The sequence below is a fragment of the Rattus rattus genome, chromosome 6 (genome assembly GCF_011064425.1).
Source record: "Rattus rattus isolate New Zealand chromosome 6, Rrattus_CSIRO_v1, whole genome shotgun sequence".
Classification (NCBI taxonomy): Eukaryota; Metazoa; Chordata; class Mammalia; order Rodentia; family Muridae; genus Rattus; species Rattus rattus.
In genome coordinates this window covers 97725945-97798033 of record NC_046159.1, presented here as the reverse complement: position 1 = coordinate 97798033, position 72089 = coordinate 97725945, and the positions used below count along the sequence as shown (strand labels likewise).

General features: G+C 40.1%; 4 protein-coding genes across 4 annotated transcripts; 1 reads left to right on the top strand and 3 right to left on the bottom strand.

Annotated features, from left to right (window-relative positions):
• Positions 1-23142: 23142 nt before the first annotated feature.
• LOC116902985 (taste receptor type 2 member 41) lies at positions 23143-24069 on the top strand. The gene has a single exon (XM_032905304.1). The coding sequence runs from the start codon at positions 23143-23145 to the stop codon at positions 24067-24069; it is 927 nt and encodes a 308-aa protein (XP_032761195.1).
• Positions 24070-45189: 21120 nt separating this feature from the next.
• LOC116902865 (olfactory receptor 2F1-like) lies at positions 45190-46131 on the bottom strand. The gene has a single exon (XM_032905195.1). The coding sequence runs from the start codon at positions 46129-46131 to the stop codon at positions 45190-45192; it is 942 nt and encodes a 313-aa protein (XP_032761086.1).
• Positions 46132-56065: 9934 nt separating this feature from the next.
• Positions 56066-57007, bottom strand: LOC116902864 (olfactory receptor 2F1-like). The gene has a single exon (XM_032905194.1). The coding sequence runs from the start codon at positions 57005-57007 to the stop codon at positions 56066-56068; it is 942 nt and encodes a 313-aa protein (XP_032761085.1).
• A 10787-nt stretch (positions 57008-67794) lies between these two features.
• LOC116902863 (olfactory receptor 2F1-like) lies at positions 67795-68733 on the bottom strand. Its single transcript, XM_032905192.1, has one exon. It carries the CDS (start codon positions 68731-68733, stop codon positions 67795-67797), a length of 939 nt encoding a protein of 312 aa, XP_032761083.1.
• Positions 68734-72089: the final 3356 nt, after the last annotated feature.

Sequence of the window (72089 nt, the reverse complement as noted above, 5' to 3'; positions counted from 1 at the left end):
GCTCCATTCCTACTGCTATGAGAAGTACATAAAACTGAGTAATTTATAGACAACAGACATTTATTTTACTTCCACCCTGGAGGCCAAGAAGTCTTAGACTGAAGTTCTGAGTTCCTCTTCTGGGGAGAGCTTCTTTGTTTGTTTCTTTCTTTCTTATTAATAATTCCATTTGTTTACATCTCAAATGATATCCCACTTCCCTGTTACCCTTCCACAAGCTCCCCATTTCACAACCTCCCTCTCCTCCTTCCCCTTTCCATCCACCATGGTGTTCCCCCTCCCACACACCCTCATCTCCTGACACACTCCTCCAGTATCTCCTGCTGGTGCATCTAACTTCCACAGGACCAAGGGCCTCCCCTCCCATTGATGTCAGACTAGGCCATCCTCTGCTACATACATATCTGGAGCCATGGATTCCTCCCCGTACACTCCTTTGTTGGTGGTCTAGTCCCCGGCAGCACTGGGTGGTCTGGCCAGCTGATGTTCTTCCTATGGGGTTGTAATCCTTCCCAGCTCCTCCAGTTCTTCTGTCAGCTCCCCTTTGAAGGTCCCTGAGCACAGTCTGATGGTTGGCTCCAAGCATACACATAGGCATTGGTCAGTTACTGGCTGAACCTCCTAAGGAGCGGCTATACCACGTTCCTGTCAGCAAGCCTTTTGGCAATGGCAACAGTGTCTGGTTTGGTGTCTGCAGACAGGATGGATTCCAGGTGGGGCAGTCCCCAGATGGCCCTTCAGTCTCTGCTCCATTTTTTTGTCCCTGTTATTCCTTTGGACAGGAACATTTCTGGGTTAAAAAAACCAGAGATGGGTGAGTGGCCACATCCCACCATAAGGGCTGTGCCTATTTATTGAAGGTGATCTCTACAGGTTCTCTGCTAAAATCATCCCCGTTGGGTCATGGGAGTCTCTTCTTTCCCTGGTATCTGTGACCCTCCAGTATCCCCATTTTCTCATCCCCCCTGCTACATATTTTTATTTGATTTCTTGACACTCTGTACCTTTCTCCTGTCCCCTCCTGTACCTGATACTGACCCCTCTATTTCCTCCCCCTCCTCTCCTCCTCCACCTCCCACTATAATTCTGTTCCCCCCTCAATGCAGGGCTGAAGCATCCACACCCTGATCTTCCTTCCTTCTAAGCGCCATATGGTCTGTGGGTTGTATCATGGGAATTGTGAATGAGTGCATGTCATGTGTGTTCTTTTGTGTCTGGGTTACCTCACTCAGGGTGATATTTTCAAGTTCTCTCCACTTGCCAGGGAATTTCCTGAAGTTATTTATTTATTTATTTATTTATTTATTTATATATTTGATATTTTCTTTATTTCCATTTCAAATGTTATCCCCTTTCTTGGTTTCTCCTCTGGAAACACCCTATCCCAACCCCACCCCCCTCCGCCTGCTTCTCCCACCCACCTACCCACTCTCTCCCACCTTCCCACCCTTTACAGGGGCATCGAGCCTTCACCAGGACCAAGGGCCTTTCTTCCCAATGATGCCTGACAAGGCCATCCTCTGATAATAAGCAGCTGGAGCCATAAGTTCCTCAATGTGTACTTTTTGGTAGGTGGTTTAGTTCCCAGGAGCTCTGGAGTGTCTGGTTGGTTGATGTTGTTCTTCCTATGGGGTTGCAAACCCCTTCAGCTCCTTCAGTCCTTTCTCTAATTCCTCCATTGTGGGCCTGTTCTCAGTCCAATGGTTGGCTGAGAGCATCCACTTCTGCATTTGTCAGGCTCTGGCAGAGACTCTCAGGAGACTGCTATATCAGGCTCCTGTCAGCATGCACTTCTTGGCATCCCCAATAGTGACTGGGCTTGGAGACTGCATGTAGGATGGATCCCCATGGGAGTCAGTCTTTGGATGGCCTTTCCTTCAGTCTCTGCTCCACACTTTTTATTTCCTCCTGTTCACCTTCCTAAGAAGGACAGAAGCATCCACACTTTGGTCTTCCTTCTTCTGGAGTTTCATGTGGTCTGTAAATTGTTTCTTAGGTAATCTGACTTTTTGGGCTAATATCCACTTATCAGTGAGTGCATATCATGGGTGATTTTTAGTGATTGGGTTACTTCACTTAGGATGATATTTTCTAGTTCCATCCATTTGCCTATGAATTTCTTGAAGTCATTTTTTTTTAATTTTTAGTTTTTATTTATTTATTTTTTCCATTTTTTAAAAAATTGGGTATTGTTTGTTTGTATTTCAAATGTTATTCCCTTTCCCAGTTTCCTGCCCATCAGCCTCTTAACCCCCCCCCCATCTCCTTCTATAAGGGTGTTCCCCTCCCCATCCACACCCCCTTACCACTCCCCCTGACAATTCCCTACACTGGGGGTCCAACTTTAGGAGGACCAAGGGCTTCTCCTTCTATTGGTACCGAGCAAGGTCATCCTTTGCTACATATGCAGTTGGAGCCATGGGTCAGTCCAGTTTTTGGGTAGTGGTTTAGTCTCAGGAAGCTCTGGTTGGTTGGCATTGTTGTTCTTATGGGGTTGCAAACACCTTCAGCTCTTTCAGTCCTTTCTCTAATTCCTCCAACAGGGGTTTCTTTTAAAAGTCAGTGGTTTGCTGCTAGCATTCACCTCTTTTTTTTCCTCCATCTTTATTAAATTGGTTATTTCTTATTTACATTTCAGTTATTACCTTTCCTGGTTTCCAGGCAAACATCCCCCTAACCCCTCACCCTCCCCTTCTCTATGGGTGTTCCCCTCCCCATTCCTCCTCCCATTGCCGCCCTCCCCCCAACAATCCCGTTCACTGGGGGGGTTCAGTCTTGGCAGGACCAAGGGCTTCCCCCTCCACTGGTGCCCTTACTAGGCTATTCAACTATGCAGTTGGAGCCCAGGGTCAGTCCATGTATAGTCTTTGGGTAGTGGCTTAGTCCCTGGAAGCTCTGGTTGGTTGGCATTGTTGTTCATATGGGGTCTTAAGCCCCTTCAAGCTCTTCCAGTCCTTTCTCTGATTCCTTCAATGGAGGTAGCGTTCTCAGTTCAGTGGTTTGCTGCTGGCATTCGCCTAGGTATTTGCCATATTCTGGCTGTGTCTCTCAGGAGAGATCTACATCCATGAACCCCATTTTTAAATAGGGTTTTTTGTTTCCCTGCCATCTAACTTCTTGAGTTCTTTGTATATTTTAGATATAAGCCCTCTATCTGTTGTAGGATTGGTAAAGATCTTTTCCCAATCTGTTTGTTACCATTTTGTCCTAACAACAGTTTCCGCTGCCTTACAGAAGCTTTGTAGTATTATGAGATCCCATTTGTTGATTCTTGATCTTAGAGTATAAGCCATTGGTGTTTTGGTCAGGAAATTTTCCCCAGTGCCCATGTGTTTGAGACTCTTCCCCACTTTTTTTCTATTAGTTTGAGTGTGTCTGGTTTGATGTGGAGGTCCTTGATCCACTTGGACTTAAGCTTTGTACATGGTGATAAGAATGGATCGATTTACATTCTTCTACAGGCTGACCTCCAGTTGAACCAGCACCATTTGTTGAAAATGCTATCTTTTTTCCATTGGGTGGTTTTGGCTCCTTTGTCAAAGATCAAGTGACCATAGGTGTGTGGGTTCATTTCTGGGTCTTCAATTCTATTGCACTGATCTATCTGCCTGTCTCTGTACCAATACCATACAGTTTTGTTTGTTTGTTTGTTTATTTGTTTGTTTATTTATTTATTTTATCACTATTGCTCTGCAATTCTGCTTGAGGTCATGGATGGTGATTCCCCCAGAAGTTCTTTTATTGTTGAGAATAGTTTTAGCTATCTTGTTTTTTTGTTATTCCAAATGAAATTGCAAATTTTTCTTTCTACCTCTATGAAGAATTGAATTTGAGTTTTGATGGGGATTGCATTGAATCTGTAGATTGCTTTTGTTAAAATAACCATTTTTTCCTATATTAATCCTGCCAATCCATGAGCTTGGGATGTCTTTCCATCTTCAGAAATCTTCAGTTTATTTCTTCAGAGGCTTGAAGTTCTTCACATACAGATCTTCCTTTGCTTGGATGAGGACACACCGAGGTATTTTATATTATTTGGGACTATTATGAAGGGTGTCGTCTCCCTAATTTCTTTTTTTTTAAATTTTATTTTATTTTTTTATTAACTTGAGTATTTCTTATTTACATTTCGAATATTATTCCCTTTCCCAGTTTCCGGGCAAACATCCCCCTAATCCCTCCCCCTCCCCTTCTTTATGGGTGTTCCCCTCCCCACCCTCCCCCCATTGCCGCCCTCCCCCCAACAATCACGTTCACTGGGGGTTCAGTCTTAGCAGGACCAAGGGCTTCCTCTTCCACTGGTGATCTTACTAGGATATTCATTGCTACCTATGATCTCCCTAATTTCTTTCTTGGCTTGTTTCTCTTTTGTGTCGAGGAAGGCTAACTGATTTATTTGAGTTAATTTTATACCCAGCCACTTTGCTGAAGGTGTTTATCAGGCTTAGTAGTTCTCTGGTAGAACTACTTGGGATCACTTAAGTACACTATCATATCATCTGCAAATAGTGTTATTTTGACTTCTTTCTTTCCAATTTGTATCCCTTTGACCTCCTTTGTTGTCTGATTCCTCTGGCCAGGACTTCAAGAACTATATTGAATAAGTAGGGAGAGAGTGGGCAATCTTGTCTAGTCCCTGATTTTAGTGGGATTGCTTCAAGTTTCTCTCCATTTATTTTAATGTTAGCTATTGGTTTGCTGTATATGACTTTTACTGTGTTTAGGTATGGGCTTTGAATTCCTGTTCTTTCCAGAACTTTTATCATGAAGTGGTGTTGAATGTTGTTAAATGCGTTCTCAGCATCTAATGAAATGATCATATGGTTTTTGTCTTTTAGTTTGTTTATGTAGTGGATTATATCAATGGATTTCCATATATTAAACCATCCCTGCATCCCTGGGATGAAGCCTCCTTGATCATGATGGATGATTGTTTTGATGTATTCTTGGATTTGGTTTGTAAGAATTTTATTGAGTATTTTTGTGTAATATTGATTCATAAGGGAAATTGGTCTGAAGTTCTCTTTCTTTGTTGGGCCTTTGCGTGAGTTAGGTTTAAGAGTAATTGTGCCTTCATAGGAGAGATTTGGTAGTGCTCTGTATGTTTCTATTTTGTGGAATAGTTTGGACAGTACTGATATGAGGTCTGCTATGAAGGTCTGATAGAATTCTGCACTAAACCCATGTGGTCCTGGGCTCTTTTTGGTTGGGAGACTTTTTTTTTTTTTTTGGTTCTTTTTTTCCGGAGCTGGGGACCGAACCCAGGACCTTGCGCTTCCTAGGCAAGCGCTCTACCACTGAGCTAAATCCCCAACCCTGGTTGGGAGACTTTTAATGAGTGCTTCTATTTCTTTAAGAGTTATGGGGTTGTTTAGATGGTTTATCTGTTCCTGATTTCACTTTGGTACCTGGTATTTGTCTAGAAAATTGTTCATTTCCCCCAGGTTTTCAAGTTTTGTGGAATATAGGACTTGGAGTAGGATTTGATAATTTTTTGAATTTCCTTAGATTCTGTTGTTATGTCTTCCTTTTCATTTCTGATTTTGTTAATTTGGACACACTCTCTCTTTCCTCTGGTTAGTCTGGCTAAGGGTTTATCTATCTTGTTGATTTTCTCAAAGAACCAGCTCCTGGTTCTGTTGATTCTTTGTATAGTCCTTTTTTCCCCTATTTGTTTGATAGTAGCTGTGTTGATTATTTCCTGCCTTCTACTCCTCCTGGGTGTATTTGCTTCTTTTTGTTCTAGAGCTTTTAGGTGTGCTGTCAAGCTGCTGATATATGCTCTTTCCTGTTTCTTTCTGCAGGCACTCAGAGTTCTGAGTTTTCCTCTTAGCACAACTTTCATTGTGTCCCATAAGTTTGGGTATGTTATACCTTCATTTTCATTAAATTCTAAGAATCTTTAATTTCTTTCTTTATTTTTTCCTTGACCAAGTTATCATTGAGTAGAGCATTGTTCAGCTTCCATGTATATGTGGGTGTTCTTTCCTTATATTTGTTATTGAAGACCAGCTTTAGTTCGTGGTGATCTGATAGGATGCATGGGATTATTTCTATCTTCCTGTATCTGTTAGGCTTCTTTTGTGACTGTTTATATTGTCAGTTTTGGAGAAGGTACCATGAGGTGCTGAGAAGAAGGTATATCCTTTTGTTTTAGGATGGAATGTTCTATACATATCCCTTAAGTCCATTTGGTTCATAACTTCTGTTAGTTTCTCTATGTCTCTGTTAAATTTCTTTTTCCATGATCTGTCCATTGATAAGAGTGGGGTGTTGAAATCTCCTACTATTATTGTGTGAGGTGCAATGTGTGTTTTGAGGTTTAATAAGGTTTCTTTTACGTATGAATGTGCCCTTGTATTTGGGGCATAGATATTTAGGATTGAGAGTTCATCTTGGTGGATTTTTTCTTTGATAAATATGACATATCCTTCTTTATCTTTTTTTTTCTGATGACTTTTGGTCAAAAGTCCATTTTATTCATTATTTGAATGGCTACTCCAGGTTGCTTCTTCAGACCATTTGATTGGAAAGTCATTTTCCAGCCTTTTGTTCTGAGGTAGTGTTTGTCTTTGTCTCTGAGGTGTGTTTGCTGTGTGCACCAAAGTGCTGGGTCCTCTTTAAGTATCCAGTTCATTAATCTGTCTTTTTGTTGGGGAATGGAGTCCATTGATATTGAGAAATATTAACGAATAGTGATTGTTGCTCTCTGTTATTTTCGTATTTATAGGTGGGATTATGTTAGTGTGTTTCTCTTCTTTTGGTTTTGTTGCAAGAAGTTTACTTTCTTGCTTTTCCTATGTTGTTGCCTTCTTGTGTTGGGTTTTTCCATCTAATATCCTTTGTAGGGCTGGATTTGTAGAAAGACATTGTGTAAATTTAGTTTTGTCATGGAATATCTTGTTTTCTCTCTCAATGTTAATTGAGAGTTTTGCTGGATATAGTAGCCTGAGCTGTCATTTGTGTTCTCTTACGGTCTGTATGACATTTGTCCAGGATCTTCTGGCTTTCATAGTCTCTGGTGAGATGTCTGGTATAATTCTTATAGGCCTGTCTTTATATGTTACTTAACATTTTTCCCTTACTGCTTTTAATATTCTTTCTTTTTTTTGTGCATTTGTTGTTTTGAATATTATGTGACAGAACGAATTTCTTTTCTGGTCCAATCTATTTGGAGTTCTGTAGGCTTCTTGTATGCTTATGGGCATCTCTTTCTTTAGGTTAGGGAAGTTTTCTTCTATGATTTTGTTGAAGATATTTACTGGTCCTTTGAGCTGGGAGTCTTCACTCCCTTTTATACCTATTATCTTTAGGTTTGATCTTCTCATTGTGTCCTGGATTTCCTGTATGTTTTGGATCAGTAGCTTTTTCCATTTTTCATTATCTTTGACTGTTGTGTCGATGTTTTCTATGGTATTTTCTGCTCTTGAGACTCCTTCTTCTATCGCTGGTATTCTGTTGGTGATGCTTTCGTCTATGACTTCTGATCTCTTACCTAGGTTTTCTGTATCCAGCGTTGTCTCCCCTTGTGCCTTCTTTATTGTTTCTATTTCCATTTTTAGCTCCTGGATGGTTTTGTTCATTTCCTTCTCCTGTTTGGTTTTTTTCCCCAGTAGTTCTTTAAGGGATTTTTGTGTTTCCTCTTTAAGGGCTTCTAGTTGCTTACTTGCGTTGTCCTGTATTTCCCAAAGGGAGTTATTTATGACCTTCTTAAAGTCCTCCATCATCATGATAAAATGTGATTTTAAATCTAGATCTTGCTTTCTGGTGTGTTTGGATATCCAGTATTTGCTTTGGTGGGAGAACTGGGCTCTGATGATGCCAAGTAGTCTTGGTTTCTTTTGCTTGGGTTCCTGTGCTTGCCTCCTGCCATCAGGTTGTCTCTGGTGTTAGCTTGTCTTGCTCTTTCTGATGGTGGCTTTATCCTCCTGTGGGCCTATGCACTCCTGTAGTCCTGTTTTCCTGTTTTCTTTCAGCCAGGTATGGGAACAGAGTGTTCTACTCTCAGGTGTGTAGTTGCTCTTCAAGGCTGGCTTTCAGCTCTCCGTGAGGGCAGCAACTAGAAGGGTCCTGCCCCTACTTTTCCTAGGTCCCTGTGTACAGGGGCACAGATGGCACAAGGCGTTTTCCTCTTGGGTCAGGAATGTGGACAGAGAGTAGTCTCCTTTGGTTTTACAGGAGTGTCCACACTTCTGAGGGTCTAGCTCCGCACCCCCACTCCCACGGGATTTGGGTGCAGGGAGCTGTTTTACCAGTTCGGTTCAGATCCGAGTGCAGATCTAGACCGAAGGGCTCCTGCAGCTTGACTGCTCCTATATTCCTGTGTCCAGAGGCACTATCCAGTTTCCCCTTGGGCCAGGGATATGGGCAAAGGTGAGCAGAAGTGGCAGTCTGTCCTGCCCCGCAGTCTTAGGATTGCCTGCACTTCTGAGTGTCCAGCTCTCTCTCCCATGGGATTTGGGAGCAGGCAGCTGAGGACCATTCGGGCCACAGCCAGAAACTGGAAATGCTGAATAGTATTCCATTGTGTAAATGTACAACATTTTCTGTATCCATTTCTCTCTTGAGGGACATCTGGGTTCTTTCTGGCTTCTGGCTATTATAAATAAGACTGCTATGATCATAGTGGAGCATGTGTCCTCGTTATATGTTGGAGTATGTTTTGGGTATATGCCCAGGAGTGATATAGCTTGGTTCTCAGGTAGTACTGTGTCCAATTTTCTGAGGAACCTCCAGACTGATTTCCAAAGTGGTTGTACCAGTTTGTAATCCCACCAACAATGGAGGAATGTTCCTCTTTCTCCACATCCTTGCTAGCATTTGCTGTCACCTGAGTTTTTGATCTTAGCCATTCTCACTGGTGTGAGGTGAAATCTCAGAATTGTTTTGATTTGCATTTCCCTGATGACTAAGGATATTGAACATATCTTTAGGTGCTTTTCAGCCATTCCTCAGTGGAAAATTCTTTGTTTAGCTCTGTACCTCATTTTTTTAATAGGGTTATTTGATTCTCTGGAGTCTAACTTCTTGAGTTCTTTGTATATATTGGATATTGGCCCTGTATCTGATGTAGGATTGGTAAAGATCTTTTCCTAACTTGTTGGTTGCTGTTTTGTCCTAACAATAGTGTCCTTTGCCTTACAGAAGTTTTGCAATTTTATAAAGTCTGATTTGCTGATTCTTGATCTTAGAGCATAAGCCATTGATGTTCTGTTCAGGAAATTTTCCCCAGTGCCCATGTGTTCAGGGCTCTTCTTCACTTTTTATTTTATTAGTTTGAGTGTATCTGGTTTTATGTGGAGGACCTTGATCCACTTGGACTTGAGCTTTTTACAGGGTGATAAGAATGGATCGATTTGCATTCTTCTACATGATGACTGCCAGTTGAAACAGCTTTTTTAAGTGCTTTTCAGCCATGTGAGATTTCTCAGTTGAGAATTCTCTGTTTTTTAATAGGGTTATTTGGTTCTGTGGAGTCTAATTTGATTTCTTTCTATATTTTGGATATTAGCCTTCTATCTGATGTAGGGTTAGTAAAAGTCTTTCCCCAATCTGGAGGTTGCCATTTTGTCCTAATGACAGTGTCCTTTGCCTAACAGAAGCTTTTCAATTAGATGAGGTCCCATTATTCGATTTTTGATCTTAAAACATTAGCCGTTGGTGTTCTGTTCCGGAAATTTCCCCTGTGCCCATGTGTTCAAGGTTGTCATAGTTTATTTCATTTGTCATTCTTCTGCTTCATGTCATCTGCATAAGAGGGAGGACAGAAGGATAGTCCCAATTCTTCATGCTTTAATACTGGTAATGCAATTTAACTTGAATTTTGGCTGAGAAATGAAGGTCATAGCAGCATCACTAATTTTTTTACAATATAAAAATGTTGATGTCCTCTTTTTGATAATGTGATTAATGCAGGAAACTTAAAGACTAGAATGTTTTAAAGAAATTTTAAAATCTCTATGGCTTTCCAGGGATAATTGCAGTTAGCACTCACTACCCATTCTAGTTCTAGATATACCCTCAATGAATGGATAAAGAGAAAGTGGTACATTTACATAATGAAATACATAACTGAACTACTAAAAAATGACACTGGTGGGTGCGCAGAGGACACCAAGGAGCCTACCTGCAGCAGGAACCACTACAATGTGCAAGAATGTGGTGAAGAGATGGGAGAGAAAGAAAAGCAGAAGGGTTTGAGAGCTATGTAGTGAGGCACTGCTGCCTTCTCACTTGAGGTCATGGTGAAGTTCTGTCCAATGCTGCTGCTGTGGGCCATGTCTAGGTCCATGGTCCTGCAGTCATAGGTATCTGTGTTGATATCTATGACTCATATCATCACCAAAGTCCATGAGGATGTCCCTGGTCTGGGCTCCCTCCTGGGACCATGTTGATATCTAAGGGCTGTGCGGAGCTATCCCTGCACCTTGACAGTTGCGGCACTTGGTAAAGTGCCCTATACCTTGCACAATAGAGCTGACACTTTTGATAAAGGCACAGGTGAGCTGGCCCAAGAGCATGAAGAGCGGAAGAGAGATGCTGTCTCTTACCTAGTATTAGGTGAGCTAGCCTGGGCAATGCTGGAGACCTCTCCTTGTTGGTGTGGGTATGGCAGGCAGACCAATTCAGCTATGACACAGGCCCAGGTCCAAGGCTCTAAGTTGTCCTATCAGAACATCTACCCCATCTATGGATTGCAGGAGCAGATGGAGGGGCTGGTCCTGCAGATCCAAGGCTACAGGATCTTCATGATGCAGGGTTACAGCTAGATATGTGAGAGGAGTCCCAGTGAGGATCCTGTATGGACAGTGTAGAAAAAGCCAGAGGCCTCTAACCAGCCCAATGACTCATTACATTGGACTTTTGCAAGTAAAGCTCTGTGGGCAAATGGTATACTGTGGGACATACTGTTACATAAACACTAGAGCTTGCACAATGAGGCTTTTAATGTCGATTTTTTATTTTTCTTTTTTGGGAGGAGGATACAAGAGCAAAGGGTGGATGTGAAGGGTTTGGAAATGAATGGGATTGGGGTGCATGATGTGACATTCACAAAGAATCAGAAAAAAAGTTTTACAAAATGACATCTTACGGGGTTGGGGATTTAGCTCAGTGGTAGAGTGCTTGCCTAGCAAGCGCAAGGCCCTGGGTTCGATCCCCAGCTCCGGAAAAAAAAAATGACATCTTGTACTTTTCAGGCAAATGGATAAAACTAGAAAAAAATCATCCTAAATGAGGTAATTAAGACCCAAAAAGACAAATATGATCAGTGCCTTGTCCAGTCATCATCAGAGAGGTTTCCATTGGCAGCAGATGGGAGCCCCGTGGAGACCCACAGACAGACATTATGCAGACAGAGTCTAAATTGAAGATATCCAATGAGTTCCTTCCCACTGGGTTGGGTGAATTTGGTGGAAGAACAGGTGGAAAGATTGTAGGAGTCAGAGTGGATGAAGGACACCAGGAAAACACAGCTCACTGAATTAAACAAGCAGGGCATGGGCTCACAGACAGAAGCTGCAAGCAAGGGACCTGTAGAAGTCTGCACTAGGTCCTCTGCATATGAATTCCTTTCTTTCTTTCTTTCTTTCTTTCTTTCTTTCTTTCTTTCTTTCTTTCTTTCTTTCTTTCTTTGGACTCCTAACTATGGGAGCACGTGTGTCTTTAGCTCATTGAAACTCCTTTTCTCCTGTCTGGTTGCCTTGTTCCGTCTCAGTGTGAGGGCGTTTTCTTTGTCTTATTGCGTTTTGTTTTGTTGTGTTTGGTTATCGTCTCCTGTGGGGGCTGTTCTTTTCTGAAGGGAGATGGAGATGAATGTATCTGAGGGAGAAGGGAGGTGGGACAAGAAGGTGGGGCAAGTGGGGGAAAGGAAAACTGTGGTTGGTATTATATTAGAGAAGAATCTATTTTCAATAAAAAAAAAAGAAAATTTAAATCACTATGGATCCCTAGATATAAATACAGTTAGCACCCACTACTATTTCTAGTCACTTCTTCTCACTTTGAATAGTTCTAGTCTAGGTATATTCTATAAAAGCAGAGCCAATATTTCAGACATAGAAACATAATTTTACAAAATTGGGAAAACACACTTACATTCTTTCAACATGCTCTGCCTTTCTTTTTGTCTGCAGTGACAGCCACAAAAAGGCCTTTCTTTTCTTTTTTTTTTTTCTATCAAGAGACTTTTTTTTTTTTTTTAAATTAACTTGAGTATTTCTTATGTACATTTAAAGTGTTATTCCCTTTCCGGTTTCGGGCAAACATCCCCCCCCCTCCCCTTCCTTATGGGTGTTCCCCTCCCCACCCTCCCCCATTGCCGCCCTCCCCCAACAGTCTAGTTCACTGGGGTTCAGTCTTAGCAGGACCCAGGGCTTCCCCTTCCACTGGTGCTCTTACTAGGATATTCATTGCTACCTATGAGGTCAGAGTCCAGGGTCAGTCCATGTATAGTCTTTAGGTAGTGGCTTAGTCCCTGGAAGCTCTGGTTGCTTGGCATTGTTGTACACATGGGGTCTTGAGCCCCTTCAAGCTCTTCCAGTTCTTTCTCTGATTCAAGAAGGCCTTTTTATGACCATGAAAAGAGTTTGAAATATAAAAATAAGTGAGATACATAAAAAAATACCAAGCAATGGATAACAAGCTTAGCATTCTCTCCATTCCACAAGAGATATCATCTGTTTTGACAGATGGTAAAGTTCAGGACACCCAAATACCAGGAAGTATGCTATAACACAAGGAAAGCACCCATATCATTCTGTGGAGTAAAATTATTTGGTTAAGTCAGTCACTAATAGAACTTTATTTTACATCAGCACAAAACTGTAAATGGAACCAGGATGAAATAAATACAGCGATGTTTCTGAACTGTTCCATCACGGTGCCAACGACACTTCACTGACCCCAAAAGGGCAGCCAGAATGGGCACAGATTCCAGGCAAGATCTTTCCATTTTTGCTCATTGTTGGAACATACCATGTGAGGGTTGTTGTAGAAATTCAGAAGAGAATGGGTAGGCTGATCTCTGTGTACTCAGCCCTGTAACATCATGTCCCAAGCTGCATATATTCAGATAGTTTGACAACACTTATTATTTATTCAAAACTACTACAGATGCATGCTTTATTATCCAAGACAAGCCTGGGCACTGTTAATGGCTTTCACATTGAGCAATCTTATAACTGTTTTTATTTTGTGTAGTTTTATATCGTTTATATCATATATCTGTCTGGTCTATCTATCATACATACAGTGAAGTATATTTGATGACTCTGACATAATGTGCAGAGTGTAGGATTAATAATAGATTCACAATCCAAATCTAATTAGAAGATCTTCCTTTAGTGAGCTTGAGGAAGTCATATATATTCTTTGAACATATTTTTAAAACTGTGATTGTGCTGATTCCTATTCCATTATGTGTTCTGGGAATAAACTGTGGCAGTGTAGATAAACTGCTTAGCATTTTACACATTCCATAAATGTTGTTAAAATTCAAAGGAAGATGATATTTTCCAGTCAAAATACTCTGGTACCAATATCCTTTCCAAGAATTTGGAGAAATATATTTGCAAAGTTACCTTAAATTCTTATTTAGGTTTTGGAAATTAACACAGAGATGAGTAATTTGCTCTTTTGGCTTTATCACCACCAGTCAATGGTCCGTACTGTAGGTTTCAGAGAACTTGGTAAAGAGATGGAACTGGTTTGCCATTGCTATGAAATAAATGACAAGCTCCCGTGGTTTGAACAGTGCCTACTTATTAGCTCATATTTCTGCAGGCCAGTACTTTGTGTTCTGCATGGCCGGAAACACTGCTTATCTTCCTGGTTTGATTTTGATTCTAATCTGAGTCTGGAATTCCTTTTCCTGCCTCACTGATGACTAAGAATTCATTTCCTCAGCTGTAAGATTGAAGATTTCATTTTAAAATTGACTTAATCTTATGACAGTTTCTTAGTTTTATGTAGTGTAACAATATCATATTACCTTATTGCCTTCTCTTATGACCCTCCCATTCCTGTCAAGTCTCTCCTTCTGCCATACTAGGGCTCCTCCTGTTTTCACATTTTATGCATGTGTTCACAGTTGTTATACATTCATGACCACAGTGGCTATCTCATATTTAGAGGCTACCATTTTATTTTATTCGTCCCCACCTTCTGCTTCTATGGTCTTTCTTCACCCTCTTCTATGATGTCCCCCTGTTTTTGGAGCTGGTAGAGTACATGGCGTATTTAGGGCAGAGGACTTAGCAGTCTTATGTTCTCAGCACTCTCTGTTGATGAGCCTTCATTGTGAGTCTTTAGTGGCTACCCACTGGCCAATGAGATGAAATCCTCATTTTGCTATTTTTTATCTGCATAAAAGTCATTAGTTCCTTCCACATGGCCCTCATAGTCAGCCACTGTTGCATATTTGATTTACTGCAGGCTAGACTGAGTATGACTTTCTGGCTTCCTCTTTTCATCTGCTAGGAAAACAATCATTCTTTCAACGTATAAATTACTTAGGTTAGCTGTGCATCATTGGCAAGAGTATCTCTAGGCTGAAAACAATCTTACTGGACAGTCTATGTATAGCCCATCCCTGAACAATAATGGGGCATAATGGTGGATTTATGGTGATATGGCCATAGAAGTATCCTTAAATCCACACGGAATGGGGAGAGAGTTAGCAGAAAGCAAAATAGGATGTGGAAAGTTTCAAGCTGAGAGATTTGGATGTGTATTAAAGGTAGGTAACTTCACAGCGATCTATTTGAAAAATTAATTGTATCTATTCCTACAAATGTGGTCCCATGATGTTTGAAGAGGCCAGGATCCTGCAGGTGTAACTAAGTCTAGACCTGAGAAACATGATCCTACATGAACTACAGTTAATAATTAATGCTTAATTTATAACAGTGAAAACATCTACTGTTGACTTGTGTGTTTATTGGCTATTTTCTGTGGACAAATTTCTATTCAAACATATTAGTAAATATGTTCTTTGACAAATATGTATGATATATTCTGCTCATATTCAGCCTATCATCCTCTTCACTTTCATTCCATCTTATCTCTTTCTCCTCCTCTTACTACCAACTTCCCACCTCTAATTTCAGTACTATTTTTATGGCTGAATTTTAAACGCTCTATGTTTTTGGATTCAGATTTCTTCTCTGACTTGTGACTTGTAAATATTTTCTATCATTATGTGGTTATATTTCAGGTTATGATGGCAAAAATCACTTTTAGGTTTGATTAAGTCCAATTTATTTTTATCTTTAGATATTTATAATTCAGTGTTATATCTAATAACACATTGTTTTATCCAGACCATGAAGATGTGCTCTTATAGTTTTTTCTAAAAAACTTTATAGCTATAGTTTTTGCATTTAGAGCCATGATCCATTTTGAGTTTTGGAACCATCTTAGCACCATTTTTGAAACTTCTTGAGTTTTTATGAAAATGAAAATATTACTATATTTAAAGCAGTTCAAATAGAGCAGGAGGAGCATAGCAATCACAGGTATAAATTTGTGGTTATTATTTTTTTTTTTATCATTTATTGCACCATTGGCTTGTTTTTCTCTCCGAAGAGACTACCTTAGTCTTTATAGCAATATGCCTGATCTATTATCTCAAAGACATGTGATGAAATCATTTTGTAGAATAGATGGCTATAAGCAGGCCTTTTCTGACGAGACAGTCAGTGGCTAAGGCTTTGGGCAGATGCTCTCCTCAACACTGGCGACTTTATTGAACCTGACTTGTTTGCTACTGAGTCGAGCTGAGTGCTACTCAAACCCTAGGGCATGTCAGCCACATGTTCTTTTGTAATGAGATGTCATCCCAGAGAACATGGCCTATAATCTCTGGGTGCAGATCACCTTGGGACCTAGCATAGAAATACTTAGGTATATTTTCCACTCCAGTCCTGTCACCCCCACCTTTCTGTGTCCTCTTTCCTTTGTTCTCGGTGTAAGCTCAGGATGGAGAAAGTTCTCTAGCATTAGTTTCAGCCGTTGTTCCTGGGGCTTCCAACGTCTAAAAGCTGAAGCTATCACACTTACTCCAGCCCCCTTTACAGTCTCCACCAACATTCTTTGCCCAGATGATCTCATCCAGTTTAATAGCTTTAAGTACCATGTAAGTGTTGAGTCTCCAAACCTGTTACTCCAGCCTCTGCTGCCTACTGAGATCCAGACTTACATTTCAATTGTCTAGCTCATGTCTCAACTTAGATATCTAACAGGCATCTCAAGTGCTACACGACCAAAACAGATTTCCTCCCACAGACATGCTCTTCCATTTTTCCTCATCCCAGAAAATGACTCTGTGAGAGTCTCTCTAGTGACTAAAGTTAAACCTTTAGAACTGGTGCTACATTTCCCCCGTTTCTTAGTCCTATCCCTCAGGAAAGTTATATCAGCTCTACTTTCATAACCCAGCAACCTCTTACCTTTTCATTGCTTTGTTCCCCTTGGGTTCCCACGTGAGGAAAAACTCCGCTCTGCTTGTACAGCCCAGCGTAGTTCCTCTGACTGTTTTCTTCCACTCTAACCTACCCTAGATCTGTTAGTTACATAGTTGTCTGAGGGATCCACTTAAAGAGATAAATTTGGTCAGTCATTCCTTACTTTAAATTCTTGAATGAGTTTCAATTATACTAAAATACCATCCAAATTTCTTCCCAGGGCCAACATAAATTTCTTGATTTTGCTTTTTAGTTACCTGATACTAAACATTGATATTTCTGTGAGGAAACAATACCCGATTTCATGAGATTTCCTCCAGTTTAACCTTTATATGATTTAAAAGTACATGCACAAAAACCTATCCAAATACCTTTGAAGCCCTTTAATAAAACAAACAAACAAACAAACAAACAAACAAACAAACAAGTAGACCTGAACGCTGAGATGGTTTAGGAGAGAATATTTTGTATAGATTAAATACTTGATGAACCTCTGCTAAGTTCACCCTGTAGTTTGTGGAGAGAGACTCTTTCCTTTTACCTCAAAACTCGTGGGGATCAGGGGCTTCCATCATGAGATCCACAAAGCTTAATGTGCTGTGCCTTCATTTGGAGTCATCACATATTTAGGGTCTTGCTTTGGCAGAAGGCCATAGAGGGTGTGCTGGTTAGTTTTTGTTGACACAAGCTAGGATCATTTGGGAAGAGGGAACTTCGACTGAGAAAATGAGTCCATGCCATTGGCCTACAGTCAAGTTCACAGTGCAGTGTCTCAATTAATGATTGATGTGGGTGGGCCCATGCCATGGAGACTAATGCTACCCTCTGGTAAGTAGCCCTGAATAGTAAAGCAGACTGAGCAAACTACGATGAGCAAGCCAGTAAACAGCTCTCCTCCATGGTCTCTGCTTTGGTTCCTGCCTTGAATTTTTGTACTCACTTTGCCCAGTGATGGATTGTAACCTGTAAGCCAAATATACCACTTTCTCCCTAAGTTTCTTTCTGAGGTCATGTTTATCACAGCAATAGGAACTCAGACTAAGACACAGGGTGAGACACAGGATGATTGGCTAGATTTTGGAGAACACAGATGTAAGTTTGCACATATACATTCAACGGAACTGAATATAAGATTGGCCTGTGGGCAAATCTATAGTGAATTTTGTTAACGATTGATGCGGTTGGGCTTATCCCTTATAATCAAGGACATCCAATGTGGTCATGACAGCTTCCTCAATAAATTATGCCTAGGAAACTGAATATCCACATGTAGAAAGGTTTGATAGGAAATCCTCTGATATATGAAAGAAACCCAGGAAGGTGAAAGCTATATAAATCATTTCCCAGGCCTGGGAAGCACAAAGTCAGATTCTTGGTACTGATGTTATTTGGTTCTTCTAGTCGTTATCTATTGTTTCTCAGCATCAGTCCAGCTCAGAGTTGGACCTGCTGCTACCTTCCTATCAAGCATTTACATATTGAGATGGATGGCCAAGGCTGCTTTATTACTTGAGGTGACCTTCTGATGAGTTATATGATCAGAAGGAAAAGAAAACCTGTGCTTCGGCTCATATTCTCTCTTGGAATGAAGTAAGGGAGGATGAATATGGTTACAATTAGATAAGATTACGAAAAGAACATTGGTCGAAAGCAAGGCTCTGCTTCCCTGGGCCTCTCGACTTACTGTCCTGAGAAAATTTCTCCTAACCTTCTCCTTATCTCCTATAAGTATGAAAAGCAACTCTCACTCTCTAGCAATCTCCAGGAACACTCTTTTATTTTCCTCAAAGCACTAACTAATAAATATTTGTTGCTTGCTTATCATTACTAACATTCTATAGGACTTCATTTTCTATAAAAGCTAAGATTTACTTGGCTGGTCAACTGCTGTAGGCTCAGGGACCAGAATCATGGCAGTCAATAACTAACAAGCTAACTAACTAACTAGCTAACTAACTAACTAACTAGCTAGCTAACTAACTAACTAAATGCTGTATGAGTGTGAGGGATATAGCTTAGTACTAGAATGATTTCCTAGCATAAGCATGGTTCTAGGTTGAATTCCCTGAATCAAAACATCTATAAATATTTTATTTAGTAGATAAACAAATAGTTGAAAAAATATAAGAAGTATGATATAAATAAGAATGTATATCCATATGATTTTAGAGGAATTGATTGTTTTACTGTAGATTACTAATTTTCAACAGTGGTAGTATGACCTATGGCTCTAGGTTGTTCATTGATGGATTCAACCAGTAGCAACCGAAAAAACAACAAAAACTGTGGCTGTAATGAACATGTAAAGACTTTTTTCTTGTCATTATTTCCTAAAAAAAAACTAGTATTCTGCTGATACAGTATTTACATGGAACTAGGCATTTTAAGTAACCTAGAGATGCTTAAAGCATACAGATGTGCACAAGTGATATTATACTGTGGGGATAAAAAATTTCAGATCATTGGTTGGACTCATTTTCTAAGGCCACTGTTTCATAACAAAATCATATTCTAAAAGAATAGGTGAATGCTTGAAAAGCAGCCACAGGTAAATTAAGACATATTTGAAGTATTGAACTGAAAATCTCTTAATATAAATTACCTTGAATATATGTTCCTTCAGAAAATATTTTTTGGAATAAAATGGCAGACTGAGGGTCATGATCCATGTCTTCTCACAGAACAATAGTAACTTCCTACTGACAACAGTTGTTCTGGGAGAGCTCCAGAATATAAGCTTTGGCTCTGCACCAGAGATAAAGAACTAGCATGGCTACACAGAAAAGGATAGGGAGCATTTAATGTGTGTGATGTTTGCCAGTAATCATGGCAGCTCAAAGCAGGAGAAAGGTTGCCCTCACCAGTGGAAAGTGGAAGAGTAGTCCTTTTAGGGCCTTCATTGTATATTCTAGCAGCCTTTCACTATCAGAGATGCCTGAAGCTCTTTCCACTGAGGTTTCCTGCAGTTTCCACCAACCCCAATCTCAGCTGATGGAGGTGCCCAGAATTCTGTGGTCCCTCTGCTCCAGGGCCAAAGACATTATATCATCAGGTGCTGAAGCCAACATTGTCCTGCCCATAACTGGAGGGTAATGTCCCATCTAGTCTGTGACTTCATACCTGCTCATATCTTAAAATTTTGTTTTTGTTTTTGACACAGGGTCTCATGTAGCTCATACTAACTTTGAACTTACTGTACAGCTGTAGGTGATTGTGAACTCCTAGTCTTCCTGCCTCTACCTCTCAAGTGCTGGGATAACAGGTACTGGTCACTGTTTTTCATTGTTCATTTTGGTGTGGTTTCTTTGAAACTCAAATTTGTGGAATTTGTGAAAGATAGTTGCTTCTTTGATTATGCAGAGTTCACACCCAAGTTTATATGAACACAAAAATATCAAGGAAATACAACATTAAAGAAGTATAATTTTCAGCAACCATTCCAAAGGAATGTATAAAATATGGTACTGAAAACCAGACATATAGATAATGGGACACAGCAGAGAGATCAGACACAAGTTTACACATGTATGGTCAACTGAATTTTGACTAGAATGCCAAAAACATGCAGTGGGAAAAATAGGATTTCCTCAATCAGTGATGCTGGGGAAAGTGGGGGAAACTGGATATCCATAGGTAGAAAAGTGAAGCCAGACCCTTATGTTATATGATACACAAACTTGCTTAAAATAGGTTGAACACTCAAGCCTAAGATCTTAAATCATAACACTATAAGAAATGAAGAAATATAAGACACGAACACTTCCTGACACTGAGCTTTGTGATATCACACAGAATATACAAAGAAGGAAAATCAAAATAGAGGAGGGTTTTATCAGATGAAAAAGTTCAGGTACAGCAAAGGAAGCCATCAGCACAGTGGTAAAGATTATTCCTTCAGGCATACAAACGTTACATACAATGCTATATGGGACGAGGAAGATCAAAGAAATACAAAACAGAAGGAACACAGTAAATTTCCACTAACCAACCCAAAAGAATGCAAACAGCATGGTATTGTGATAAAACCAGACATACAGAGCACTGAGACACAACAGAGAGCCCAGACTCTATTCACACACAGGCAACTGAACTTTGACTCAGCTGCCAAGAATTTGCAGTGTTGGAAGAATGGTTTCTTCACTAAGAAAGAAGAAAATTGTAAGGGAATTACACAGCTCAATAGCAGAATCATCCTCAAACAACCTGATTTAAATGTGAGCAAAGGATCTGAGGAGATGATAGTTTCCAAAAGCAACATCCAAACAGACAAGAAATATATGAAATGTGCTCAGCGCCATCAACTTTAGAGAAATGCAAATCCAAACCACGAAGAAGCATTACCTCACACCTGTTAGTGCTTACCAAAAGGAGATAAATGCTGGGGAGGAGACAGAGAAAACAAGCTCTTGTATGCACTGGTTGAAATGTAAATTGGTACAGACAGTTTAGGAAATAATATAGATGTTTGTTAGAGAGGGGCAAAGAACAATTAATTTATTATCCAACAGTCCCATTCCTAGGTATATGTTATGTCTTAGTTTCTTTTCAGTCACTCTAAGAAAATACCTTAGGTTGGGTAATTTCTAAAGAGAATGATTTATTCTTACTCAGAGTTTAGAAGCTCAGGATTATGGCACTGGGGTTTGCTGAGCTTCTGGTGAAGGAAGGTGGGTGTATGTAGAAGACAGTTGCACATCAGAAAACCAGGGAGACACGAGACACTGCCATCACTTTAGCTATTCAACGAAACCAATCCAGTCCTACAAGAGAGAGAATGCACATGAAAATATTAATCACTTTTTAATGAATTTTCAGCTCTGAAAGTTCTCAACACCTTTTAATATGGCCACACTGGAACAGTATTCAGCATAAATTTTGGTGTGGACCAAGAACATTCAAAAGAGAATAGCAAATATCCAGAGGAAGTGAAATCATAAATCAGAGATATCAGCATTTTTATGTCAATTACAGTATCAACTACAGTAGGCAAGACATGAAGGCAACCTAAGAAAGTATTAATATGTAAATGAGTGGAGAGAACATGACACATAACCACTATAAAATATTATTCAGTATTAAGTAATGAAAAACTGCTATGCGAAGCAACAGAAATGAGCATTATGTCCTAGAAAACATTAAGCTAAGCAAAGAACTCTAGACATAAAAAGACAAACACTAAAGGATTTCACTTAAGGGACCTAAAATAACCAAAATAAGTCAAAACCACAGTGATGTTGCCAGGGATCTAGGATAAGGAGATGAATGGAAAGATGTTGGTCAGGGAGGACATAATTTCAGCTATGCTAAACGAGTTAGTCTTGGAGGCTGGATGTTCAGGTGTGTGACAGCAGCTTGTCATACCAGAGTATACACTTGCAACTTGCTGAAAAAGTAGATCTTATATGTCCTTGTCACACATAAAAGTATTTGAAAAAGGAACTCTCAAGAAGACAGACATGTCAAAATGCTTTTACTTTTCAACCTGGTTTGGTACGGGTCCTTTTAATGTTTGTGCTAGTAGACAGGGGCTCTCATGTGTCTTTGTGGTAGACAAATCTGAGGTGGCCTTCATGAATACCAACCCAGACCTTTGTGAGGGACTTTGTGATTCCTCACTTTCCAGGTTAATAAGAGCTGTGACTTGATCTAGTCAAAGGAGTCCAACATATTGCGTATCCTGTAAGCATGCTGTGTGTTTCTAGTCAATAGCACAGGCAAAGAAGGACAGGTTAACATGTCTAGACTGTGTTGTTTCTGTCTTGCTCATACCTCCCTCTGCTGGTCTAATGAAGTAAGTTAGTGGCCATATTTAAATATGGCTACATGGAAAACATTGAGGTCAGCCTCTGGTGCCTAAATGTATTCCAACAAACATCCCATAGGAAACCTAGGCACTTAGTCCTAGAGCCATGAGGAAATCTGTTCTTTCACTGGACAAAGAACAATTTAGATGGTTATAAATTACTTATTCCATACAAACCACAGGGGATTTAAGTAAAGATTTGTGTAGAAAAGTAGACCTAGGTATTAACTTAGAAAGAGTGGCTATTCATGAGCGGGGGTAGATGTATGGCAGGGAAACTCAGCTAAGATAGACTTCTTTAGTGTCATGATTTTCCCTAGGTATCTCCTAGATATATCTATGCATTTATGTATGTACATATGTTCCTACCTACTTACCTGCCTACTTGTAATAGAAAGAGACAAGTGGTCATGTAGTTCAGTGATGGGATAAAAATGATTGAACTCAATTACCAAGAAGAAAAAACTTGGGGTTGGGGATTTAGCTCAGTGGTAGAGCACTAGCCTAGCAAGCGCAAGGCCCTGGGTTCCGTCCCCAGCTCTGAGAAAAGAAAGGGGTGAAAAAAAAAAGAAGAAAAAACTTTCCCCAGTGATGCTATTGCAAGCATGGCAGCATGTAGGCAAAATCAGAGAAGGCAAATCATGAGCAGCTGGCGCCCCATGGTACCCGAGCCCAGGAAATATTTGCATCATATCTGAGCCAAAAGCACACCGTTTATCTACTGTCTGAGCATCATTCGCATTGAAAGTTGTGGCTCACATGCAGAAAGCAACCATTTACCTCACATCTCCAGAAGGGAGTGTGAGGGACTGTGGGTAGGGGCTGGGAGGAGGCCAGGAACCAAGGCAACCAGTGGTGACAGGAGGAGGGGCTGAAATGCTATCAACACTATCAGTTTTCTTCATGTCGATCTTTGTTCTGCTCTGTTTCCTGGGAATCCTGGCAAACGGCTTCATTGTGCTGATGCTGAGCAGGGAATGGCTACGGCGCGGTAGGCTGCTCCCCTCAGACATGATCCTCCTCAGTTTGGGCACCTCCCGATTCTGCCAGCAGTGTGTTGGGCTGGTGAACAGTTTCTACTATTCCCTCCACCTTGTTGAGTACTCCAGGAGCCTTGCCCGTCAGCTCATTAGTCTTCACATGGACTTCTTGAACTCAGCCACTTTCTGGTTTGGCACCTGGCTCAGCGTCCTGTTCTGTCTCAAGATTGCTAACTTCTCCCATCCTGCCTTCCTGTGGTTGAAGTGGAGATTCCCAGCATTGGTGCCTTGGCTCCTACTGGGCTCTATCTTGGTGTCCTTCATCGTAACTCTGATGTTCTTTTGGGGAAACCACACTGTGTATCAGGCATTCTTAAGGAGAAAGTTTTCTGGGAACACAACCTTTAAGGAGTGGAACAGAAGGCTGGAAATAGACTATTTCATGCCTCTGAAACTTGTCACTACGTCAATTCCTTGCTCTCTTTTTCTAGTCTCAATTTTGCTGTTGATCAATTCTCTCAGAAGGCATTCACAAAGAATGCAGCACAATGCTCACGGCTTGCAAGACCCCAACACCCAGGCTCACAGCAGAGCCCTGAAGTCACTCATCTCATTTCTGGTTCTTTACGCGCTGTCCTTTGTGTCCATGGTCATTGACGCTACAGTCGTCATCTCCTCAGATAATGTGTGGTATTGGCCCTGGCAAATTATACTTTACTTGTGCATGTCCGTACATCCATTTATCCTCATCACTAATAATCTCAAGTTCCGAGGCACCTTCAGGCAGCTACTCCTGTTGGCCAGGGGATTCTGGGTGACCTAGAAGGTTTGGTCTCTTTATCTGTACCCTTTGAAGAGACTTAGGTGAGGGTAACTTCCCTTGGAAGTGATCTCATCTACATGGAAATGTCTTTGTAGGCTGACATGGGGTCATACTATGTGGTTCCTCCTTGGGAAAGAGGAGAAGAAAATACAGGGATTCTGAGCGTTCTTTCTTATCTTGGGATATTATGAAAATGGACATTCTGAATCCTGAACCAGTATTGATCTGAGGTGCAAAGTACAATATGCCTGTCCCCTTCATGTCTGCTATCCTCTTGGTACTTATTAATTCTTTAGAGAACAGTCTTGATCAACTGGATCATCTCATCTTGTCTGGCTACTGGGGAGGTAAAAGAAGTTGTGTCACTGCTGCATTGCGATGAACATGGGTGGGAAGCAAGTGTCCTTGAGACAGAGTAGCACTCAGTATGAGAACCCCAGAGAACTGGTGGCTGTGAATGCGGTGGCTGGTGCAAGGAATCCTGATCACTCTTCACTGTATGGAGATTATTTGTCTCTTGACACATTTGGGAACTTTGTCTTTAGTTTTGTGAAGATTACTGGGAAATTCTTAATGCTGTGCTGTTTCATTTCTTAATAATGTTTTCCTTTTTCTGCCTTTAATTTTCTCCTCTCTGCAGCTTCCCTTGCTAGTTATTCCTAAACAAACAAACAAACAAACAAACAAACAAGAGACCAATCCACCTTTTCCTAACTGTCTTTGGGAACCATTTTACTTCCCTCAGGCACGTGCTACAAAGCCACTTCTGTACTGAATAAACATGGTCTTACATTCAGGAAAAAACAGACTCAAAAACCTCACTTATTTTATATCCAAATTCCAATTTTTAAAAGAAAATCTTAGTATTAATTGCTCTAAATATTGTTTTTAAAAATAATTTGCTCTAATAGTTACATACATGCTCTGAAAGGTAATTTTGGAAAGAAAATATGATTAGACCTGGTGTTTGTAAGACAGAACCAAAGCTCTTGGAAGTCCATGCCAGCTTATTGCTCTTGCCTTCATAGGGCCTCTCTATATCCTGTAGCCTCTCATGCTCTTTTGTAGCCCTTCTGTAGATCTTTCTCTTCAGCATTGCAGGGAGAAAGATCTTTCGCTAAAAGACATCAATTTGTAAATTTCAGAGATCACTTTACAGCTGGATTTCTGATAGAGATCGCACTCTTCCCTGAGAGTAAAAGCAGTTGCTCTGCTGACTAGGGTATATGTAGCTAAGTGAACATAGGCTTGTGAACCTTAGGCTTGGAGAAACTGGTTCTACATATTAAATTTAAACATGTTTCATATGTAATACTTAGAAAGGTTAAGAAATCAAACTATTGATGAATATATATGGAAAAGTCTCCCTTCTCCTTATCCTCTTTGAGGGCACTGTTTGTCAGTTTTATGTTTGTGTCTCTAGAAATATTTTATTCTGTACTAATGCCTGCCCAAAGAACCAGTCCATTGACTTACAAACCAGTAACTCTACACTCCTAACCAAATGTGGTGTTAACTATGCTGTGTCTGTGTTTTTCTATGCAAATGGTTGTGCAATATGTGTGTTGCTCAGTTCTTTGCGCTCTCCATTCCACATTGTATCTCAGAAGTCTGCTTAAATGGGCACACATTGAGCTTCTTCTTCTTCTTCTTCTTCTTCTTCTTCTTCTTCTTCTTCTTCTTCTTCTTCTTCTTCTTCTTCTTCTTCTTCTTCTTCTCCTTCTCTTCTTCTCCTTCTCCTTCTCCTTCTCCTTCTCCTTCTCCTTCTCCTTCTCCTCCTCCTCCTCCTCTTCCTCCTCCTCCTCCCCCTTCTTGTTTTTCTTGTCCTTGTTCTTCTTGTTCTTCTCCTTCTTTTTCATCCTCCTCCTTGCTCTTCCTTTTCTTTTTTTCCCTCCTCTCCCTCTCCTCCTCCTCTTTCTTCTCCTCCTCTACCTCCTCATCCTCCTGCTTCTTCTTTAGTATAATGGAGCATGATTTAGTTTCCTGACTATGGTTATCCAGGTTATTTCTTATCTTTTGATATTACGACAATTTAGGGACTGAAGGTCTAGATCATCAAGAAAGAGGACTTTCTCAGCAAGCATGAAGACCTAACTAAATTCTCAACAACACCATAAAAAGCTGGTTATGGCTCTGCATTCTTATAACCATGGCACTGGGGCGAGGAGGTCAATAGATCCTAAAAGTCTGTTGGTAAGCTAGCCTAGGCAAAAGGGAGAGCTTCTGGTTCAGTGAGAGACCCCATCTCAAGGCTAAAGAGGTGAAACAGGAAGCTCTTTAATGTCTTGCTCTGGCTTTTGTATGTAATCATGTGTGTGTGCGCACCGGCATACTCATGTGCATGTATCACATATAAATTCTACAAGAAATGTGCACATGCACACTCTTTATAATCTTGCATGTGTTCACATTCTAGGAAATGTGCTTAGTCAAATGGCATGCAACTATCTGCTTTTGGTGAAATCATCCTCGCTATGTTTGCAACAACTTATTTTCTCACGAGCAAGCAAGTATTTTTACACTTTTTTGATAAACCTGTTAGGTTAAAAAAACCATTTTATTATGTTTATATTTTCTATGACTCATTATGATAGAATTGCCATTACCTTACATGTTTTGAAACATTTTTGTTTTGTTTAATTTGGCCTTTGACCTTTTTCTTGACGATGGCTGGAGATCTTGTGGAGAAATCAGCTCTTTGACACAGTAAGTGCTTACAGTAGGGAGCAGTAAAACACTCCCTAAATCCTGGGGTTTAATTTTTTCCTGATTTTTACTTATAACTTAAAAACGCACTTGGAGAAATGATGATTCATAGGAAGTTTCAAACATAATTGTGAGTGTTTTAACTTTTAAAAATGAAGATCTTTGAGCTTGGTGGCACACGCCTTTAATCCCAGCACTTGGCAAGCAGAGACAAGTGGATATGAATATGAGGCCAGCCTAGTCTATAGGTCAAGTTTCAGTACAACCAGGACCACATAGAGAAACCCTGTTTCAACAAAGTAAAAGAAACAATATAAAAACAAAACAAAACTGCAGAACTTCAATGTTACTGGAAATGCATAATCCTGAATATAATTAATCCTCTGTGTCTCAGTTTTCTGGTATGTTAAATGACGTGGCTACTTTCTTATAGCTGTAATGGGTACACAATGTATACATGACACATAAATAATACTCATAATTTAAAATAGTTATAATGACTCATAATTAATGCTGTTATTATTTTCTGTATTTGTGTTGGTATGAGGAAGGCAGAGTATGTATGGCCAGGACATCTTCTGGTCACGAACATAGACTTTCTCTAACTCTTATCTTTGTCCCTAGTTTTCCATTTGTCTCCTTGTCAGACAGGGGAACACTGTGTGTGGGAGGTGAGGAAAACACTTATGGTAGGTAGGAAACTTCTGGAGAGAGAGAGAGATTCTGATATTGTAGCATGCTTTGGATTCACTAGACTGCTGTTTATGGGTGTGGTTCTAATCGAAAACCTCACCCAAGTAGTATTTTAATGTCAGCCAATGGAGGCAAAATAAAAGATCTAAGAGAGATTTTACCCTTTGGAAGGGAAAAAGAAAATTGTAATCAAGAGCTTCTGAATATGACTATTTCTTCAAACTTTTTTCTGAAATCAGATGGTATCAATGAGAAATCAGATGTTTGGGTGAATCCTGGACCAGGATCGCCATATCCACTGTCCTTCCATGTCTATGGTATCCAGTGTTTTGGTGTTAATGTCTTTTTACAGCCTTCATCTCACCAGCAGCAAATACCACACTTCCAGGTAAAGCGTTTTCTCTCTCTCTCTCTCTCTCTCTCTCTCTCTCTCTCTCTCTCTCTCTCTCTCTCTCTGTTACTTTGTTTCTTCTTTCTGTCTTTCTTTCTTTCTTTTCTTTCTTTCTGTCTGTCTGTCTGTCTGTTTTTCTTTCTTTTCTTTTTTTTTTTCCAGTCTTACTATGTAGCCAAGTCTTGCTTGGAGTTCACTTGATAGTTAAGGGTGCCCTTGAGTTCAGAAATCTACCTGCTTCTACCTCTAGAGTGCTGGGATTAAAGGCACTCAGCACTTCTAAAGATGCTATAAAATAGAAAAATACGTTCCTACAGAATGATCTACAGGTTAGAATCAGTTGAGAACTAATTCAGTTAACACTTTTGAATATGCATGTTAATGCCTGTGTAACACAGTGGACTCACAGGTGCAGCCTCCTCCTCAGGGAACCAGCAGTCTTGTGGGAGTCAGGAATTACATGTCTGACGAGTAATCATATTGTTACACATTGGCAAAAGTGCCTGGAAGGGAAAGAAGATCGTTTATCAGTGCATACATTGGGAAAACATGGCTTTATATGGTAGACACTCAGGTTGAGACTGTCTTCACGAAGCAACTCCCTAATGAGGTGATAAGTGTGCTGCTTGAGGTAGATCCAATTCTGGAAGGGGACACACCCTGAAGTCTGACAGTAGCTCCAGCTAAGATCCCCTGCTCTCTGCAGTAGGATTCCCAGTAGGGGGCTCTTTGGAATGGAAAGTGCTGAATGAGGGATTTTACTCTGGACAAATGTTTGGATGTATTTAATCTTGGGGGAGCCCTGTTTGTGGGTTAATCAGGCTTGTCAAGAAATTTCAACTGCTTTTTTTGTCTTTAAGAAATTCTGTAAACATTTCCTAATTCTCGTCCCTATTGCCTGTGTCCTCACTGCTCTTCAGGAGACAGACTGAGTTCTTGATTATACTATGAGCAAGGATGCTGAATTTCGTGCTTGTCTTATTATACATTGACTTTTTTATTATTATTAAAATGGTATGAACTCTTTTCCAGGCTAGGAACTGGTGAGATTTCTGACTCCTATGTGAATCAGTATCAGAAAAGCAAATTCCAAATACCAGCCTCACCTAGGTGGGACTTCCTAGTCAGGAGTTACCTTTCTGAAGCATGGTAGGAGGTCAAATGTGGTTGCTATCACCGGTGACAGGGAGAACACCAAAGGAATTCTGTCTATTTTTGCTGAGCTTTCGTAGTGCTGCCCAGATGCTGTGGTGTCTTCTCATATCAACAATAAATAAATAAATAAATAAATAAATAAATAAATAAATAAATGACACTGGAAAATAGAAGGCACTTTGTGGATATTTCATTTGGTTCAGTTCTCAATGTCAAGATTCATTTTTACTCCTAATATTTTTTGATGTTCTGAATAACTTCCAGTCTGTATGTCTAACTCACCAGTATTTTGGTCTCTGAACTCTCCCCTAAAGCCCTACGAAGTTATGAAATCCACCTCAACTAATGGAAGCTGAATCATAAATGTTTCATTGTTTCTTACCCTCAAAGCATGGGATAGAGACTCGTTGAAGTAATGACAGAAGACAATGCATCTTTTTTTTTTTTCTGTTGTTATCAGTAGTACAGCATGAAGGAAGAGAGCTTTAGTTACTGTGGTGTATGTGCTTCTCCAATACCCAAAACTCTGCAATCTGCTCCTTGCCTATAATGCAAATTCCTTGGCCTTATTTTCTAACATCTACTATATCTGCCCCTCTGTAGCCTCAGCTCTTCCCCGTAACTCCTCAGAATGAGATCTTTACCAAACTGGTTTACTCACCTTTCAATAGCTCCTTCCTGGTCTCTGCTTCCTCACCTGGATCATGCCATAGAAACAGCCCATCTTCCTCTACTTAGTCATCTACTGAAAATTGTCCATTTTCCAAGGCTCACCCTGTTTACCTTCTCTTTTAATTCCATTTCAAACCACAAGGATTTCTTACCTCTCTAATGGAACTCCATTAACTTGTAAGGTTTTCTGTCTCTCTTTTGGCCAGAGCTGATACTACAAACTGTATTTCTTGCACTGCAATATTATGTTGGAATTTGGTTTTATTTATTTATTTTGACATTAATCTCTTATCTCTCAACAGACTCTCCAGGCTGTGGGAGGACCTGTTTTTTGTTGCACCTGACACTGGGTGCTGCATTCACTGGAGCTCGATGTTGTGTTTGTCTCTAAGACTCATGTGGTATTCCAGATAGTGTGATTCGTGCAGCACACGGGAGGAAGGAGGTAGTAACAAGAGTGGTGATGACAGAAGCGAGGGTTAGGCACAAAAAAGATATCTGGTAAATGTAGCATTTGATTGATTGTGAATGGAGAACTTGATATTTAGGGCAATGATGAAAATGACTAGGGCAATTATCCTGATGTTCACTGAGTCAGCAAATGTGTGCATTACATTTCTGGATGGCATAAACTGCTTTTGAATCTTGTTAGGAAAAGGGCAGAGTTATAAAAAAGATTCCAAGGCACATGTCATTATCATTCAGACTTTTAAAATTAGTATCCTCCAACCCCTCTGTCATTTCTTTGTACAATTGGACTTTTTCTGACCTCATTATAGGCTGTATTGTCCCAGGATCAGGCCTTTCCTTTCTATTCTCGAGTTTTTTATACTTAAGGTCTTACTCCACTGCTCAGCTCAATTGTCTGACAGCACCACTATTCTATTGCCCTGTGTGACAAACTGGTTGTGTCTGAATCTCCCCACCCTGTGTGTGTGTGTGTGTGTGTGTGTGTGTGTGTGTGTGTGTGTGTGTGTGTGATGCACTTTGGGCCAAAGGAAGAGGGACATGAGAAAAGGGAGTTGAAGGTACAGGAGGAGGGTAAGCAAAGTCAGGAGGGTGAGCAAGTTCAGAAGGGTCAGCAGGTAGGTGGCTCTAAATAGGACAAAGAGGTCAGCTTGTCCCTGGGGAGCTGCACTGGAGTGAGCTCACTGACCTAGCTTATACCATTAGCTCATGGAGCAGATAAGTCAGTCTGCTGGGGAGTTAAGGAAACCTCGTAGGAGTTCATGGTTTGAAACTGAGTAAAGGACCTTGAAGAGGACTCTGGACATGAGAACATGCTTTTTACTAGATTCTAAGCTTCTTGAAGTCAGGAGCTTCTCTGAATTTTTATTTGCAAACATTCCTAATGTGTGTTTCTCAGTACAATTTTTGTTGAGTACATGAATAAACTCATACGTTGTCTTTGAGGACTGTTTTTTGTGTGTGTGTGTGTGTGTGTGTGTGTGTGTGTGTGTGTGTCTGAAGTCAGGACAAAGGAGGCAGAGGCAGAGGCAGAGGCAGAGGCAGAGGCAGAGGCAGAGGCAGAGGCAGAGGCAGAGGCAGAGGCAGAGGCAGAGGCAGAGGCAGAGGCAGAGGCAGAGGCAGAGGCAGAGGCAGAGGCAGAGGCAGAGGTTCCTTCTTGCTCCTTCATAATTCAGGTTAGGTCAATGATAATAGAAAAATCACTCATTTGGGTTCCAGTGATTAATCAAGCTTAATCTTCTGCTAATAAGATCAGGGTCAAATATAGGACATTATATCAATTACAATTATATCTGTGTTTTGAAATTTTGCTGTCTCATTGGTGAAATGTTGGCATTTATTTGACTGTCGAAATGATTAATAAAAGACAAATGTGCATATCATGTTCAATGACAACATTTGGAAGCTGACAGTGCCCACAGATGAAGTCAGCAAGGGAGTGCCTCTCAAATCTTTTGGCTTTGTTATGGGTAAACTCTCTGTTACAGCAAAGGCATGTTTGCCTTCCAAACATCTCATTGTTTTGCTTGCTGCCTTTTTTTTAAAGCAAAGAATAAAGATCTCTCTCTCTCTCTCTCTCTCTCTCTCTCTCTCTCTCTCCTCTCTTCTCTCTCCCCTCCTCCTCCCTCCTCCCTCTCTCTGCAGTAAATGAGAAGAGGCTTCCTCTGTAGCCTTGGCTGGCCAGTAACTCACTTTGTAGATTGGGCTGAACTCAAAATTACAACGATCTTTCCACTTTACAATCAAAATGCTGGGACTGTCTGTGAAGACCACCATACTTGCAAGATTTGATTTATTTTTAGATATAGTTTTTGATAAGGGAATATGTTTTGAGATCAATTTAGAGGAGGAGAAAAAAATCATGATTCTTCATTCACACTATCTGAGTTTAAATGATTTATGGTGAATCATGAGAAACTAATCCAGAATCTTAGCTTTTGCATAGTTGTAGTTGCTATGGGACTGTTTCACTGCATTGTTCTGGAATATGCTAAATCGGGTGAGAACTAGTGGATATCAAATGAGATTAGGTATGAAAGAGTTGTTCATGATCTTCAGAGTATTATATAATGAAAATGATTAGTTTTAGGGTTAGGAGGGATGTAAGGGGAGGTTCTGATACTAAGGTCTAGTTTCCTAATTGGTTTTTGATTTGTCAATAAAGAAGGCCGGCTGGGAGTCAATTACTGGGCTGAAAGTACATGTGGGACTTAAGGGTCCCAAGGGGAAAAGGAGGAACAAGGAAGGAGAAAGGGGGCTTTTTTTGCCAAGCTTTGGAGGAAAAAGGACCCAGCAAACGTGTAAGACCTCAGGGAGGGCTAGGGCCTGCGACTTCGCTACAAGTGGGTGACCACGGATGTGAAGGAGAGATGGAGATAATAAATTGGTAAGGGCATGCGACTCCAGGCAGGGGATATTTGTGCCCAGCAATTGTGCCTAGTGGACAGTTGTAAAGTAACAGAGCAGTTTGTGTGTCTTTTGTCTGTGGATTCAAAGGTCCCAGGAGTGGGCTGGTAATGCCACCCTCCTGGAGCAAAAGCAGGTAGAAAAGGAAGTTGGGTTATGACTGGTGGCTGCTGATTCCAGAGCTAAGCCTGGTAGAACAAAAGGGAGCCCAGAGGGGCTGATAGTGCAGCTGTGGTCCTGGGCAAAGGCGATAATGTAAATTTTTAAAAACTACACGCTACAGAGGGATGGTTCATAGGATCCAATGAAATAAAAAGAAGAAATATTTAACCCAAGTCTTTCTAATATGGTTAAAAGATGGGGTTAGACGTTGGTGGAGATGATGGGAGATCAGATGGGTTCTACCCTCCACCTGCTTACTTCTTCCTGATAGTTGTTCTGTGGCTGAGATGAGTTCCCTGTTTGATGGTTGAGACTAGAAACTGGTTTTGCATACCGTAACCATCTGCTGAGTTTCTGAGCCCAGCACCTGGGGCCCATGCTAGTTGAAGCTTTAGTTAAAGGGTTCTCTCTCTCTCTCTCTCTCTCTCTCTCTCTCTCTCTCTCTCTCTCTCTCTCTCCTCTCTCTCCTCCCTCTCCCCCCTCCCCCCTCTCTCTCTCTCTCTCTCTCTCTCTCTCCTCCCTCCCCCCTCTTCTCTCTCTCTCTCTCTCTCTCTCTCTCTCTCTCTCTCTCTCTCTCCCTCTCTTCTTTCTTTCTTAGCCAGTACTAAGCTTTGGTCCATGACGTCCCTACTGAGAGACAAGAATACCCACTGACACTCTTATGTAAACACAATAATAACAAATGAGAATCACAGATAAGAATAAAGATAGAAACAATTTTTAGGGTCATACGTTTGACCCCACTGTTTGTCTCAAAATGCAGCTGAGGATCAGAAAGCAGATGTGATGACTTTGAGGTTACTTTCTAGATTGAAGTGGGGATATTTAAATAGATCTAGACCAACAACGCCCAGTTTCTTCTGAGAACACCAACTGTGTTGTCACTCATGGGGCAGGACTGGTAGGTCTCAGTGTCTCATGGGAGGCGACAGAGGGTTTGGTTTGGGATTGGAAGGATGTCGGCAAAGCTTAGTGTTCCTTCTGTAAGGCTACATGAGTCTCTACATTGCCATTAAGTTATATAAGAAAATGGCTTAAATATAGAATGGGCGCTAGGCTGTGGGTAAATTTGCCAATCATATGGCCTCTTTTTAGTTTTATGTGTAGAAGGGAACCATTCATTCTATGGTTAGAATGAGAGTACAGAACCCACACATCTGGACACCCCATCTTTCTTGCAGTCATAATTAAAATTATACAGGAAAATCTTCACAAAGTTTATTGTTCTAAGTCTCTCTTTGTTCCCTTTGATTTGCAATGACCTAATTTAGAAACATGGCACATCTCCCTTTTTATTTGCTTCTCCTCTAGTTTCTAAATAGACTGCTATATGTTATCAAATTAAAATAACAACACACAGTGAAGCTCTTAAAAATGTCTACATGGCAATGAGTGACAGGACACTGCAATGTGGGATGTGGATGTGATGGTGGATCATGGGCTCATTCAAGGACTTTAAGGGAAGGGGGAGTTTTAAAAGCAAAACATGACTATTTTTGAAATAAACATTCGTTGGTTATAAGGACTCATGGTGCTGATGTGTGCACTGTTTATTGCTAGGAAACAAATTCATACTAGTGACTGACTGCTGGTTGAGATGACTTGCAAGGTTGCAGCTAAGTCTGTTTTTGGATAAGCTTTAACTACAAGGTTGTACTTTTGGCTGCATGCACTGTTATGGAACTTTTCATCAAGTGAACATGCATGAGGCCTCCTTTGTTGATGACTTTGTACATGTATTACAGGCTCCGACATGCCTGTTTTGCCTTTGCAGCTTCCACAATAGCGCTGGTGAACTAACAGGCTGAATGAAGACCATATAGAAAAGTCACTTCTTCAGGTCCACTTCCTCACAGAAGTGAGAGAACTATGCCAAGAGGGAAGAAAGATGATCTTAGAAATGCCACAACACTTGCTTGTGGCCATCTCAATACCCCCAAGAATGCTTCTCAGGAGTTCCTTGTGTTAAGATCTTATTCTGAAAGAAATGCTAAAATGTTTTTATAAAAAGGTTGTATTATTTTTATCTCATGCTTAGGAATGTTTGCCTGCATGTATTTATGTTTACTATGTGTTTGTCTGGTGCTTGCAGAGGCCGGATGAGGGAATCAGATCCTTTGGAACTAGAGTTATAGACTGTTTTTTTGATGTCATGTAGGTTCTGGGAATTGAACCCTGGTATTCTGCAGGAGAAGCAAACACTGCTGAGATATCTATCTAGGCCCCAGTGCTAACACATTCTGAAGATCCTGTATTCAGGGTTTGTTGTTGTTGTTTGTTTGTTTGTTTGTTTGTTTAGTCTTTTTGGAGAAAGTAGCATTTTCTTGTTTTCTTTAACATAATATTTCTATTAATTTTTTGGGTGGGAATATCACATCATGTCCCTCCCCAACCATGCTCATTTCTTAGTCCTTCTATGACCTCCCCACTCACCCTGGGAAACCCCCAAAAATTAAAAGAAAAAACGAAGTCAAATTTGTGTTATCTATATACTCACTGGAGCATGGTCAGATTGTCAGTGTCCTGCCTATAAAACCCAGGGATGGGTGTGGACTCATGAACCTCTCTCTCTCTTGAGAGAATGTTGATGAGTCCACTCTTATACAGATTCAGGTAATCATAGCCACTGCGAGTTCATGAGCACAGAGTGAGGAATGCCTGGATGACAGTATTCCACGATACTCCATTCCTTCTTCTGGTTTATACACCCCTACTCCCCATTCCTCCCACTCTACCTCACACTTGCTTCAGTGGTCTCTGAGCCTTGGAAGAAGTGCTATAGATGTCCCTTTTAGGGATGAACATTCAATTATTTTCAGCACTTTAACTGGTTTGGAGTCTCTGCACTAACTGATGTCCACTGAGGGGAGACAGCTCCTTTGGCTAAACATGACAGCCATACTAATCTATAGACTTCTAATAATTAGACTGTAATTTGATGTCTACGACATACTTGGCAAAACTAAAGTCACCTTCCAGGTCTATATCCCTCCCAGTCAAAGGCTTTGACTAGGTTTAGAATATCAGTTATGAAGTTGCTTTTGTGGATTGGACTTCATGAACTAAGAACGTATTTGATTACCCCCATGATTGTTATGCCAGTATTGTACTGGTGGACTTTTCTTGCCTAGCAGGTCAGTAGAGTAGTAGCATACTGAGTCAACAGCAGAGTAGGACTCTGGGTGACTTTCCTCCCCCAGCAGCCTGTAGAGTGCCTTCTTGTACCATAAAAGCTAGTCACCTGGAGGGAAACGTACAGCTCAACTTCACCTTGAATTTCTCTGTCTTACAATCAGTGCAGTATCATCAGCAGTAGGATCTTGTTATCTTCTGGTGGGCAAACAAGAGCAGTGAACAATAAAAAGCAGGGGCCTTTGAGACCTCCCTGACCAGTCATTGTAGCTCAACTCTGGCATAGGGATTTATTTCACAACCCATAACTTTATCAATGTAATCAGGGTAGCACCATTCATATACTCTTAAATTTTATTTTTGATTATTTTATAAAGTAGCAGGTTTCTTTATGACTTTCCCAAATATTCTTAGTCTTGCTGAATCTTCTACCCAGTGTCCTTTTTATTCTTCCATGTCCATGACTCTCTATCCCATCTTTAACATTTTCATCCTCAGTAATTTTCCCCTTTTGTCTTTAGTCTGTACCTCATGTTGATAGCATTGGATATGTAGTGGATATGTCTTGAGGTACATTACTTATCCTATGTATAACATATCAAAGTCTGGTTAGTCTATCAAGCATATAAATCCATCATGTTATATGTTGGTTTTCAAACTATTCCAATTTCTTTTTTCATTTCTCTTTTGATATATGCTGTTTATTATCCAATTTCTTGTGGGGGATTTTCAAATCTCTTTCTAGCATTGATATCTAATTGAATTATGTTGTATTTAGAATATACACTCTGCATTATTTAAACCCCTTAAGAGATTTTTGAGACTTGTTTTATGGCCAAGCCCATTATGAGTCCTGATCAATGCTCTTTAAGAAGCACACATGTCCTGCTTGTGTATTGGATAGCATTGTCCTTAAGTATCCCTTGGGGACACTGGCAGCATTGTTTTCATATTTGTGTCCTTACTGACTTTCTGATATCTTGTTCATTTATTAAGGTACAACTGCTGACTTGGTATTGGTTATTTTCTTGTACGTTTGTTTGTTTTTCTGTCATGTTGAACTTCTGTTACTTACTTTTATACATTGAAGAGAAACAAGCAGTATGTAAGCTGCTGTCCACTTAGTGACATTATAACTTCAAATATTTTATGTTTTATTCTAAAGTGTCATTGAGATTCTTCCATTTCTGTGTCTGTGTTAGTTGAATGAATTATTTCAGTCATATTTTCCTTCTTTTCAAAGAGTCGAAGGTCTGGTAATTTTTATTTGCATGCTTAGTATCAAGGATTTAAAGGAATTGCATATAATTGTTTTTGTTGTATTCTTTTGAATCATTTTATTCTGGCAGTCACTTATTTGTAAGTTAGTTTAAACTTTTTATGGTTTTTAAATGAATGCAAGATAGTTATCATTTCAGAGATAATTTTCTCTCAACTTTTATGTGTTAGCTTTTTCCATGCTTGCGACATGCTCTGCATATTCAGTAACACCTCCTCGTTCTAGCTGAGGAGTGATGAAATGACTTTGTCCTTCATGTGAAGTATGGAGGTTGTTTGCTTTATAAGTCTTTGGCAATGTTTTGCCTCAAAATTTCTTTTTCCCAGTCTTGTGGGGCTTTGCTCTTCAATGACTCCAGGGAAGCAAGAGGCTTTCAGGAGCCAATGGTGATGACTTTAGTTGAAATACACAACAAAGGGGAGATACAACCTGTAGAGACCACCTCCAGTAGATAGGCATGGCCTCCAGCTGAGGGATGGGGCCACCCATGCATCTCAAAAATTTAAACCTAGACCTTGGGTGCTGGTTCCACACCCATCCCTACAAAACCCAGAGGAAGCCCATCACCCAGGTGCTCTAACAGGCCCAGGACCACAGGAAAACAGGATCACAGAGGAAGCTTAACTCCCAGGAGATTGGACACACCTAGGACCACTGGAGCTCTGACACACTCAAGGTCACAGTTGAGACCACATCTTCCCCATTACCAAGCATAACTGGGACCCACAAATGAACCACGGAAACACCAATCCCCACCCAGACACAGGCGTGGGTTCCTTCCAGGTTGTATCTGTTCCCAGAGCAAACTCAGGGCTCTGGACTCCTACTCCTGCAACACCCAGAGAAAGCTTGACTCCCAGGAGCTCTGATACAACCTCAGGAGGTTGGTCACACCAGGACTTCAGTATCTCAGATGCAGCTTGACTCCCAGGAGCTCTGACACACTTAGGATCCCAGGATCCCAGAATCCCAGGGGTCCCAGGATCGCAGGATCCCAGGATCACAAAGATACCTAGACTCTGAAGAGTTCTTAAACAATCAGGATCACAAGAAGGACAGGCTTCAGTCAGAGACAGCTAGGGCAGGCACTAGAGATAAACAGATGGTGAGAGGCAAGTGTAAAAACATAAGCAACAGAAACCAAAATTACTTGGCATCACCAGAGCCCAGTTCTCCCACCAAAGCAAATACCGAATATTACAACACATCAGAAAAGCAAGATTTGGATTTAAAATCACATCTCATGATGATGATAGAGGACTTTAAGAAGGACATAAATAACTCCCTTAAAGAAATACAGGACAAAACAGGTAAATAAGTAGAAACCCTTAAAGAGGAAACACAAAAACTCCTTAAAGAATTACAGGAAAAAACAATCAAACAGGTGAGGGAATTGAACAAAACCATCCAGGAGCTAAAAGTAGAAATAGAAACAATGAAGAAATCACAAAAGGAAACAACCTGGAGATAGAAACCCAGGAAAGAGATCAGGAATCATAGATGCAAGCATCAGTAACAGAATAACAAGAGTTAGAAGAGATAATCTAAGGTACAGAAGATACCATAGAAAACATTGACACAAGTCAAAAAAATGCAAAATGCAAAAAGCTCCTAACCCAAACATCCAGGAAGTCAAGGACACAATGAGAAGACCAAAGCTAAGAATAATAGGTAAAGAAGAGAGTTAAGATTCCCAACTTAAAGGGCCAGTAAATATCTTCAACAAAACTATAGAAGAAAACTTCCTTAACCTAGAGAAAGAAATGCCCATGAACATACAAGAAGCCTACAGAACCCCAAATAGACTGGACTAGAAAAGAAATTCCTCCTGTCACATAATAGTCAAAACATCAAATGCACAAAAGAAAGAATATTGAAAACAGTAAGGGAAAATGGTCACGTAACATATAAAGGCAGACCTATCAGAATTACACCAGACTTCTCACAAGAGACTATGAAAGCCAGAAGATCCTGGACAAATGTCATACAGACCCTAAGAAAACACAAATGCCAGCCCAGGTTACTGTATCCAGCAAAACTCTCAATTAACATAGATTGAGAAACCAAGATATTCCATGACAAAACCAAATTTACATAATATCTTTCCATAAAACCAGCCCAACAAAGGATAATAGATGGGAATCTCCAACAGAAGGAGGGAAACTATAACCTAGGAAAAGCAAAAAAGTAATCTTGCAAACATTCAAAAGAGGATAGCCACAGAAACATAATTCTACCTCTAACAACAAAAATAATGGGAACCAGCAATCACTACTCCTTAATATCTCTTAATATCAATGGACTCAATTCCCCAATAAAGAGACATAGACTAACAGACTGTATGTGTAAACAAGACCCAGCATTTTGCTGCTTACAGGAAATGTACCTCAGTGTCAAAGGCATATATTACCTCAGAGTAAAAGGCTGGAAAAAGTTTTCCAAGCAAATGGTTCCAAGAAACAAGCTGGAGTAGTCTTTCTAATTTCGCATAAAATTGACTTGCAGTCAAAAGTTATCAAAAAGAATAAGGAAAGGCACTTCAAACTCATCAAAGGAAAAATCCACCAAGATGAATTCTCATTTCTGTATATCTATGCTCCAAATGCAAGGGTACCTACATTCATAAAAGAAACCTTACTAAAGCTGAAAGCATACATTGCACTACACACAATAATAGTGGAAGACTTCAACACCCCACTCTCAGCCATGGACAGATCATGGAAACAGAAACTGAACAGAGACAGTGAAACTAACAGAAGTTATGAATCAAATGAATTTAACAAATATTTATAGGACATTTCATCCTAAAACTAAGGACTATACCTTCTTCTCAACACCTCATGGTACCTTCTCCAAAATTGAGCATATGATCAATCACAAAACAGGTCTCAAGAGTTACAAGAAGATTGAAATAATCCCATGCATCCTATTAGATCAACGTGGACTACAGTTGGTCTTCAAAAACAACAAAAACAAAGAAAGGCCACATACACATGGAAGCTGAACAATGCTCTACTTAATGATTACTCGGTCAAGGAAGAAATAAAGAAAGAAATGAAAGACTTTTAAGAATTTAGTGAAAATGAAGACACAACATACCCAAACGTGTGGGACACAATGAAAGCAGTGTTAAGAGGAAAACTCATAGCTCTGAGTGCCTCCAAAAAGAAACTGTAGAGAGCATACATCAGCAGCTTGACTGCACACCTAAAAGCTCTAGAACAAAAAGAAATAAATTCACCCAAGAGGAGTAGATGGCAGGAAATAATCAAACTCAGGGCTGAAATCGACCAAGTAGAAAAAAAAACCCCAAAAACAAACAAACAAACAAACAACAACAACAACAACAACAACAACAACAACAAACTATACAAAGAATAAACAAAACCAGGAGCTGGTTCTTTGAAAAATTCAGTAAGATAGATGAATCCTTAGTCAGACTAACCAGAGAGCACAGGGTCAGTATAAAAATTAATAAAATCAGAAATGAAAAGGGAGACATAACAACAGAATCTGAGGAAATTAAAAAACCATCAGATCCTACTACAAAAGCCTATACTCAACAAAACTGGAAAATCTGGGTGAAATGAACAATTTTCTAGAAAGATACTAGGTACCAAAGATAAATCAGGATCAGAGAAACCATCTAAACAGTTCCATAAGTCCTAAAGAAATAGAAGCAGTTATTAAAATTCTCCCAACCAAAAAAATGCCCAGGACCAGATGGGTTTAGTGCAGAATTTTATCAGGCCTTCATAGAAGAGCTTATACCAATACTGTCCAAACTATTCCACAAAATAGAAACAGACGGAGCACTACCAAATTCCTTCTATTTCCCTTATGAATAACTATGTAAAACTACTCAGTATAATTCTTGCAAACCAAATCCAAGAACACATCAAAATGATCATCCATGAAGATCAAGTAGGCTTCACCCCGGGGATGCAGGGATGGTGCAATATATGGAAATTCATCAATGTAATCTATAATATAAAAAACTCAAAGAAAAAACACATGGTCATCTCAGCATCTAATGATGCTGAGAAAGCATTTGGCAAAATTCAATACTCCTTCATGATAAAAGTCATGGAAAGATCAGGAATTTAAGGCCCATATCTAAACATAGTAAAAGCAATATACAGCAAACCAGTAGACAACATCAAACTAAATGGAGATAAGCTTGAAGCAATCTCATTAAAATCAGGGAATGGACAAGGCTGCCCACTCTCTCCCTATTTAGTTTATATAGTACTTGAAGTCCTAGCCAGAGCAATCAGACAACAAAAGGAGGTCAAAGGGATACAAATTAGAAAGGAAAAAATAAAAATATCACTATTTGCAGATGATTTGATAGTATACTTAACTGACCCCAAAAGTTCCATCAGAGAACTATTAAGCCTGATAAATAACTTCAGCAAAGTGGCTGGATATAAAATTAATTCAAATAAATCAGTAGCCTTCCTCTACTCTAAGGATAAACAGACTGAGAAAGAAATTAGGGAAATGACACCTTTCGCAATATCCCAAATAACATAAAATGTGTGTGATTCTAACCAAGCAAGTGAAAGATCTGTATGACCAGAACTTCACGTCTCCGAAGAAAGAAATTGAAGATCTCAGTTGACAGAAAGATCTCTCATGCTCAAGAATTAGCAGAATTAATATAGTAAAAATGGCCATTTTGCCAAAAACAATCTACAGATTTAATGCAATACCCATTAAAGTTCCAACTCAATTCTTCATAGAGTTAGACAGAACAATTTGCAAATTCATCTGGAATAACAAAAAACCCAGGATAACGAAAACTATTCTCAACAATAAAAGGACTTCTGGGGGAATCACCATCCCTGACCTCAAGCAGTATTACAGAGCAATAGTGATAAAAACTGTATGGTATTGGTACAGAGACAGGCAGGTAGACCAGTGGAATAGAATTGAAGACTCAGAAATTTACCCACACAACTATTGTCACTTGATCTTTGACAAAGGAGCTAAAAACATCCAATGGAAAAAAGGCAGCATTTTCAACAAATGGTGCTGGTTCAACTGGATGTCAGCTTGTAGAAGGATGCAAATCAATCTATTTGTATTGCCCTGTAGAAAGCTCAAGTCCAAGTGCATGAAGCACCTCCACATAAAACCAGATACACTCAAAGTATTTATGTATTTATTTATGGATTCATTTATTTAATTTATTTATTCATTCATTTGTTAAAAATTATTGCTTTGGGCCTAGGGAGATGGATCAGAGGTTAAGGGTGTTTGTTGGTGTTGCAGAAGCCCAGCACCACAGGGTTGCTTACAACTGTCCCCAACTTCAGTTCTGAGAAGACTGATGCCCTCTTCTAAATTCCAAGGCACCAGACATGTACCCGATAAACATAGATTCATGCAGGCAAGACATAAATAGAAAAATGAATCTAAAAAGTTTAAGAGGTGGTGCTTTGATCTTTGTATATGCTATAGGAAAATTCAGTCAAGCCAATTATCCTCTCTATCCCTTCATCAACATATTTTGTACTGAGTTGCTCAATGATTTATTTTCAGTTTTGTAATGTGCGGTACATTATTAACTGTGGTCAAAATTGTCAAAGAACTAATAAAAACATATTGTTCAGTTTTAGCCTGAACATTTAGCATAAAATGTGGAGATTTTGCTTTGGTGTCAGGAGTTTATCGGGCTTAGGAAAGGAAATGGTATTTTCAATACTGAGAGAGAAACAACAACAGAAGGAACTGGAACCACAAGTTTGATAAACTTTTCTGAAGTGGATTAAAGAATTGGAAACAAACACATAGATGTTTAGCCTCATTAATTATTAGAGATACACAAAATAAAACTACAGCATGATTGTAGAAGTAAAATTACAAAGAAGCAAATTTATTTTTGAGTTAAAATTGTTGCTTTTGGGCTGGAAAGATGGCTCAGAAGTTAAAGTGTTTGTTGCTATTGCAGAGGACCTCTGTCTGGTTCCCCACACCCACATGGTGGCTTAGAACTGTCTACAACTCCTAAGGATGTCTCATTACCTTGTCAACAAAGGGTTAAATGTGTTGAGGCTGTTGATAAATTGGAATCCTCACTTGTTGCTCGTGACCAGAAAGGAGGGCTCATCTTCAGAAAGTAAGTTTGGCCATTTCTCAAAGAGATAAAGAGAAATTCCACTTCCGGGTATCTCTGAGAGAGCTGAATAAATGTGTATTAAACAGTGTAATGGTTCACAGCAGCACTATGAATAGTGGTCAAAAGATGAAAGTGCAAATAGCCATCGTATCGTATGATAACTGGATTCACAAATGCAGCCGTGTATACACACAGCTGGGTGTGACTCAGCCACACAAGGGAGCAAAGACCTGTTACAAATGACAAGGATTGGGTTTGAAAACACCAAAGGACTTGAAGAAGAGCAGGTATTTCTCTTATAGGTCTACTTATATGACATTCCTGGAGCTGGCAAATCCACAGGTAGGCAGCATGCTAGTGGTCACTGGGAGCTAAGAAAAGGAGAGGTTGCTTAAAGGAAATAAGACGCCTGTAGATTTTGCCATTGATTAAAATATTCTAAAATTACATAGATTCAAGGTTGCAGGACTCTGTGATTATATCAAGCACCAATAAATTAAATGGAAAAAATACATGAACTGTGTTATGTGAATTTAATCTTTATTTAAACTTTTATTAGAAATTTATGATGTTTCTCTTCTCCTTAATCTTTGAGACCATTTCTAGTGTGTTGAATAAAACTTGCATTGCTCATTTTATGGTTTGTGGCATTGTGGTAGCCACCACACACTTGAGATCTGTCACATTTGGAATTAAAAAAATGCCTATTTTTTCTCTTTTTAAAAGAAATAAAATTCATGTGGATGTTTTGCCTGCACACGTGTCTGTGCACCACATGGGTGCAATGCCTGAAGAGGAAAGAAGAGGACAGCAGATCCCAAGGGACTGAAGTTGCAGATGAGTGGGAACGACCATGTGTGTTCTGGGAACAGAACCAAGGTCCTAAGAACAAGCGCTCTTCCCAGCTGAGCTACAGCCCCAGCTCCAGGATGAGAGATCCTTAATTTGCATTTTAAAAAGTTGTTTTAAAGATTTGTCAGAATGAAATCACCATGGCTTTGCTTTATTGTCTAGGGTGTTTCGAAGAGACATGCCCACCCTGTGTACATGTTAGAATAGGTGAACCAAAAGACTTCTAATGAGGAAAGAATTCTTTCCTTGCTGTGTTCAGTGGCTCATCTCCCATTCTGTGGGCTGTGTCCTTTCAATCAAGTATGACTTCTGAATATACCCCCAAATTTTCAAAAGAGAATCTGGCTTTGTATAGAAATCATTAGTTTGAGGTTCTGATATTGTGTCTCTCTGACCTGCCACTTGCCTTCCTGGCAAGTTGAAAATGGAAGGACGGCAAATGAAGCCCTTGGGACTTGCATGTGACCAAAGCTTACTTTCTAGGGCTCTGGAGATCATGAGTATGACATTGGCTCCTGATATGTGTGAAGTCCACACCCTGCTAAGGTGGGCTGATCAAATGGGAATCATATGACATTTATTCCTCTGACCTAAGACCAATTTGAAAAGTTGGTAACTTACCACTTACTTCTTCTTCCTTTCTTTCTGACTTCTACACATTTGGAAATTTTAGCAATGAAAAGGCTCGTGACATAAATTATGTGCACATCTAATTAGAGTAATCTTCCTTTCTAAACTGTATGTCTGCTGGGTCATTTCTCCTTTCTTTTATTTAAGAAAATGAGTATATATATATATATATATATATACATATGTATATGTATATATATATTTAAGTCTTTCATAGGTTGGATCAGAGTTAAAATGAGAGTTCTCTTTTAACTCAAAGGAGTATAGTCTATATCACAGATCTATGTATTTGTACGCATGCACACACACATTTCATGTGCACCCATATATGCACACTTATATACATACAAAAGGAACTATTTACATCAGTATACTTATATGTATATCACTATGAATTATATACCCAAATTCCCACTATATAGAGAGAAGGCTTCTTTACAGAATTGTTCCCTAATTCTTTGACTCAAAGTTCTTCATCAGAACTCGACTGAAGGCGGCCTTTACATCCTTGTTCCTCAGACTGTAGATGAGAGGATTCAGCATGGGGGTGACCACAGCATAGAAGACCACCACCACCTTGTCCTGCTCAGCAGAGGCTGTGGAGGTGGGCTCCATATGTGTGAAGAGGGCCATCCCATAAGACATGGAGACCACAGTCAGGTGGGAGGCACAGGTCTCAAAGGCTTTGCGCCGTCCCTGGGTAGAGCGGATCTTCACGATGGCAGCCACAATGTGGGCATAGGACAGAGAGACCAGGCAGCAGGGCACCAGCAGCACCACCACACTAGAGGCCAGAATCACCACTTGGTTGAGGGTGATGTCCACACAGGCCAACCTGACCAGTGCCAGTGTCTCACAGGCCACATGGTTGAGCACATTGTGCCCACAGGTAGGAAGGCGCATGGTGACCGCTGTCTCCACAGCAGAATTAACTAAACCCACAAACCAAGAGACGCCTGCTAGACCCATGCAGAGCCTTGGGCTCATCACCACTGTGTACCGTAGTGGATCACAGACAGCCACATAGCGGTCATAGGCCATGGCAGCCAGCAGCAAGAACTCAGTTCCTCCTAGGGCCAGAGCGAAGAAGTGTTGGGTCCCACATAGGGCAAAAGAGATGGTCTTCTTCTCCATGAGGAAGTGTGCTAGCATCTGGGGGACACCACTGGAGGTGTAGCAGATGTCTACCACTGACAGGTGACAGAGGAAGAAGTACATGGGCAGGTGGAGTCGTGGGTCCAGTGCAATAAGCAGGACAATGAGCCCATTGCCCAGCAGAGTCAGCAGGTAGGTGACCCCAAAGAGGACAAAGAGTCCAGCTTGAATGTGTTTGTCACTGGAGAGACCCATGAGGATAAATTCACTTACCCAGGTTGCATTGTCTTTTTTCATGGAGCAGCTGAGATTGCTGGCCAGGAGTAGGGGAAAGAGAGGTCAGAGGGGGCAAGTACAGGTGTCACAATAGGTTATGCAGTGAGTCCTAGGCTAGGATTTCAGCTGGACCTGGAACACAGCTTGGTGTTTTAAGCTGGTGATTAGGGAGGAATATGTCCAAAACAATGGAGAAAGGAAGATTTGGCTACTGACACAAATACATGAGATTTGGGGGAGTAAATCCCTACTTTACTTGTCCCTTTTCATTTCTAGGACTCTGCAAGTTGAAACAATATAGGGTGTAGGTAATCTGCCAATGTAGAAGGATAGAACAAATAAAATAAATGATGGGAAAAGAGTAGTGCTAGAGTTAAAAAGGAAACAAAAAAAGTCAGTAAGGAAGGTATCAAAGTGAACAAGGTCTTAATGACAATAGGGCAAGTGGAAAGAAAGGTAGCTTCTTCCCTGTCAGACAGTAGCAGCTAATGTCTTATATGTACTGCTGGGCCTGAGATGATGGGTGGTTCAGCATTTCCTTGAAACATTTTGAAAGCATCCATTCTGCTCCTCTTCTTTCTCCCAATAAACTCCAGTGAGTGATAGTGATAGTGTGGAAGAGAATCTTCCCACATCCTCCTCATAATCATCCGCCTTAGGAGGCATCTCTCTTTGAGACGGGTATCTGCTGTGTACTGGGAACAGTGTGGAGCTTCCTGTCAGTGAGAAAAACAAGGCAAAATTACAAGTCCCACCCTCTTGGTTCTTATAAATTAACCAGGGACACAGAGATTAATTTTAAAAATTACAAACATTAATTAAATTGTGTTGTGTGCTATGAAAAGAATAAATTCATTACTTGGATAATTAAATTTCAGCCTTTGTAACTAAGTTATCATTGTTCCTATTCCTTATATTTTTATTACATGTAACTTGCACTGTACATTTTGACTATTTATTTAGATGTTTATGAAAGTGTCTGAGTTTTTAATGAACAAGGGGAGGCAGACATATTGATACCAAGCATGAAGTGATAAAAAAGCTCTCAATCCTTTTCACTGTGGTGAATTCTCCTTATTTATCTGAGTTTGCATTTGACTGTCTACAGTCCATCATAGCTGAGTGGTTACTGAGAAAATCCAATTAAATTCCCTCAGATTTCTTACTGGCAGTATAATCTTTAGGTATGCTTCTTTTACTCAAAATAGTTAATGGGTCAATAATTCATTTATTGAATATAGCAGGCTTCATGCTTTCATCCAGTCTTTATAAAATCTTATCTTCCAATACTAAGACTCTGAGCTTTGAACATCAGTGTTTCACAGAACCAAATAGAAAATAAAAAATATTGGAGTTTGGTGTATTCCTTGGGAGTCGATAAACTGGTTTGTACATACATAGCTAAACAATATAAACACTACAAATTATTATTGACACAGCTAGAGTAGAGCCAAAGATCAAACCAGTGAGTTTTGATGAAAAGGATGACTCTATTCTGATTTTCTTTGGTGCAAAGAGTGGTTAGAGTCCCATCTAATTGTTGGAAGGGGAGAGTAGAGTGTTGCTGGGCATTGCAGACAGCTCTGGCCTTTCTTTGGTTCTGAATCTGTAGTGACCAGAAAGTATCACAGTGAGAACCATGAAGGGTAAAAAGTGGCTTTGGGTTCCCAGTAAAGGTTAAGGCTTAGGGAGGTGCTAGCTGGGATTTAGAGCTGCATAACAGTTTGAGGCCTGTTCTTTAAGTCTTCAGAGAGAGTGGTTGAGTTTGGACTTGGTACCACTTCCAGGCCACTTTGTTGCTGTACAAAGAATGCCCATCTGTATCCTAGTGGGAAGGATCTAAATTTCATCCAGACTGCAATGAACCCTGCTAGAAATGGAAGAGTTCCCTCTTACTTTCCACATAAAGAATCCAAGGGGCAAGGTGAAGTCACCTACACAGGTCTCAAATTCACCTGAGAACTAATATAAAGTCTGTAGTTATGATCTTAGATATCACCTAGCACATTAGTGCGAGGCAGAGGGGCTGTTTGCAGATATAGTCCAAGGAGGAGGATGCTTGAGGGCCATGGATGGTGGGGTCAGACTGGCATCTTGCCTTCTAGAGCAGGGGATGCTCTCAATGTGCAGCCAGGGAATCCCAGCTCCCGCTTGCCTACTTGAGCCATGAACCTGCTCTATTACAGGCTTCTTGACCTTTGTATTCCTATTTTTTTCATTGGAATCATGTGAGCAACAAAAATAAATAATGCTTTCTGTAAAGACTGTCAAGTAAGGTCAGATGAATCAGTGAACAGAAATACATTTTGGAAAAGCATTCATAAATCCTTACTGGACATTTTTCTTGCTCTCGGAGAGTTCACATCACTTAGGCTAATTTATTCACTAGCCCAAAGACAAGTGACAGAGTGACATACAGAAGATCAGAAAGTTAAAAGAATGGGGGAGGAGCACAAGATCATTTATAATAACTCCCAATGATTAAACTTAATTTCAACCCTTTGTTGTAAGACATTTCAAGAATCTAGGTCAAATATGTATATAGTCACTGTCAGCATCATTGCTATATGAAAGTCCCACCTACTTGTTTTAGTAATATTTGATGTTGGTTTTATGTAAAGATCAACTCTTTATTTGATCAATGGCCTTGTTCAGATATTTAGAAAATTTCAGTTCACTTTTCTGTATTTGATAAACGTATGCTATATACTTGGTAGGACCTGATCAGTGACAGGAGCAGAGATTATCAGGGTCCAAAAGTAGTGATCTCTCTCTCTCTCTCTCTCTCTCTCTCTCTCTGTCTCTCTCCAGACACTCATACTTGTATTAATTATGGAAAGGTTGTGTCAATATGCTCTTATTAGAGGAAGTTCCAACATCCCCTCAGTAACTGAAGACAGGTCCTTGCTGTGTCCCCAGGCAGTAGAAACACAGAAGTTATAAAATGGAAGCAAGTAAACAACCAGTGTTTGCTTCTCAGAACTGGGAGCAATGAAAAGAATGGAAAGACAATGGGACCAATTTTCTGCTCAAATAAAATCTCATCTTTGTATCTTCGGGTCACTAAGCTGATTATCACATTTAGGTCACACATAAGCTTTTTTTGTTTTGCTTTTCGTTTTTGTTTTTCGGTTGGGAATGGGAGTTCAGTAAATGTCATTTCTTGTCTTATGGATAAAGGGGCATACCATTAGTACTGGGAAAATCAGTTGGGCTAAGAATAAAAACACTGTCCTCTGATGCATGAGCCTCTTTCCAAAGTCTTTCATCATTTCTACAGTGTGATGTTCACTAACTTTTTAAACACCAGGTAAGTATTAAACCTGCTTTTTTTCTTAATAACTATGCTTTAGACATTGGACAGTTGAGAATATTTACTGTCTTTCCTTTACGAAGAGCTGTTTTCTACAACATCGTTTGGATCACCCATCAACTCCCTCCCTTGTCCACTCCTGTTCACCCCAACTTCACAGGTGTTTCAAGGTGAAGAAAATAGCAGCCTTTGATATCCAAATTTTTCTTCTAGGAGTGTTTATTTCTGGTATTTAGAGCATTGCAGTTGTATTTTCTGTTTGACAATTGATTGCCAAGGAGGACTATGGAATGACTTACATACTCTAACTCACGATTTAAAACATGTCGAGTTGCAGCCAATGAGAACAACACACTAGTGATTACAATAGCAGTCCCGGCTTCTCCCACAGATTTGGGCTCCATCATCTCACTACCTCTTCACAAGTTTCCCTGTGGGAGAGTCATTGACGCAGAGTACTCACCTCAAGTTAAGGACTCAATTTGACTGGGCATGCCGCTCATCTCAAAGAAAGTCCTTGAAGAACTTCTCTTTTGTCTTTTTAGACATGGAGATCTTACTCTATTAGTCTGGGGTGATAACTTTCAGAGCTTGGGAATCTCCAGAGGGCAATTACTTACTTTTGGTGTGTTCTTCTACACTCTTCCTCCACTTACATCTCTGTTACCAAGCTTCCCTTCTAAAGTTCCCTGTGGAATCCACATTTTGAAAGCCTGTTACTCAACTTTTAATTGTCCTTGTAGTTTCTGGGCTAATGAGACTGTGTATGGCTCATTTTAGACTTGGCAGGAGTCTGGAGCAAGGCATTGAATCCCTGACCTTGAGAAAGGAATTGAAAAACAAATTGAGTTGTAGAGGATTAGGTAAATCTGAGATCCTTGTTGTGCTTTATAGGAAGATCACCAACAATTCCTCCTTCCTTCCTTCTTCCAACTCCAAGTTGGTTACTCTGATGTTGGAAGTATGGGCAACACAAGAGAACTGTCATCAATGACTGGACAGCCATTGACAAGTCCCAAGTTCACAGTCACTAAAATGATCTTAGTCTCCTTGGTGCTGATAATGCTTTCCTGATATGCAGGATCATCCCTTTAGTGACAATAGACTTGAATACTACTATTTTACTTGTTCTTCTTTAGATAATCTCAAGCTCAACTCTGCTCAGTTCACCCCTCAGTTCAACTTAGGACCCCAGAGGACTGTAAGGTTTCCCAGCTTCACTGTCTATAGTAATTCAGAATTCTAATTCAGAATTGTAGCCAAGAGAAAGAAGAAAGGCAAAAATATAAAAGAATAAATTGAACAACATCATGGGAGAGAAAAGGAAAGAAGAGTGATGCTTAGAATTTGGACTGCCAAATGTATGTCTTATAAGAAGTGATGGGACTCTACCAAAGATAAAGGAGAGCTATTAGGTACCATTTTCCAGAATAAATATGACCGGATATAGTAAAAATGCTTTCTTGCTCATAAAAATTGCACTTTATCTACTTTAGGATACATTTTGATGACAGATGATATGTAACTCCATGAAACATGTAAGTTGGAAAATGGTAGAAAATGTGTCCAAACAGTTGGATGACTTAATGCTCAAATGTCAAAAAGTAGTGATGTCTAAGAATAATCTACAGGTTATCTCTGGGTAATAAGGTAATTGCTTGTGTTTTGTACTTCCTTGATTATCAATACTTATAAATGTCTAGAACCAAGACAAAGAACAATGTTATCAAACATGCATCCAAAATTAGATGAAAAAAAATCCTGAGATATGGCCTATCCTCATATAATGATATAGTAGTATTAAGAAAGTAACCTACTATTTATATATCCAGTACTAGTAAATTATTCTCATGAAACGGAGTGCCTTTTAAATGGCTAAGGAAAGTACACATATTCTGTGTGCAATAAAACCATTGCAAATGTTAACTCACAGCAGCTGCAGGTGCCTGCACTGAGGCTGGGCCTGAGTTTCAGTGAAATTTAGCCTGATAATACATACTCATTGATTAGGGCGGGATCAATGTCATCCTTTCCCTACCCATTGAAGTATTAGTTACTGATGGATTTTGCAATGCGATAGTCATAGTCTTTAGTAAACATTTGTAAGCCCATTAGTCACAAATAAATATTTCCAAACCTACACAGGTGTTTATATTTAGATTTTTCTAAACCTACTTTAATAAGGTTTCTTAAATGCTTTAATCTCTTTTATAACCCTCTACCCACGAGAGGCAGTGGAAAGGAAAGGTTAATAGGGCAAAGGGCGATAAGGACATGTTTAGAAAAGGTTCTTTGGGGGCAATTACAATCTCTATTGTCAGTATATTAGCAGTTCAATTCACAAGAATCAGCAGTGGTAGCTTGATCCACTTGCAAACCTCATTCATGAATCATGAATGGTAGGTAGTTTCAGAAGCAGCAGCAATGCTCTGCCACTAGGTTTGAGTCTGGACTCTGCAGAAGTGGCAAGAAGTTGCCAGACTATCACAAGAACTTCATTGTTGTGTTTGTCTCTAAGAAGTCACAATAAATGATAATCAGTGAAGAAGGCAAGGCAAACCAATGCCATGTGGTCGTCAGTGAAGACCAGCGTCAGCAAAACCCAATGGAGACCAGCATAGAGCAGCATGGCAAAACAATGCTACGATGTCATCTACTGTCTGTTGGGTTATAGTTATACATTTTACAAACATCACATGTTTTCTCAAGTGACTGCTCTAGCAAAACATCATCTGCCTCTTTTTCAGGCAGCTTCCAGAAAAAACTCCACTTGTGTGTTCTCAGCAAAACATCCTCCCATATGTCTCAAACATCTTTTCATAAGACAGTTTCCAGAAAAACATCACATGACACAACTGATTGTCCAAAGAAACCAGAGATTTCCACTTTACAGATGGCTCCCTTGTGACTCAATGGGTCAAAGATTAATCCATGAAAACACGAATGTGAGAAAAGCATTTTTAGGGAAAAGGAAGTTGAGTAGGTTGGGAAGAAGATAAGAGAAGGGTGAAAATAATTAGAATGTATCATACTAATGTATCATACATGTTCATTAAATTGTCCAAGAACAAACTTAATTGAGAAAAAATTTATTGAAAGCAGAAAAGATGTAGTTAAAATTGAATACATTTTGGCATGCCAACTAGTGCTACCAAATTTCAAGTCTTCCTTGGGTAACCATATAGTAACAACATCAGTTGACGTGTCAATGTGGATTAAGGCAATCTCACAACCCCTAGATGGAGAGCTATAGGCAATTAATAACCTGCTGAGATAGGAAGAAAGTATCTTTTCCAGGAATGGGCCCTCTGATAGACTGTCTAATCAAAAGGGGTCAGTTTTAAACACATAATGATCAATACTTAAGGGACTCAATACATTGTATTTATAAATTTATATTTATATATGTAACAATATAGATAGCATGGATACTCTCCAACCCATATTATTTATGCATTGAGGGTTAGAAGATAGGATTACAGTAGGTATGAGTGATGTAGGACAGAATTGTTGATCTTACTTTAGATCTCTTTTCTTCCATGAAACAGGTTCCATACAACATCAGCTGCTGACTTTCTAGGCTCATGCACGTCCCCCTTTTCAGCAAGCATCAGTTATAAAGGTGCCCCCTGTGTGCGCAATGTAGTCATCAAACCTTTTTCTATTGATGAAGAAGACAATACAAAAATTGTAGAGATGTTCTTAAAAAGCTGGAAGAAACTTGGGAAACATTTTCAACCTCTTTTTCTCAAAACAAACAAAAAAACCAAAACCAAACAAAAAATAAAGATTGAATGTAGCTTAGAGAGTAGAAGTGATGGGAGTGACATTACATTCTAGATTAGAAGAGGACTAGAGCTGTATCTCGACCACATGACCTGACTGTCCACCTGCCACCAGTTGTGCTGTCACTCAGAGGGCAGGAGAGATGGGTTCTAGTACTTCATGGGGAGTGGCAGAAGGTAAGTTGAACTTATGGGTATGGTGAGGAAAAGCTTAGGTTTATGGTGTTCTGTCTGTGGGCTGGTTGAAGATTCTGACTACCACAGGATTATTCAGGAATCAGGCTGAAGAACAGCGTGGGATGGCTAATGTACTGGAGGTCAAGTCAACAAGTCAACTTCTATCATGAAATGCTCTCTCTGTCTCTTAGAAAAGTTTCAAAATTTTGGATCTAACATTAAGGTTATTGATCCATTGATGTTGGAGTGAATAACTAATAAGAATCTAGTTTCATTTTTGTACATGTGTTTCCAATTTTCCAAGCAGCATTTGCTAAACAGGCTGTCTGTCTTCTTTTGCCCTGTATCAATAATCTGACCTGGCTGACATGGGTTTTATTTTTGTCATTTTTGTTGTGAGCCTTAGCTTGTAGCAGCTGAGCTGTCTTTTTCAGCATGAATTTGTTTCTCATTCAGCCAGAAAGAAGTAAAACAACTCATATTACTGCAGTGATAGAGCACAGAAGACATGCTAAGAGGGAAATCCAGACACAACAGGGTCCATCTTTTAGGACTGCATTTTTGTTTTTAAATACTCAAAGTTGACAGGTCCATAGATGGAAAGCAGTGCAGTGGTTTCAGGAGCTGGGTGAAAGAGTGGCTGCCTTGTTGCAATGGCATTTTGTTGTGGGTGTGATAAGACTGGTCTTAAGGTGGTATGATAAGAATGGTCTAAAGGTGGAAAGATGTGAGGTTGTATGACATTGAGAGGAGGCTGAATGTCACTGAAACAACAGTCTCACTAGAAACTTAATATGTACTCTATTCTGTCTTGCTCCTTCTCTCAACCTGTTCCCAATACATGGAATAAAAGTTTGAATAGTTCTGAAATAATGCTGCAGTGTTTCTTCAGTTTTGTTTGAAAGATAAATAAGAGATCCGTTTTGCTTTGTTAAATGATATTTAGTTATGTTTTTTTTTCTAAAGTTGTTTTAAATATTAGGATTAGACCATGACTGTTTTGTCTCATCAGCTGGTGTCATTGGAACTCACTCATTTTGTGATTGTTAAATACTTTCTGCTGGAGAAACAGAGTTCTTCCCTTGCTTAGTATGTAAGCTCACCTCTGATTATATGTAGCCTTGCGTGTAATCTGGATGAATTTCTGAGCGTTGACAAGAGTATATGGTTAGATACCTATATTAGATATTTGTCTGAGATCTCTAATATTTGAATTAATGAACTGGCATTTGTCCTCCATTTGGCAAAAGAAGAAAAGCGATGCCTATGGACTTGCACATGCCCAGATCTGCAGGAATTCTGATGTCACCAGCCTTAGATCGTATGTGTATTCCCTATGACTAAGGTGAACCATGTGACTCATACCCTTCTCTTTTTGTATAGAATTGTGTTTGTTTGTTTGTGTTTGTGTATCACATATGACATATGACAACCTTGGGTGTCAGCCTATTTGACAAATCTGCTTAGCCAGTGAGCACCAGGAACCTTACTCCCTTTGCTAAGCCACTGAATTACAAGTGTGTTCTAACACGACAACTTTTAAATTTTTAAAAAAATGCTTATTTATTCTATTTTCATTTTATGTGTATGGGTGGTTTGCCTTTAAGAATGTATATGATGCATATGTGTACCACATATGTGCCTAGTGCCCACAAATACCTGAAGAGGGTATGAGATCTACTGGGACTTGAATTACAGAAAGCTGTTGTGAGTGCTTTGGAAACAAACCCAGGTCCTCTGTGAGAGCAACAAGTGGTGCTAACTTCTGAGACAGCTCTTAAGGCATCACACCCATCATTTAATATTGTTTCATGGCATTAAACTCAGATTATCATGCTTGGCCAGCGTGTGCTTGACTGACTTCTCCTACTTGCTCAGCTTTTATATTTCTGGTCTAAGGCCTGTTTAGTTCCTTGGGCACAGACAAGTTTGAAATTTGTGGATATTTCTGTTTTTATAGTCTGAAGAATAGTTAAATATATATTTATAGATTTTAGGATAAAAGTTGACTTGCATTTTATGCATGCATGCATTCATTCATTCATTCATTCATTCATTCATTCATTCATTCATTCATTATGTGTGTTAGAGAAGGTCCAATTATGCCATGGTAGACATGTGGAACTCAGAGAATAACTTGTGAATCAGACCTTTTCTTTCATCATGTGGATCCTAGGACTCAAATACAGGTCATCAGGATTGATGGTAAGTTCCTTAACCCATTGAGCCATCTATCATCACAGAACTAGAGTCTTAACAAAATGACTTCTGTGCACTTCCTTTCTGATTCAAACACACCGCTATTCTGTTTTCTCTCTTCCTTTCAGTTAAGAAAATGCACACATTTCATTTAACCTTTTGGATGGTATTTACAACTTAAAGTTGTTGTAATTTGTTTCCTTTGATTCAAGCAGAAGCCAAAATAAAGACTAGTGGTAAAATTCTGCTTCCTATTACTGCAAAGGAGCATCATGTAGATTTAGGTCCTGATAACAATTCCCTTACACACATACACAGGCACACTTAAGGGCAGGTTATGTGAGTGGCTCATACCCTAGGCATGGCCAGGATTGTAAAACTAAAGGAAGTGACAGACAACGGTTGTGGACCACACACAAAATCTGCACATTAATTGGATCCATAAACCTAGAAGGACAACTTTCCTTTTGAAAACTGTCTCCTAATTCTTTGACTCAAAGTTTTTCATCAGAACTCGACTGAAGGCAGCCTTCACATCTTTGTTCCTCAGACTATAGATGAGAGGATTCAGCATGGGGGTGACCACAGCATAGAATAGCACAACCACCTTGTCCTGCTCAGCAGAGGCTGTAGAGCGGGGCTGCATGTAGGTGAAGAGGGCCATCCCATAAGACATGGAGACCACAGTCAAGTGAGAGGCACAGGTCTCAAAGGCTTTGCGCCGTCCCTGGGTAGAGCGGATCTTCATGATGGCAGCCACAATGTGGGCATAGGACAGAGAGACCAGGCAGCAGGGCACCAGCAGCACTACCACACTAGAGGCCAGAATCACCACTTGGTTGAGGGTGATGTCCACACAGGCCAACCTGACCAGTGCCAGTGTCTCACAGGCCACATGGTTGAGCACGTTGTGCCCACAGGTAGGAAGGCGCATGGTGACCGCTGTCTCCACAGCAGAATTAACTAAACCCACAAACCAAGAGACACCTGCTAGACCCATGCAGAGCCTTGGGCTCATCACCACTGTGTACCGTAGTGGATCACAGACAGCCACATAGCGGTCATAGGCCATGGCAGCCAGCAGCAAGAACTCAGTTCCCCCAAGAGTCAGAGCAAAGAAGAGCTGGGTCCCACATAGGGCAAAAGAGATGGTCTTCTTCTCCATGAGGAAGTGTGCCAGCATCTGGGGGACCCCACTGGAGGTATAGCAGATGTCTACCACTGACAGGTGACAGAGGAAGAAGTACATGGGCAGGTGGAGTCGTGGGTCCAGTGCAATAAGCAGGACAATGAGCCCATTGCCCAGCAGAGTCAGCAGGTAGGTGACCCCAAAGAGGACAAAGAGTCCAGCTTGGATGTGTTTGTCACTGGAGAGACCCATGAGGATAAATTCACTTACCCAGGTTGCATTGTCTTTCTTCATGGAGCAGCTGAGATTGCTGGTCAGGAGTAGGGGAAAGAGAGGTCAGAGGGGGCAAGTACAGGTATCACCATAGGTTATGCACTGAGTTCTAGGCTAGGATTTCAGTTGGACCTGGAACACAGCTTGGTGTTTTAAGCTGATGATTAGGGAGGAACATACCCAAAACAATGGAGAAAGGAAGATTTGCCACTGACATAAATGCATGAGATTCTGAGGGGCTAATCCCCACTTTAAATGTACCTTAAAAAATAGCACTAGTGATAAAAACTGCATGGTATTGGTACAGAGACAGACAGGTTGATCAATGGAATAGAATCTAAGACTGAGAAATAAATCCACATATCTACAGACACTTGATCTTTGACAAAGAAGGCAAATTATACAATGGAAAACAGAAAGCATCTTCAATAAATGGTGCTGGTCTGTCTGTATATTGAAAAATGAAAGTAGATTTGTATTTGTCATCTTGCACAAAGCTCAAGTCCAAATGAATCAAGGACCTCAACTTAAAACCAGATACACTGAATCTAATAGAAGAGAAAGTGGGAAAGAGCCTCAAACTCAATGGCACGAGGGTTGGTGGATTTCCTAAACAGAACTCCAATGGCTCATGCTTTAAGATCGCGAATTGGTACACGGGACCTCATGAAATTGAAAAGATTCTGTACAACAAAGAACATAGTTAATAGGACAAATCAGAAACCTACAGAATGGGAAAAAAAAAAAAAACTTCACTAACCCCACATCCAATAGAGGGCTAATATCCAACATATATAAAGAACTGAAGAAGTCCAACCACCACCACCACCACCACCACCACCACCACCACCACCACCACCACCACCACCACCACCACCACCACCACCACCATCACCACCACCACCACAATACCCCAGGCAACCCAATCAAAAAGTGGGGTATAGAACTAAACAGAGAATTAACAACAGAGGAACCCCGAATGGGTAAGAAGTACTTAAAGAAGTGTAAAGTCCTTAGTGATCAGGGAAATGCAAATCAAAACAACCCTGAGATTCTACCTTATACCAGTCAGAACAAGATAAAAAACTCAGGTGCTAGCACATGCTGGCAAGGATGTGGAGAAAGAGGAACGCTCTCCTCCATTGCTGGTGGGATTACAAGCAATCAATCTAGAAGTTCCTCAGAAAATTGGAAATAGATTTACCTCAAGACCCAGCAATACCACTCTTTGGAATATATCCAAAAGATGCCCCACAATGCCACAAGGGCATATGTTTCATTATTTTCATAGCAGCCTTGTTTGCGATGGCCAGTAGCTGGAAAAAACCCCGATGACCCATAACAGAAGAATGGATACAGAAAATGTGGTACATCTACACAATGGAATACTACTCAGTTATTGAAAAGAATGACTTCATGAATTTTTTTATGCAAATGGATGAAACTAGACTATGTCATCCTGAGTGATATAACTCAGACCCAAAAGCACATGCATGGTATATACTTACTAATATGTTTATATTGGCCAAAAAAGTACAGAATACCCAGGTTACGATCCATAGATCTCAAAAGGTTAACAAGCCAAAGGGCTCGAGGGAGGATGTCTCAATCCCTCTTGGGAAAGAGAACAAAAGCAATCATGGACAGGAAATGTTGGGGCAGAGGGAGGGAAAGATGTGGGAGAGGGGATAGGGAAAGGAAAGGGGAACATGATCAGGCATGGGTCCTGGGAAACTGGAGTGCAACCCTGATGGTCAGCAGAAAGAATGAAACAGATGACCTTGGGAGGTAGGAGGTGGTGGGGAGGTCCCTCTAAAATGTACCAGAGACCTGGGAGGTAAGAGACTCTCAGGACATAAAGGACTTTAGATAAAATGCCCTATAATGGGGAGAGGGAATTTGTAGAGTTCACCTATAGTAGAAAGACAGGGCATCAAGTGGAAGGATGGGATTGCCATCCCACAGTCAAAAACTCTGACCCAGAATTGTTCCTGTCTTAAAAAACAAAACAAAACAAAAAACCAAAACAAAAATCAAAAACCAAAAACCCCCAAAGAAACTGCAAGGACAAAAGAGCCTGAGGGAAAGGAGGTCCAGTGACAGCCCTAATTGGGATCCAGCTCAATGGAAGAAGGCTCTAAGCTCTGACACTATTACTGATGCTATCGTGTGTTTACAGACAAGAGCCTAGCATGGCTGCCCTCCAATAGCCCCAACAAGCAGCTGAAAGTCAGATGCAGATATTTACACCCAACCAGTGGACAGAATTTAGGGACCTCTGTGGTTGAAATAGGGGAAAGCTGGAAGAAGCTAAGGAGGAGGGCAGTCCCATGGTAAGACCAGCAGTCTCAACTAAGATCTCTCAGATACTGGACCACCAACCAGTCAGCATACATTAGCTGATATGAGGTCCCCAACACATATACAGCAGAGGACTGCCTGATCTGGCCTCAGTGAGAGAAGACACACCTAACTCACAAGAATCTTGAGGCCCCAGGGTATGGTGGGATGGGAGTGGTGGTAGGGTGGGGACATCGTCTTGGAGATAGGGGTTGGGGGAGGAGGTATGAGATGAAGAACAGTCAGAGGGCAGACCTGGAGGGGGATAATGACTAGACTGCAAAAAACATTAAGGAATAAAAAAAAATCTTGTACTCTTCAAATGGAAACAATATAGGAGGTAGTTTGTCAGTATAGAAGGACAGAGAAAAAATAGATTAAAGATCGGAAAACAGAGAATAATACAAGATTTAAAAATGAAAATAAAGGTGAAACAAAGAAAAGCAAAACCTCAGTAAGGAAAGCATGAAAGTGGAAAAGGTCTTAAAGACAATAAGGAAAGTGGAAAGAAAGGTAGCTTCTTCCCTGTCAGACAGTAGCAGCTAGCGTCTTATGTGTACTTCTGGGCCTGAGATGATGGGTGGTTCAGCATTTCCTTAAACCATTTCAAAGCAGCCATTCTGCCACGCTTCTTGTTCCCAATAAACTCCAGTGTAAATGATTGTATAGAAGAGAATCCTCCCACATCCTCCTCCCTGTAGCCAACAGCCACTAGGATGAGTCTCTCTTTGAGATGGACATCTCCTGTGTGCTGGGAGTGGTGAGGGGGTCCCTGTCTGTAAGAATCACAAGACAGAATAATAAGTTCCATCGTCTTACTTCATATAAATTTAATCAGGGACACAGAGATTAATTTAAAAAAGTACAAACATTAATTAAACCGGGTTAAATGTTATGAAAGAACAAGGTCAGTAATTGGATAATAATTAAATTTCAGCCTTTATTTAGATATTTAAGAAAGTGTGAGATTTTGGTGAACAAAGGGAGTCAGATGTATTGATACCAAGCATGAAGTCAGAAGGAAGCTCTCAATCCTTTCACTGTGGGAATTCTCCTTTTTCACCTGAATTTGCGTTAGACTGTCTACAGTCCATTGTGGCTGAACGGTTCTTGAGAAAATCCAATTAAATTCCCTCAGATATTTTTACTGGCATTACAATCTCTAGGCAGGCTTCTTCCTAACAGTTAAATAATTCATTTAATAAATATGGCAGGCTTCATGCCTTCACCCTGTCTTTAAGGAAACTTACCTTTCAATATTAAGACTCTGTGCTTTGAATATCAGTGTTTCTCCAGAATCAAAAGGGAAAAAAATATTGGAGTTTGGTGTTTTCCTTGAAAGTCAATACACCAGTTTGGGCCTATATAGTTAAACAATATAAATATTATAAACTATTACTAATACAACTAGAGCAGAGCCACAGCACCAAACTGGAAAGTTCTAAAAACTGTAATTCTGCTTTAATTTCCCATGGCGGAAACAGCGGTTAGAGTCCCATCTAATTGTTGGAAGGGGAGAGTAGAGTGTTGCTGGGCATTGCAGACAGCTCTGGTCTCTCTTTGGTTCTGATTCTGGAGTGAGCAGAAAGTATCACAGTGGGAAGCATGAAGGGTAGACAGTGGCTTTGGGTTTCACTTAAAGGATAGGATCAGGCTTAGGAAGGTGCTAGCTGAGACTCAGAGCACTGTGATAAGTCAGGGACGTTCCTCTGAGTCTTCAGAGAAAGAGAGAGAGAGTGGTTCCATTTGGTTTGATCTTATTCCCAGGTCACTTGTGACTGTAGAAAGAATCCTCATCTGTACCCTGTTGTGAAGGATCCAGATTCCATCCAGAGTGCAGTGAACCCTGCTAGAAATGGAAGGGTTCCCTCTTACTTTCCACATAAAGAATCCAAGGGGCAAGGTGAGGTCACCTGCACAGGTCTCAAATACACCTGAGAACCAATATGAAGCTCAGGTATCACCAGCACATTAGTGCGAGGCAGAGGGGGCTGTTGGCAGATATAGTCCAAGGAGGAGGATGCTTGAGGGCCATGGATGGTGGGGTCAGACTGGCATCTTGCCTTCTAGAACAGGGGATGCTCTCAATATGCAGCCAGGGAATCCCAGCTCTGGCTTGCCTACTTGAGCCATGAACCTGCTCTATTACAGGCTTCTTGACCTTTGTACTCCTATTTCTTTTCATTGGAATTATGGGAGCAACAAAAATAAATAATGCTTTCTGCAAAGTCTGTCAAGTAAGGTCAGATGAATCAGTGAACAGAAATACATTTTGGAAAAGCACTCAGTAAATCCTTACTGGACATTTTTCCTGCTCTCGGACAGTTCACATCACTTAGGCTAATTTATTCACTAGCCCAAAGACAAGTGACAGAGTGACATACAGAAGATCAGAAAGTTAAAAGAATGGGGGAAGAGCACAAGATCATTTATAACAACTCCCAATGATTAAACTTAATTTCAATCCTTTGTTGTAAAACATTTCAAGAATCTAGGTCAAATGTACATGTAGTCACTGTCAGCATCATTGCTATATGAACTTCCTACCTATTTGTTTTAGTAATATTTGATGTTGGTTTTATGTAAAGATCAACTCTTTATTTGATCAATGGCCTTGTTCAGATGTTTAGAAAATTTCAGTTCACTTTTCTGTATTTGATAAACACATGCTATATACTTGGTAGGACCTGACCAGTGACAGGAGCAGAGATTATCAGGGTCAGAAACTTATGCTTGCAAAAATAATAGAAAGGTTGTGTCAATATGCTCTTATCAGAGGAAGTTCCAACATTCCCTCAGTAACTGAGGACAGGTCCTGGCTGTGTCCCCAGGCAGTAGAAACACGGAAGTTATAAAATGGAAGTAAATAAATAAGCTGTGTTTGCTTCTCAAAACTGGGAGCAATGAAAAGAATGGTAGGACAATGACACCAATTTTCTGCTTGAATAAAATCTCATCTTTGTACCATCGGATAAGTTGTGATATTGCCATAGCATAGGTTTTATTCTTTTTGTTGTTGTTGTTTTTTCTTGTTTTTGTTTTTTTTTTTGTCTTTTCACTTAGCATATTAGGAATGGTAAGCATTAAAATTCCTTCTAGTTATACAGGTTTGTGACAAGTTAGAAACATTTATGGTAGTTTAAAACAGGATATAATGAAATACATAATTCTCTGCTCTTTTATCACTCTATGCATAAAGAGTAAAATTATTGGCAAGAAATAAGGGTCAGAGCTGGTGAGATGGCTCATGGAGTGAAGAAGCCTGCCGTCAATCATGACAACCCGAGTTTTCTCCTTGGAACCCACATGATACAAGTAGAGAACAACTCCTTCAAATTGTGTCTGATACACTTTTGCATGCCATTTTCATGTGTGTTCCCGCATAAATTAATAAAATGAAAACTATATTTAAAATGAAGGGTCTCTAAGATGCATTTAGGTCACAGATAAACAGTCTTTTCTTTTATTGGTTTTGTGTGTGTGTGTGTGTGTGTGTGTGTGTTCAGTAAATGGCATTTCTTGTCTTAAAGACCAAAGGTATTATGGATAAAGGGGCATATCATTAGTATTGGGAAAATCAGTTAGACTAAAAGTAAAAACACTCGTCTGACACATGAGCCTCTTTCCAAAGTCTTTCATCATTTCTGCTTTTGACATTGGACAGTTGAGACCATTTATTCTCTTTCCCTTTGGAAATCCTGGGTTCCCTATCATCCTTCACATGAACTATCTACTCCATCCCTTGTCCATTCCTGTTTACACCAACCGTTCAGATATTTCAAGGCAAAGATAATAGCCTTTGAGCTCCAATATTTTGTTCTAGGAATGTTTATCTATGGTATTTAGAGCATTGTAGTTGAATTGCATATTGAATGACTAACAGCAAAGGAGGACTTTAGGAATGACTTTTGTAAGTCACAATTTAAAACATGTCCAGCTGCAGCCAGTAAGAACAATACACTAGCGGTAACAATAGCTATCCTGGCTACTCCCAAAAGCTGAGCTCTGTCATCTCACTACCCCTTACAGCATTCCCTGTGCGTGAGTCACTGATGCAAAGTACTCACCTCATGTAAAGGATTCAAGTGCATGGGCATGCGGCTCCTCTCAAACAAATCCTTGAAGAACTTATTTTTTTGCCTTCTTAGGCATGGAGGTTTACTCTGTCAGTTTGGGGTGATAACTTTCAGAGCTTGGGAATCTCCAGAGGGCAATTACTTACTCTTGGTGTGTTCTTCTGCACTCTTCCTCCACTTACATCTCTGTTACCAAGCTTTCCTTCTAAAGTTCCCTGTGGAATCCACATTTTGAAAGCCTGTTACTCAACTTTTAATTGTCCTTGTAATTTCTGGGCTAATGAGACTGTGTATGGCTCATTTTAGACTTGGCAGGAGTCTGGAGCAAGGCATTGAATCCCTGACCTTGAGAAAGGAATTGAAAAACAAATTGAGCAGTAGAGGATTAGGTAAATCTGAGACCCTTCCTGTGCTTTGTAGGAAGATCACCAACAGTTCCTCCTTCTTTCCTCCTTCCAACTCCAAGTTGGTTTCTTTGATGTTGGAAGTATGGGCAACACAAGAGAACTGTCATCAATGACTGCAGAGCCATTGACAAGTCCCAAGTTCACAGTCACTAAAATGATCTTAGTCTCCTTGGTGCTGATAATGCTTTCCTGATATGCAGGATCATCCCATTAGTGACAACAGTCCTGAATACTATTATTTTACTTGTTCTTCTTCAGATAATCTCAAGCTCATTTTGTAAGGTTTCCCAGCTTCACGGTCTATGGTAATTCTAATTCAGAATTGTAGCCAAGACAAAGAGGCAAGGCAAAAATAAAAAAGAACAAATTGAACAACATAATGGAGGAAAAGAGGAGAGAAGAGTGATGCTTAGAATTTGGACTGCAAAATGTATGTCTTGTAAGAAGTGATGGGACTCTACCAAAGATAAAGGAGAACTATTAGGTACCATTTTTTCCAGAATAAATATGACCGGATATAGTTAAAAATGCTTTCTTGCTCATAAAAATGCACAGTATCAACTCTATGATACCTTTTTTTTAATAATAGATGATATGTAATTCTATGTAGGTTGGAAAATGGTAGGAAAAATGTCCAAACAATTGGATGACTATAGAATGCTCAAATGTCAAAGAGCAGTGATATCTAGGAAGGATCCATGGGTTATCTCTGGGTAATAAAATTGTAATTTCATATTTTTGTGCTTCTTTGATTATTAATATATATAAATGTCTAGAACCAAGACAAAGGTAAATATTACCAACTATATATCCAAGTGAGATGAAAGAACCTGTAGACATTGCTTCTCCTTATATAATAGCACAGTGATATTAATAAATTAGCCTACTGTTATCATACCCAGCACTAGTAATCTTTGTGAGACTGACTCACATTTGAAGGGTAAAAGAAGTATACATGTGTGCACAGCATAACTATTGCAAATGTTAACTCACAACAGCTTCAGTTCGCTGTACTGTTCTTAGACCTGGGCCTGGACAAAATTGGGCGTGACAACAGCTATTTATTGGTGAGGGAGGGATTAATAGTTCCCTTTCCCTACCCACTGAACTATTAGTTACTGATAGAGTCTGGGCAATCCATAGTCATGCACTTCAGTAATGATTGGTAAACCCATTAGGCCCCCAATGGATAGTTCTAGGCTCAAGACTACACAGATGGCTCCCTTGTCACTCAATGGGTCCCAAAATAAAACATGAAGTTGTGACTGTAACAAAAGCATTTTTGCAAAAAAAAAAAAAAAAAATGGAGGTTCAACACGGTGGGAAGAAGATAAGAATGACAATAATTAGAATATTATAATAGTCATTAAATTGTCTATAAACACATTTAATTGAGAAAAGAATGTATTGAAGAGGGAGAAGGTGTAATTAAAACTAGATCACATTTTGGCATGCCAACTGACGTTGTCAATTTTTTGGCATCCATATGATGACTCCATCAGCTGACGTGCCAATTTCGATGTGGGCGATTTCACAGCCTCTAGGTGAACAGCCATGGGCAATTGCTGGCTTCTGAGAGAAGAAAAAACTGTCTGAGGAGTGGGTTGTCTGATAGCTTGTTCAATCAAAAGGGGTTAGCCCTGAACATATAATGAGCAACACTAATGGGACTCAGCATGTTGTATTTATAAATTTATTTTTATATATGCAACAATATATCATGGATACTCTCCAACTCACATTATTCATGCAGGCAGGGTTAGAAGACAGGATTACAGTAGGCGTGTGTGAGTGATGTAGGACAGAGTAGTTGATCTTAGTTTCGGTCTTTCTTCTTCCTCTGTAATAACGGAAGGAAAAGGTTCCCCACATCAGCTGCTGAGTTTCTGGGGCCATGGCTTTCTCATACTATAATTATTTTTTAGCAAGCTTCAGTCACAAAAGTGCCTCTTGATTGCCCAGTGTAGTCATCAAACCTTTTTCTATTTATGAGAAAGACAATACGAAAATTGTAGAGATGTTTTTAAAAAGGTGGAAGAAGTTTAGGAAATTCTTTCAATCTATTTTCTTCAAAAAAAAGAAAGGGGGGGGAGATTGGGTGCGGCTTACAGAGTAGAATTAGAGCAGTATCTGGACCTTATGATCTGATTTTCACATTACACTAACTACTGTGCTGTCACTCAGGGCAGGAGAGATAGGTACCAGTACCTCGGGGAGCAGCAGAAGATAGGCTTAACTGATGGGTAAGGTGAGGAAAGGTTTAGGTTTATGGTTTTCTGCCTGTGGGATTCTGACTACCACAAGATTATGCTGGAATCAGGCTGAAGAACAGCATGACATGGGTAGTGAACTAGAGGTTGAATCAACAAGTCAACCTCTATTATAAAATATTCTGTTTCTTAGAAGTTTCAAGGGCTTGGATCTTATATTAAAATGTTTGTTTCATTGGGGTGATGTTGCAGTGGGTGAGCGATAAGAATGTAGTTTCAGTTTTTTACACATGGATCCAAATCGACAGCAGCCATTGCTAAAAAGACTGCCTGTCTTTCTTTGATCCATGTCAAGAATCTGATGGCTGACTTGGGTTTATTTTTGTCATTTTTGTTGTGAGCCTTAGCTTGTAGCAGCTGAACTGTCTTTTCCAGCATGAATTTGTTTCTCATTCAGCCAGAAAGAAGTAAAATAACTCATATTACTGCAGTGATAGAGCACAAAAGACATGCTAAGAGGGAAATCCAGACACAACAGGGCCCATCCTTTAGGACTGCTTTTTTTTTTTTTTTTTTTTTTGGAAATATTCAAAGTTGACAGATCCATAGATCGAAAGTACTGCAGTGGTTTTCAGAAGCTAAGATGATAGGGTGCCTTGTTGCAATGGCATTTTGTTGTGGGTGTGTTAAGAATGGGCTTAAGGTGGTATGATAAGAATGGCTTTAAGGTGGAAAGCTGTGAGGTTGTATGACATTGAGAGGAGGCTGAATGTTATTGAAACAAAAGTTTCACAAAAATCTTAATATCTGCTATATTCTGTCTTACTCCTTCTCTCAACCTGTTCCCAAAGCATGACGTAAAGGTTTGAACTGTCCTAAAATTATGCTACTGTGTTTCTTTAGTTTTGTTTCAAAGATAAATAAGGGATCAGTTTTCTTTGTTAAATGATATTTAATTATGATTTGTAAAAGTTGTTTTAAATGTTTGTTGATCACTGTTTTGTTTTATTACCTCAGGTGATTGGTACTCACTCATTTTGGTGTTTGTTAAATTGTTCCTGATGGAGAAACAGAGTTCTTGTCTTGCTTAATACTGTGGATGACCTCTGATTATGTGTAGTATAGCCTTGTGTTCAGGTATGTGCTCTGAATGAGTATTGGGGTTGGTGTGAGTATGTCATGGTAAATGTGTATACCATGGATACCAGAGAATAACTTGTGAGTCAGACATTTTCTTTCATCGTGCGGGTCTTGAGTGTCAAACACACATCATCATTACTGATGACAAGTACCTTAACTCACTAATCCATCTTGCCATCCCAGAAGTAGTGTGTTAACAAATTAGTGTGCATTACTCTGATGTCTGAAATACCACTCCTTTCTGGTTCATACACATTACTATATTGTTTTTTTCTCTTCCTTTCAGTTAAGAAAATGCACATATTTCATTTAACTTTCTACACGGTATTTACACCTTAATGTTGCTGTAATTTGTTTTCTTTGAACTAAGCCACATTAAAGACTGGAGGTAAAATTCTGCTCCTATTACCTCAAAGGAGCATCACATAGATTTAGGTACTGATAACTATTCCCTTACATACAAACACAGGCACTCTTAAGGACAGGTTATGTGAACTTCGTATACCCCAATACTGACTAGGATTGGGAGAGTAAATTCAGTGACAGGCATTGGTGTGTAGAAAATATACATGATCCATCTATTAAATGTGTTCATAATCTTCAGCAGGACACTTTCTTAAATGACATTTTTTTTTCTAATTCTTTGACTCAAAGTTCTTCATCAGAACTCGATGGAAAGCAGCCTTTACATCCTTGTTCCTCAGACTGTAGATGAGAGGATTCAGCATGGGGGTGACCACAGCATAGAAGATCACCACCACCTTGTCCTGCTCAGCAGAGGCTGTAGAGCGGGGCTGCATGTAGGTGAAGAGGGCCATCCCATAAGACATGGAGACCACAGTCAGGTGGGAGGCACAGGTCTCAAAGGCTTTGCGCCGTCCCTGGGTAGAGCGGATCTTCACTATGGCAGCCACAATGTGGGCATAGGACAGAGAGACCAGGCAGCAGGGCACCAGCAGCACCACCACACTAGAGGCCAGAATCACCACTTGGTTGAGGGTGATGTCCACACAGGCCAACCTGACCAGTGCCAGTGTCTCACAGGCCACATGGTTGAGCACATTATGCCCACAGGTAGGAAGGCGCATGGTGACCGCTGTCTCCACAGCAGAATTAACTAAACCCACAAACCAAGAGACGCCTGCTAGACCCATGCAGAGCCTTGGGCTCATCACCACTGTGTACCGTAGTGGATCACAGACAGCCACATAGCGGTCATAGGCCATGGCAGCCAGCAGCAAGAACTCAGTTCCCCCAAGAGTCAGAGCAAAGAAGAGCTGGGTCCCACATAGGGCAAAAGAGATGGTCTTCTTCTCCATGAGGAAGTGTGCCAGCATCTGGGGGACCCCACTGGAGGTATAGCAGATGTCCACCACTGATAGGTGACAGAGGAAGAGGTACATGGGCAGGTGGAGTCGTGGGTCCAGTGCAATAAGCAGGACAATGAGCCCATTGCCCAGCAGAGTCAGCAGGTAGGTGACCCCAAAGAGGACAAAGAGTCCAGCTTGAATGTGTTTGTCACTGGAGAGACCCATGAGGATAAACTCACTTACCCAGGTCACGTTTTCTCCCATGGAGCAGTTGGCCCAGCTGGCCAGAAATATAGGAAGTAGAATCAAGGACAGGCAAGTTAAAATATCATTTTACATTGTGCACTTAGTCCTAGGCTACTACTGGAACAAGAGGTGGGACATAGCCTTTTATTTTTAATCTAGGTGGTTCAGGGAGGAAATAATAAAGACAATGAATTTATTCTCCTGAAAAGAAAAAAGAAAAAAAAAAGCAGAGAGGGTGTTGGACAGGGGAGAAACTACAGATAGGCATGGTGGCACTTCCTATAATCTTATCATGGGGAAGTTGGAGGCAAATGTATCAGAGATCAAGAACAGTCTGAGCTACGAAAGGGAGTTTGAGGCCAGTAGGGGCTCAATGAATCTCTTTCTCAAACAAGCAGATAACTAAAGCAGAAAGGGAGACTTGGCTTCTCATACTAAAGTATCAATTTCTGAAGGTTAACACCCCTGATTTGGCCATTAATTTATATCTAGCATCTTTTGCCATAACAATTATAAGTAATCAATCAATGTAGAAGGAAATATGATCCATAATAGGCATGGAGGAAAAGAAAAAAGTATCACAGATATAAAGAAACAGTAAGGGAAAATTAACGTCTAGGAAAATTAAAGACTTGGGCATGGGCAAGGGCAAGGGCAAGGTAGTACTGAAAGTTATCAGGACAATAAAAGTACGTTGTATAATGTGGTGGATCAGTGGTCATGTCTTCCCATCAAACACAAGGGAAGAATAAGGATGCTTTCATGACTGCCAGCATCATTTCCAACATCCCAGTTCTTATTGTTATCCAGGCTTCTTGCAAGTCTAGGTCATGGCCTTGCACGGAAGTCCTCTCAAATGCTCTTAGTTTCATGAATCTGTGTTGAGGAGGCTTATGTCCCTGAGATGAACATGTGTTAAGAAGCTGATTGTCCCAAGAAATGTGCAGGGCATTTTGTTCCTGTCCATGAGCACAAAGACAGAGACATTGGTCATTCTTTCTTGGCTCTTATAATATAGAGATTAATTTAAAAAGATAAAAATAAGTATACTTGTGCTAAGCACTATGGATAAATACAAGGTTAGGACTTAGTTAAATAAATTTTACTTTTGGTGGATATTCCTTATATCTCAATAATATGCAATATATATTGTGCATTTTAAAGATATTTAAGTAAGCAATAATGCAGTAGTTGCTGAGAGATTTTGGTGAACAGTGGCATGTATATTGATGCTGAGCGTGAGGGTTTGGAACGGTCTTGACCTTTTCCACTACGGTGAATCTTTTTTTCTGCCTGAGTTTGTACTAGGTCATTGCCTTTTATGGTAGTTAACTGTTCCTTGTATAAAGTTAGCGTCATCAGATACTTTATTCCAAATTTTAGGTGTCTTTCTTTCTCTCTAGTATTTATCTTTCCAGATCTATACTTTATTTATTCTTTTGCTCAATTTTATTTTATTGTTTTACTCGATTCTTTTTCAATTTCATTCAGATATATAACATTCTTTGATCAAATCCCCCTTGTTACTATCCTTTCTTGTCTTTTTTCATACCTAGCCACTCCTTTTTTTTTTCTTGAGTCCTTCTGCCTCCCACTTTCATGTGTCTTCCTCATGTGTGTGTGACCTTCTGCAATGAATTAGGGTTCCTGTCATGAGCATCAATGAAGGGATTATTTGCGTGGGGCAATGCACGAAGCTTATTGTTTCTTCATATTGAGTGAGGTCACACAGGCCTCCCATGTCATTTCTCTTTTGTGTGTGTTAGTTTTGAAGCGTCACCTTCACATTTTTAACTACCTGTAGAGGCCAAGAAGATAGGAAGGGGATTTTTGGGAGGAGGCGGTAAAGGAGGTGAGATTGTAGGGCACAGGTGATATGGAAATAGAGCAAACAAGTACTAGGGATGGAAAAGTTTGAGTAGAAATATGGGTGGGGATGGGGGAGGAAAGGGCTTGGAAGAAAGCTTAACCCAGTTTTTCAACTCACCTGGATGAAACCCTTCCTTTTGATATGAAGTGTGCATTTAAAAACATCAGAGGTTTCACAGAATAAAATAAGAAAATTTAAAAATTGGACCTTGGTATATTCTTTGGAGGTCAATGACTTCATTATACCTAAATCATTGTAGCAAATTAGAGGACATTCAGTGTATCAAGATTACGGCAACCAACCGGATTAGAGACACAGCTTCAACTATAAGCGTTCCGAAGAGCATAATTCCATTCTGATCTCCCTGTCTGCCAACAGTGACTGGATCCCTAATTGTTGGAGTGGGAGAAGAGTATTCTAAGATAGAGCAGGTCCCTGGCCTCCCCACAGCTCTGATCCAAAGTGTATATTTCATTCTTTTCCAGCTTTACTTACATATATAACATTCTTTGATCAAAGTAACCCTGTTATCCTCTTTTACCTTATTTCCATTCTCACCATGAAGGTGCCTCTGGCTCGAAGGTATCTCTATGGAAACCAGGAGAGGGGGCATTAGATTCTCAGTGTTAAAGGTTGGTGATAGGGTCAGACCCTAGGGAGATGCCAGTTGGGATTCTGAACGCTGCCCAGGGAGCCTGTGACAGTCTGCTAAGCTTGTCCTCTGAGTCAGCAGAGGGAGTGTCTCATTGGACTTATTACCAATCTGAGGCCACTTATTACTTACAGACAGAATTTTCACTTTCAGATTGGAATGAGAGATTCAGATTCTCTCCCAAAAAATGTGGTCAAAAAATGTAGAGATGAAAGGAACCACAGAGTAAGGAGCCAGAATTTTCTTCATCTTATGCACAGGGAATCCAAGGGCCTGGGAGAGGTCGTCTGTCTCTGTCTTAGATCCACCTAGGGACCAAGATAAAGGCAGTCTGCCTGACAGACAGAAGTGTCTTTGGTCAGATATGACTCATGGAAGGGGACTGCTGGGCATCTTAGATGGCGGTCTCAGGAAGGTATTCTGAGATACCAATAGATGTGGAGAGTAGGTAAAGCTTTGAATGAAAAGTTAGGAAATCTGCGTTGTGGTCTACTTGTTTCATGAATGAATCACCTGACTGCCATAACTTCAGATTCTTCATCTGAAATGTGTGGATGATGACACATTTCCTTGGAGTTTTTGAATATATATCAGATGAACTAATAGATATAAATTTGTTTCAGCCACGTACTCAGTAAAATCTTAAAAGGCATGATCCTTACACATCAGAAAGCCTACAGTACTGAGGCCAATTCTGTCCACCAATATGCAGACAAGTGACAGGTAGGAACAAGTGCTTTTAAGGTCAGAAAGTTAACAGAATGTGGCCTCAAGATAATCTGCAATAAACCACAGTGCCTAAGCCCAATTACAGAATTCCTGCTTCAATACATTTCAGAAATTAAGTTAGAC

Excerpts from the sequence above, each read along its gene's own strand:
- LOC116902985 (XM_032905304.1), top strand. The coding sequence starts at position 23,143 with ATGCTATCAACACTATCAGTTTTCTTCATGTCGATCTTTGTTCTGCTC.
- LOC116902863 (XM_032905192.1), bottom strand. The coding sequence starts at position 68,733 with ATGGGAGAAAACGTGACCTGGGTAAGTGAGTTTATCCTCATGGGTCTC.
- LOC116902864 (XM_032905194.1), bottom strand. The coding sequence starts at position 57,007 with ATGAAGAAAGACAATGCAACCTGGGTAAGTGAATTTATCCTCATGGGT.
- LOC116902865 (XM_032905195.1), bottom strand. The coding sequence starts at position 46,131 with ATGAAAAAAGACAATGCAACCTGGGTAAGTGAATTTATCCTCATGGGT.